General features: G+C 39.2%; 7 protein-coding genes across 12 annotated transcripts in view; 3 read left to right on the top strand and 4 right to left on the bottom strand.

Annotated features, from left to right (window-relative positions):
* The window catches only part of c9 (complement component 9), a 10,390-nt gene extending 5,220 nt beyond the window's left edge, over positions 1–5,170 (top strand). Inside the window, exons 6-11 of the mRNA XM_084935727.1 lie at positions 1–178; positions 283–523; positions 636–770; positions 1,053–1,228; positions 3,258–3,492; positions 4,204–5,170. The exon at positions 1–178 is cut by the window's left edge and continues 44 nt beyond it. Coding sequence (XP_084791853.1) covers positions 1–178; positions 283–523; positions 636–770; positions 1,053–1,228; positions 3,258–3,492; positions 4,204–4,361 — 1,123 coding nt within the window. The 3' untranslated portion in view covers positions 4,362–5,170. The remainder of the gene's footprint in view (positions 179–282; positions 524–635; positions 771–1,052; positions 1,229–3,257; positions 3,493–4,203) is intronic.
* A 4,918-nt stretch (positions 5,171–10,088) lies between these two features.
* Positions 10,089–12,189, bottom strand: gas1b (growth arrest-specific 1b). Its single transcript, XM_084935726.1, has one exon. The coding sequence runs from the start codon at positions 11,762–11,764 to the stop codon at positions 10,985–10,987; it is 780 nt and encodes a 259-aa protein (XP_084791852.1). The 5' UTR covers positions 11,765–12,189; the 3' UTR covers positions 10,089–10,984.
* Positions 12,190–23,131: 10,942 nt separating this feature from the next.
* On the bottom strand, positions 23,132–25,690 carry fbp1b (fructose-1,6-bisphosphatase 1b). Of its 2 annotated transcripts, none has more exons than XM_084935724.1 (8): positions 25,440–25,690; positions 24,899–25,061; positions 24,703–24,795; positions 24,202–24,342; positions 23,979–24,116; positions 23,727–23,846; positions 23,430–23,619; positions 23,132–23,338 (listed from the first exon to the last, which is right to left on the bottom strand). In XM_084935724.1, the coding sequence occupies exons 1-7, from the start codon at positions 25,607–25,609 to the stop codon at positions 23,431–23,433; spliced, it is 1,014 nt and encodes a 337-aa protein (XP_084791850.1). In that variant the 5' UTR covers positions 25,610–25,690; the 3' UTR covers positions 23,132–23,338; position 23,430. The 2 variants fall into 2 exon arrangements, with proteins under 2 accessions (XP_084791850.1, XP_084791849.1); XM_084935723.1 differs by having other exon boundaries at positions 23,132–23,341; positions 25,440–25,688.
* A 5,951-nt stretch (positions 25,691–31,641) lies between these two features.
* On the top strand, positions 31,642–40,979 carry LOC146384034 (KN motif and ankyrin repeat domain-containing protein 1-like). Of its 2 annotated transcripts, XM_084935721.1 has the most exons (10): positions 31,643–35,434; positions 35,720–35,872; positions 36,394–36,502; positions 36,595–36,744; positions 36,888–36,975; positions 37,570–37,789; positions 38,761–38,903; positions 39,871–40,071; positions 40,339–40,437; positions 40,536–40,979. In XM_084935721.1, exons 1-10 carry the CDS (start codon positions 33,151–33,153, stop codon positions 40,596–40,598), a joined length of 3,510 nt encoding a protein of 1,169 aa, XP_084791847.1. In that variant the 5' UTR covers positions 31,643–33,150; the 3' UTR covers positions 40,599–40,979. The 2 variants fall into 2 exon arrangements, with proteins under 2 accessions (XP_084791848.1, XP_084791847.1); XM_084935722.1 differs by lacking the exon at positions 40,536–40,979 and having other exon boundaries at positions 31,642–35,434; positions 39,871–40,075; positions 40,339–40,436.
* Positions 40,980–46,498: 5,519 nt separating this feature from the next.
* On the top strand, positions 46,499–54,295 carry LOC146384033 (SWI/SNF-related matrix-associated actin-dependent regulator of chromatin subfamily A member 2). The gene is made up of 6 exons (XM_084935720.1): positions 46,499–46,940; positions 48,596–48,825; positions 51,091–51,196; positions 52,839–52,940; positions 53,073–53,217; positions 53,336–54,295. The coding sequence occupies exons 1-6, from the start codon at positions 46,845–46,847 to the stop codon at positions 53,467–53,469; spliced, it is 813 nt and encodes a 270-aa protein (XP_084791846.1). The 5' UTR covers positions 46,499–46,844; the 3' UTR covers positions 53,470–54,295.
* Positions 54,296–58,626: 4,331 nt separating this feature from the next.
* On the bottom strand, positions 58,627–62,136 carry LOC146384032 (neuropeptide FF receptor 2-like). Its single transcript, XM_084935719.1, has 3 exons — positions 61,777–62,136; positions 61,362–61,461; positions 58,627–61,256 (listed from the first exon to the last, which is right to left on the bottom strand). Exons 1-3 carry the CDS (start codon positions 62,105–62,107, stop codon positions 60,362–60,364), a joined length of 1,326 nt encoding a protein of 441 aa, XP_084791845.1. The 5' UTR covers positions 62,108–62,136; the 3' UTR covers positions 58,627–60,361.
* Positions 62,137–67,891: 5,755 nt separating this feature from the next.
* LOC146384031 (electrogenic sodium bicarbonate cotransporter 1-like) overlaps positions 67,892–70,293 on the bottom strand; it is a 34,160-nt gene continuing 31,758 nt past the window's right edge. For 2 of the 4 annotated variants that reach the window (XM_084935715.1, XM_084935717.1), the window contains 2 exons: positions 70,133–70,206; positions 69,898–70,013 (listed from right to left, as the gene is read on the bottom strand). In XM_084935715.1, coding sequence (XP_084791841.1) covers positions 70,163–70,206 — 44 coding nt within the window. In that variant the 3' untranslated portion in view covers positions 69,898–70,013; positions 70,133–70,162. Of the gene's footprint in view, positions 70,014–70,132; positions 70,207–70,293 lie in introns of all 4 variants that reach the window. The other 2 variants (XM_084935714.1, XM_084935716.1) reach the window with 2 other exon arrangements.

Genomic DNA, 70,293 nt, shown 5'->3' with positions numbered 1-70,293 from the left:
TCACAGCCTTCTGCGTGAAATCCTCACTGAGATGAGGGTCAACATTGATGCTGGTCTTTCTTTCAAATTCACCCCAACTGAGGTGTCTTTGTCGAATACTTCTCTAAATGTTAAACTAGAGAGTCAGTATGAGAAGAAAACAATGATTAAAACGGTCACCGAAAACAGCAAAATTAAGGTAAATATCCTCTAATAATTTCACAGAATCTAATGTACAACCCAGAATAATCAATATTCTATGGACAAGCTGCATCTCTATTTTTTTCGACCCCACAAACTTAGAACAACAACTTTATGCGGGTGAAGGGCAAAGTTCAACTGAGCACCTACAGGATGCGCTCCCGTGAGCTCAAAGTAGCAGATGAATTCCTGGTGCATGTCAAATCTTTACCTTTGCAATACGAGAAGGGAATTTATTTTGCCTTCCTGGAGGACTATGGAACCCATTACACAAAAAATGGGAAAACCGGCGGTGAATACGAATTGATCTATGTCCTCGACCATGACACCATTAAGCAAAGAAGTATGTCTATTTGAAATAATTCTTTTCTGCTATGAAGCTTCTTCAGCCTTATGGTGTGTTGATTAAATACAAGTGATAAGCACTAATTATCTATACTTTATTGTTCTTGCAGATATAACGCAGAGAGAAGTTCAAGAGTGCATCACATTAGGCATTGAAGGAGGCCTCAGTTCCATACTTACGACGGACAGTATAAGCGGACACTATAAGCCTAAAAATTGTGATAATAAACCAGAAAAGGACGAAGGTTTGCATTCCCTGTTTTTCCAGGTTAAATGAACAAAGCTAGCATGCTTGATGATTCTGACTAAATTCCCAACCACTTTCCACAGTTTAAGTGTATTTTGGTGTTTTACTTCAACTAGTCCGGAAAAAAGAAAAAGAAGAAAGGAATGCTGTATCCATGAAACTTAACTGTATTAAAACAGAAAAGTTCAAATCCAAAGTTAAAGTCTAAAACTGAATTTGGAGCGAGTCACTGCACTGATTATGAAAAGTCACTAAAGTTTCCTTTTCTGTTGCCACACAGATAAGGCTGAAGGAAAAGCTATGGTGGATGAGGTGATGACATCAGTCAAGGGAGGTACCCTACTAAGTGCTGTTAGTATGAGGGCTAAACTAAATAGGGATGGAGTGATGGACCTTGCAACATATCAGGAATGGGCCCGGACCATCACAGAGGCCCCTGCATTGCTCCACAGTGAGGTACGAATAAAGGTCACAGCAAGGCGAGAGCAAGTTAAACTGAAATACACATACTGTATAAATGTATGTGTTTATGCGGGAGTTACGTTCTAACCCGCAGTAAGTGAAATCCGCGAAGTAGCCAACTTTATTTTTTACAATTGTTATAGATGTTTTAAGGCTGTAAAACCTCTCACTACACACTTTATACGCTTTTCTCAGAAAGGCATTAACATTTTCACACTTTTCTCTCTTGTTTAAACTCTCTCAAAGTTCAAACCTTTGTAGAAAAATAACTCCAGTATTATAGAATGAAACCAAAGGCACCCGCGGTACAGCACTTCAGAGTCACACTGCTAGTGATCGAAGATTTATGTAAATTTGACAAGCTGAACGCATTCTGCACTGTACAGGAGACACGGCACGAGATTGACTGACCATGGTCTACAGCCAATCAGGATGCAGAACACAATGCGCTGTAAACAAAACAAATAAAAAAAAAGTGTGCAAAATTGCACACAAAACAGCGAGGCGCCGAAGGTCAACCGCGTTATAGCGAGGGACCACTGTAATGCCTACATTCTGGGTATTTTACCAGAAAGGATACACAAATTATACAAATGCTTAAAGGTAGGCCTAGTGGAAAAAGGGGGTAACAAGTCAGGTTTTTACATGAAACAACAATAAATATGCAGTAAGTATATAGTATAAGGTCAAATAAAAGAATAATGGACTAATAAAATTCATCACGCACACCAACATAATGAATATTAAATCGATTTCATTAAAAGCTCCTTTGGCCGTAGTATAAAGTGTTACCAAAATCTCTTAAGGGATTGCTATTGTAGAAATTTGATCTAATGACTGTAATCAAACCAGACTTTTATATTATCTAGGGCTATCATCAGTGTCTTCACTAAACTGGTGACATTACCTAACTCAATGAATCAGCACAGCATTTATGCAGGTAGCTTCTACTACACATATGCCATTTACTTTTCTTCTGGTGCACTCGCATGGTTTAAACTTTCTCAACTGCGAATTGCTGTGAAACTTTATACATAAATGTCATCCTTAAAATGAACTGCCATACTCCCTACTTTACACTTTCCCTTTAGGGAAACTTATGTAGACAACAATGCAGTGAGCTCATAGAATTGTTCAATGCCACTGAACAGTTGCAATGTGATAGATGAGTGTTTACTAAAAAACTTAACACAGACATGTGTTTTGTTACACCTCTGACCTAATGGATTACTGACTACCTGACAGGCACACTGCAGTATGTGTGACTGAGCAGTGCTCAGTGTGAGTTGATTATATATACTACAGAATCTCCACAGAGGACTGTACTGTCTCCATTTCTGTTCACCTTGTACACCTCAGACTCAAGATACAATTGCGGGGTCATGCCACCTACAGAAATACCCTGACAGTTCTCCAGTGGTTGGATATTATTAGCAGCTGGCGAGAGGAACAGTGCAGTGGGTGATTGTGCAGAGTGGTCTGGGAGGAATTGTTTTCTTCTGAATGTAAATAAGGCGAGAGAAATGGTAATTGACTTTAGATGCATCAGCAGCTACATCCTCCATGTCTATTCTGTTAGAGGATCAGAATCAGAATACCTTATTAATCCCTAAGGAAATTATGTGTTGATGTGGAGAAGGAGAACAAGTACCTTGGTGTCCACATCATCAACAGGTTCAGATGGAAGACCAAGAAAGGGATGAAGAAGCTATATATATATATATATATATTTATTTATTTATTTTTTTTTTTTTTTAAACTGAGATCCTTGAGTGTGTGCAGCCTTAATTGGAGCTTTTCTATCAGTCATAGTTTTGACTTTGCAAAGGCAAAGGCTGAAAGTTTAAAGGCTACTTTGTGTTCAACACTCACTGCTAAATATTAGCATGCTAACACAACAAATTACGATAAATATGAAATGAAAAAATGTTAATATATTCTAACAAAACTCATTCTAATATATGTTAATATATGTTCTAATGTATTCTAACATATTGCATATATATTTTGTTGTTTATGGCAGCCAGAGCCCATCCACATGTTAATTCCACTGGAAATCCCAGGCGCTAGCTCCACGATATCAAACTTGAAGCGGGCTATAGCAGAGTATGTGGCAGAATATAACGTATGCAAGTGCAGGCCCTGTCAAAATGGAGGCACTCTTGCTCTGCTGGATGGAAAGTGTATCTGTCTGTGCTCGCAATTGTTTGAAGGCGCCGCTTGCCAGACTTACAAACGTGATAGAAATAGTGTCCAAGGTAAGCCTAAACAGTTGTTTTCTCAATGCAACCCAACTTCAACAAAAGTTGGGATGCTAAGTAAATGCTAAATAAAAGCAGATTTTGATGATTTGCAAATTTCATAAACCCATATTTTAGTCACAGAATGTATATAAGATTTAAAAAAGAAAACTGAGGCAGAAACTGGAACACAATATTGGATGCCTCAGCTCTTTAGACAATCAGGCGGCACTGAAACATAGTTTTCTGCACCATCCGCAAATGCAGATTAAAGCTCTTTTGTGCACAATAGATGCCATATGTGAATATGATCCAGAAACACTGCGGTCTCCTTTTGGCCAAAGATTACTTAAAATGGACTGAGACAAATCGGAAAAGTGTTCTGTGATCAGATTAATTGATATTTGAAAGTCCTTATGGAAAACATGGATGCCACATCATCCTGTCCCAACTTTTTTGAGATTTGAGATTCAAAACAAGTTAATATTTTTCCATGAAATAGCAAAATTTCAGTTTAAACATTTTATATGTTTTCTATGTTCTATTGTGAATAAAATATGGGTTTATGAGATCTACAAATAACTGGATTCTGGTTTATTTACATTTTACACAGCGTCCCAGCTTTCTTTTTGGAATTGGGGTCGTAAATCTCATCATTCTAACAAGGCCTCGCTCATGTTGCTTTAAGTAATTTTCCCTGCATTTGTTAATTTGAAAAATGTGTGCCAGGTACAAGACCGGCTGTTGTTCATGAAGGTAACTGGTCTTGCTGGTCTGCCTGGTCCAACTGCAGTGGAGGGAAACGCACCAGGACACGTGGCTGTAACACAGATGGTATCCCTGGAGCTGCGTGCAGAGGAGACAGAAACAGTGAAGAGTACTGCTAATAGCAACAGAACTAAATTAGAGAGTTTCTTTCTTATTCTCTCTGATACATATATGGCACAAACAAAACCTTAAGGCATATTTTTGACATGTCGAGGTGTAAAAAACATGTTATCGGGATCTAAATTAAACATTTAGGTTCAAATGGTCTTTGTCTTTCTCTCTAACTGTGTGCATCTTTCAGCTTTGCTTCACTCAGATAGTGTTGGCTGAATTATATTAATGGGCTAATAGCTCATCTTTAAAGGCATGTGGCCACATTCCATCTGGCTGTACCGTGCAAATAAGAACCAGATGAGTAGAAGGCAACTGGGTGGAAAGAAAACTGACAACTGAGGACAAATAGAGACCGTCAGTGGACAGAGATGAGAGATTTGGAGGTGCTGGACATACAGCAAACATAAAGGATGACATATTTCCATCCTACTTTGTTTATATGTAATTAAAAGCCCCCAAAATATCTTTGAAATCTTAAAGGATCATAAGGTATTAGAATAGAATAGAATTCAACTTTGTCATTGCACATGTCACAGGTACAGGGCAACGAAATGCAGTTTGCATCCATCCAGAAGTGCTTTAGCCATGATATAGATATATTACAATATATATCTATATCATGAATGTGGAACTTGAAATAAATGTAATTCTTGTGTTTAATACTGTTTATGAGTGCCAATGAAAATTAAAAATACACCTTGTATGCTGCCATTCCTGGAGAATACATGATCCATTGTGGATTTTGGATCAAAACTTTACTCATTTTACTTATATGCCTGTAACTCGGTATGCAGCATGTTCTATACGTACATGTTTGAGAGGAGAACGCTGCATCCCGGTTGAAATTTTCCTGAAAAAAGTACATAGCATGTGTAGTTTACAAATTGTGTGTAGTTTGGATTTACAAATTCCAAATCAGAGAAAAAATGTCAATGAAATGTGTTTTGGTTTCCGTTTCCTGTCCAGGACATTTGAAAAGCATCAATCTTATTGCCAATAATACACCTGTGCTTTTTATAATGTGAGAAGTCACAAGTCCAGTGCTGTAATATACAGTGCCCAACCTCTTTTTCACTGTTTTCCTTCCTTTTGTGAAATACTGGCACTGGAGTGGGAGGTTTTTCCAACATTGTGCTGCAGAAGGCCTCATCTTTGACATACTGTGGTGAAGTATTTTGTATGTTTTACTTTTTCCAATATCAGATTTCTGGGAGTATCGCTTGCTGTCATTACTTAAAGAGTAAGTTAAAAGTCCAAAAGATTGTGTGTTTGTGTGAGCGTGCATATGTGTACATTTCTGTGTGAGTAAATGGGTGTGTGTCTACTTGAAGGTTGTGTGTGGGGGAATGAATGCATACTTGAGAAATAACCATGGGGGGTGGTGGCCCCTGGCCTTTAGGATGTCAGCATAATGGAGTAAAACTTTGGGACCGTATTGAGCTCCAGAGAAACTCCATTCACTGCAGTCAGCAACCCAGCCTCAAGCCATTATCTTAGTGGAAAACGTTTTGTTCTTACCTCCGTCCTTAGCAGCACCATTTGCAGAAAATAATGAACTCCTCTTCATCAATAGACTGCCCAGTTCTCTCTTTCTTTTTTTCTTTTCTTTTTAACAAATATTAAACACATACTACATGCTGAATCACGCGGGGCCGTGTGAAAATTTGCACTCTAAGAACTCGTTTGGATAACTTAATAGTTTAAATTCTACAATGTTGTAGTCATTTTTTTTGTAGAGGGACAATATTTATGCATATTTAAACTGCATACTGCATATTTTCATATACATCTGTATTTGATGTGCTATGAAGTAACTGTGATAAATACTAAATAATAATATGCTTTTCCTTAATCAAACAGTGTATGATAGCAGTCCTCAACCTTTTTTGCGCCACAAACTGGTTTATGTCCGACAATATTTTCACGGACCAGCCTTTAAGGTGTTGCGGATAAATACAACAAAATAAAACCAGTACCGGTACAAAAAAAGAGAAGATTTATTCATAACACGTGGGAAAAGACCCAGTGAAACCGAGTTAACGATAAAAATTATTAAAAAACATAATGATAAAAACCCTGAAAACCATAAATTTTCACACCCGAGCTTCAACTCTTGCGACCCGGTACCAAACGACTCACGGACCGGTACCGGTCCGTGCCCCGGGGGTTGGGGACCGCTGGTCTGTGAAGTATCTGGTTATTCACAATGGGGGAAAATAAGATTTGGGGTCACTTAAATAAAATACACTTCACTTTGATCAAGTATGAATAACTACATATAGTTATAACATGCAAGTTATTCTACTTGATAAAAATTAAACTTAAATCAGAAAGTTCTTCATTTTGCTTGTTTCTCCAAAGCTGCAGAACAAATGCTCAGTTTCCATTTCTGTGGCATTGTTTTTGAATCTCACAAACATTTGCTTTCTGTGAGGAACAGGTAACAAAAAGCCTGAAGAATAGTGTGAAACTACCCCGCCTCGCACTCTTAAATGACTAACACAGTTGGAGTCGCCCCCACCCCTCTTCCCTGGGTCACTAAATGCATTGAAATTTTAGAGGGCTGCTACGGCAGATTACTTCACACAGCTGTCCCAGCACCGTGGAAATGAAGTTATACCCCTTGTCAGCGATGTTTTGTGTTCCCTCTCTAACTCCTTGAGAACTTGCTCTTCAGCAGGACTGCAGGAGGGAACCGGGGGGAGGGAACCAAAGGACAATTCCTCTCCGGCTATCCACGAGAACCTGATCTGATTGGTTGAATAAATATTCCCTCTTTGCATCATAATTCAGAGAGGCTAGAAAACCCCTGACATTCAACGCCCTCTCCCAGTCCAATCCCTTCCCCCATTAACCCTGAATCATAAATCAACCCCCTCCTCCACCTTCCCAACCTCTCTAAAGCTCCGGGTACTCCCTTCCTCAGGCTCATCTCGTAACCTCTTCTTGTTGTGGGTCACTGGGGTTTATTCACTTTACATTGCTGTTGCAGTAAGTTTGTTTACTTTTGATCACAGCTAAAGGGTTGCCCATATCTAAAGAGGCATTTAGAAACTTTAATGCTTGTAGCTTTTTGGAAATGAAATCAAACAATCATCCTCCCACAAAATATAAATCAATAAATTCAAGTCATTTCATTTGAGTTTTATTGTCACTTTTTGGCAATTTGTATGCAATTCACAAAAAAATGAAACTATCCTTTTGCTACAATAGATTCTCCCAAATCTGTTGCTGCTATGCGATCTATAGTTTAGGGTAATGCTACATTAATACTCAAACTGAACATGTTGATTTTTTGCAGGTGCAAACTTTGATCTTACAGAGCTACAACAAATGGTTCTAGTTATTATTATCCTTTTTCAGATTAATCATTTACATGTGTTTAATGAGACTGAAGGGATGTCTAATGTCTAACCAAGTAAGATGCCTCACTCACTGTTTGAGAGTCTGCATGGGTTTCAAAATAAAAGGGAGAACAGTGGTGGTTTCTGCTGCTTTTGCTTACCTTTTCCTTTTTGTTTACCTCTGTTTATTCCAGCTTTGGCTTTCTTACACATAACAACTTGTTGCCCTTGAAACTTCTTTTTCTTTCTTTACTTTCTTACTTTCTTTGTTTCGTCTCTTTTAACTTCATTTCTGTGGGTTCACCTCAGGCAAACTAGAGCATAATTGAATTAAAGCAGTTCTCCAAGACTGCGAGTATCCAAATAAGCTCAGCAGAAAAAAGTCAGGCTGGCGAATGAGCTGCTTTAGAAGTCCAGTGGTACTGTAACAGGAAATGACTTGTTTTATTGCCACTGGGCTAAGAAACAGGTTGGGACATCAAAATAAACCACGGGATTGGGCCAAATACGTTGAATTCAAATAACATATTTCATAGTTTAGATGTTCTTTTTTTATTTTTAGCCAATAACATTTGAAGCATAAAAATAACAAAATGATAAGAAGTTGCATATGAACGACCGTGGACTGCCTGAATATTGTCTGCAAAGTAAACAATAAAAGTAATAAAAATTTGCCTGTCTGCTTTGACACGGCATATTCTAGAGGTCGAATGATTTGAGGTGGGCCAGAGGGGAGGATGGCCGAGCAACAGTTTGAGTTATGATGAGGCAATTTTAATGAGGTTGTGCTCCGTGCACGAAAAAAGCCCCTGTTGACTCTTTTCTGTTTCAGCACAGGGAATGAAACACTACTTTCCCATTTTTCTTTGGTACCAAAAGTTAATTGAAAACATTTCAGGGCAATGTATTGTCGGGGGCCCCCGTATGACTCTCATCCCTTCATTATCCCAAACAATAATAAAAAGGCATTACAATTATTAATGGTTGGATTGGAGGCCTGCTCTCTTAAAGTGCCAGTACCAGCCTTTTTCTTTTCATAACAAAGACCCAGAAAGGCCCCTTCTGCATAACTTTTTTTTTTTTTTAACAGTTACGACCTTTCTAGGATTTATTATTTGGGTTATTCTGTTTACAGCTGTCAATTAACAGCTGATGTTTTCCACAGTGTAGTCAGTGTACAAAACTGAAGGAATTTATCCTCCCAGCCTCTGATAGAAGTTGGAGACAATGACTATATACTTCTATATACTTATTTGTAAGTAAACCAAAACAGATGAAGAACTGTTAACAGAGCATCAGCCGGAATTAGACTGAGCCATTAAGCTAAACTCTCACATAACCCCTCTCTCTTCTTCTGAGGTAGCTGCCTCTTCATGCTCCCCCCACTCCCAAACACTAGGACAGAGTGAATGAAGTGCAACTCGTATTGTGCCAGAGCACCATTGTGTGTGTGTGCGTGTGTGTGTGTTGGGGGGAGGGGGGGGTTGTTTCTGCATAATAGAGGTGCCACTTGACTTTTCTTTCATCAATGGGCCCATCTCGTTTTCTTTAAAAGCAAAATGGCTGCCATTATTGGTTTCAAAACACCAGAAGGACGGGACACTGGCTGTTTCGGTATACTGAGCTGACTGACTCATTGCATGAGTCACAGGCATGTAGACAGACAGCATGTGTCACTGTTATCACTGATTCAACATAGTTGTCACAAACAATTCAGTGACTCTGGGCAACATCATTGCAACACAGTACAGGATATGGATTTTTACAGGTTATTATGATACCACTGACCTTTTAATCTGGGTTAAGTTAGCTCTAGATTTTGCTGAGTGGTACTGACACTTAATATTGCAACTCAGGTATGGTTTAAATAGCAAAAAAATGCCAGTGGTGTAAATGCAGACCAACGAATGAATGAAATGATTACTTGCAACATTGAAGAATGAAAACCATAAATTGTGTTATTTTAAGTTATAAAATAAAACAGAATACTGTGAATAAACCACTTCAGCATTCTCCTCTGATGAATACACACAACGACAAAACTATGCTTATATGCAAACAGAACTGCTCCCAACATAGATGTTTACATCAGCGCTGTAACTTGCACTTTTATATCAACCGATTCGCACTATAACCAGGGTTTGCCTCTTATCTGTATTTAATTTTATTCAATTTAATAACGGTACGGTACTCTGTTTTTGGTAACCATTGTCCTTGATGTAAATATGTAAAAATTGTGTATGTTTCTGATCTGTGTCTTGTGTACTGTTTGTTTGTACATGTGTCTTTCTTGCTGCTGTTACACCCAAATTTCCCCTTGTGGGACAATTTAAGGATTATTCTATTCTATATACTAGAGAAATACACACGGAAGTCCAAAGACAAAAATAGTTTTAAAAATACTATTTATTTAATGTGCATGTACATTCAAAGGTCTGTGTTCATAATGGGCACTTAATATCTTCATTCACCCAAACACAGACACGTTGTCTTATAATCAGTGTGCCTTTGTTAAGACTTTGGACAAACACACGGGGTGAAAATAAACAAACCGACTGAATACTTCTCCACAAATCCCAAGGAGGAGGGTTTTGGCCTTCTGCAGTCTGTTTGAGTTTGGAATTAACATTTTATACCTTAAGCAAACACCATGTTTTCAAGGTCAAGAGATTCTTTACACAGATTCATTATCCGCCTTGGGATTTTAACACATTTTAGTGGTTTTAATCAACTTTTGGGTTTTTTTTTAAAGTGAAAGTGTTGTAGAGCTTTCACAGTCTTGCTTGTGAATAAAAACGACCTTGAGGCATTTTTGCTTTCTTTTTTTTGTTTTGGATTTTAATGAAGCACATTTCCTTCCTCTGTGGTGATAATGCAGTACAGGACTTTCTTTAGATACAGTGCAAAATCTCATGTTCTCTCTCTCTATATAACACCCAAACAAATATTTAGACTTTTTTTTTTTACAATATACTATACAATTTATGTATACCAACATACAAAAATAGCTTCCTTTAAAAGTATAATATGTTTTTTTTAATGTGTAATTGAAATATAACTACTATCTTATCCACAACAGTGACTGACAAACGTCAAAAGCCCTGTTTTTAAATACATTGTTGTAGACATGAAGTAGAAGGTTTTGGTTGAGTTATAAAATAGAATGTTCTGATTAGAAGAACACAAATTTTTAGTTTGGTCTCTGTTTCTGGTGTCCAGTCCCACGGGTTAGGCTCCTGTCTGGTCTAACTGTCCCCGATAGTAGGCACCTTTTCCCACTCTTTTCAGATAATTATGGCTAAAACCAGAATGGTAGTCAGAGTATTGAACACAGCAGTCTGAAAATGTGCGTTGTCACTTGAGTTTTCCACATATGGCTCATCCTCCAGATCCATATAATCATTCTCAGTGTCCTCCTCGGAGTCTGAGAAGCCGCTTCCCGCGTACCTGTCACTGGAGTCGGAGCAGAAAGTTTTCATGCTGACTTTGATGTACTCACATATGTTCCTTTCGATGCCGTCGCACACACAGGTGTCCAGCTGCTGCGCTTTAGGTATGGAACGCATGTTGGCTATCACTTTGCGACACGCATCTGAGCACCTTTCTCCACCGAAAAGTTTGCGGCAGTGATATAAATAATCCCCCATGGCAGAGCTGCAGTGCGGGTCCATTTCACACTGCAGCCGGGCCTCGGTGCAGCCCATGGTGCTAGTCCGCGGCAGGCACGGCTCGATGGTCCTTTTGGTGTTTCTGCAGTTCGGGTCCTGGGCGCAGTCGCAGTCCTCCAGAGCCGGGCCGCTCCGGGTTAAATTGAGCTGAATCAAAGAGGACACGCAGTGACTGGGGCACTTTTTGCGTTCCCCGCTCAAAACAGACGCGCAGGCATAGATGTACTGATCGTAGGCGTATCGGCACTCTGGCTCTGCATGACACTTCAGGATGGCTTTCCAGCAGACCAGTCGGTGGCTGTGGTTGGGAGATCCGACACAGAGACCGAGGATTAGGATCAACACGCCGTATATAAAAACCGCTGTTCGCTCCATCAATGTGGCACGACTTCCCATTTCCTCCGAGAATGAATCTTAGAAAAGCGTTACTCCATCCTGTCGCATCAACAGTTCAGAGAGCTACTCCCTGATGATTTTAGATCACGTCACAAGTCGGTGACTTGAAGTTAGCGGTGCGCCACAAAGTAGGCACAACAAGCGCATCACGTTAAGATCCTAAAAGTTCCAAAATCCGTAACAAAGTTCCACTTTCCCCCCCTTCCGTCCGTGCGGTTCCTCTCTAGTGGCCTCACGTTTGCATCTGTCGTCCACAAAAAAAAGTTTTGGTGAAGTTTACAAGGGAAAAAAAAGAAAAGAAAAAAGAAAGACCCACAGCTTGTTTATTCCACATGCAACTGGGAACACTCGATCCTAAAGTCACTCTTTTCACTATTAATCCACATCCACTCCAGCTGCAACCGCTTTGAAATGTGGGCTGTGTAGTTGTGGGGTGACTAGGTTCCGCAGGGACCGCGTCCCATTGGTCCGATAAACTGTTATGATTCGCTCGTCACCCGCGGTCGTGACGCAGACCGCTGAAGACCGTAATTGATGTATGTGTAGGAAACTTTAACACGTTTGTCATCTCATTGTGATGAAATGAGTGCTGTGCAATACTGCAAATTTTGGAATGATACAAAGTAAATACGTTTTGCGTTTTAAACTATAAAGGCAGCCTTCTTAGGGAAGATCAGCCTGTCGTGATTTAAATAGAGATAAATCTTCAACATTTTAATGATACTTTGTATAATAACAAATCAACACAACAAAACCTAGTGCATATTTGGGGTACATTTTTTCATACCCCCCCCCCCCCGCGCGCGCACGCACGCACGCGCACACACACACACACACACACACACAATTTAAGACAATTCAGTGGGCTACATACTGAACTTAGACAATAGAAACAAAGTATCGATACTATCGCGCTAGTATCTATCTGATACCAGCGTTGGTATCGATACTATTGATGTTTGGATCCACCTCTAGTGAAAATTCTCATAAATGTAAATATTTGCACATTTGTGTTTTAGGACACCACACGTTGCAGTTATTATGGAAATTATGTTCTTTCTGTACCAATGTCTTGCTTTGCAGCTTTAAATTACCCTAGATCAAAATTAGAATTTAAAACATGCATAATAGACAGTCATTCAAAACTGCTCATCCCTGCAATGAGACTTGGGTACAATGAAGCAGAATGTCTTTGGAAAACATCGGAGTTCTGCAGCCTCCCTGCAGGCAGAAACAACAGCTGCTAAAACACATGCAGCGCTCCTGTCTTACACTTTCCATCATAAAACTAGCATGGAGTCCATATGATACACCATACCCAAGAGTTCTGTACTAACACATTCACACGCATTAGTAATAACATTACAGCTCAGAGATTTTAGAGCTATGGTTTCCACATATGAAGCTGGGAAAGTACCAGATGCCTCCACAGCAAAAAAAAGTAAAAGAAAAAAATTAGATATGGCTCTTTTTGTTTCAACAGTCCATCCTGTGCAAGTGTAAGCAAGTAGCTGTGCAAAATCCAGTTCTTTACCATTTGGTAAAGGGTATTTCCTATTTCCTAACAATACCACTTAGCAAGGAAAAAGAGGCATTAAAAACTGCAGGCACATGCAATGTAAATAAACATTAAGCGTGCAGGCTCCACAAATAAGAAGAGAATAGATCTGTTGGGGGCCAGGAGAACAAAGTGTAGGGAAAGAAGCCACGTCTGACCTCGTCACTTCACCAAACGATGACCGCAAAGATCTGGCAGCTCTCAATTCTTGGACCCCCCGATTCCAATTAGAGAGATTAGAAAGGAGTCAAGACAAGTGCAGAATAGTTTCTTAGCCAAACAACCCAAACACCCTCCTTCAGCCTCATCCAGCTGGCATTCCAGAGCAACAGGCTGACTACAGACTCAATTTAGAGCAACATCAAAGTGGAGGTTAGAGAAAGCTCAAATGGTGAACTGCTCAAGGATTCCCATTAACTACAAAGGAACTGACATCATCCAGGACTGCTTAGGCAAAACACGGCCCTTAGCAGAAATCGAAATGCTGCAGACCAACAATACTCTATGTGTTTGTTTGTTTGTTTGTTCCTTATGTTCAAAGTTCGGTTAGAATTCTCAGAAATACAAAGCTGCTACAAATGGTTGTTTTGAGCGTAAATTAAAGAAAAAAGCCTGGTCACACTTGTGTTTCACTTCTTTAAAGGGAGTTCATAATGCACAGCAGAACCCAACTCCCATCCGTGTTGGATTACAGCCAGTTAGGAACAACAGCCAGATTCAGTGGAGCCAGCCGCTCTGTATGATGGACGAGGCAAATGCTCTCCCCCAAACTGTACCTCCTAAATTACTCCAATAGATCACTCACATTTTCTGCTTTTATACCAAAACTTCTCACGTTGCTCTGATGGAAATACGAGGCCAGCGTCTTTTCATTCTGTTCATTTTATTTCAAACGAGTATCCCCAGATCCTGGACATGCAGTAGTTCAGGGGGATTTGTATGTAATAGTGTTTCCAGAACTGGAATGCGGTTCCCCAGAGTAGATTTGTAAATACACATGCAGAGACAGACATGTTCCTCAGTTTGTCTCCACTGCTGTCAGAAGTCATTACACACAAGCTGAACTGCCAGAACAATTAACTGGACTTTGTATTCAAGTGCTTCCAAGTCTTGAGAGAGGCAGCAAGAGAAGTGGGGGGCAGAAAAGGAGTCAGTATTAAGAAGCTGCCAAATGTTTTGCTGCCGACATTTTTTCATTTTTGCTCTGCCTCTGGAAAGTTCTCAGATGTCTGTCTCAAATACGCTGGATTCAGAGGTTCTTACACAAAAGGCAGGAATTATAGAGTTTTGTGAAAACAAGAAAACAGCTTCGTCTTGATGGTGGATAGTTTTACATGCATATGCAGTATAAGTGTCATCTCAAATTAGGGTGAAAACACAGCAAGTCATTTGGTTTTGCAGGTCTGCATCTGAAAGATTACACGAGAGGGATCACATCTCAGGGATCGCAGTAATTTTAGCTTTGCGAACAGAATGGCAGCAAGGTCGGCACACAATGAAAAAAACCAAAAAAACAACGACTGTGGCATAGAATCAGAGATGTTATAAGAACTTTGGATCCAGTGCCATGAAAACGATGGTTCCCAGAGGATTAAAGGATTGAAAGTCTTGTTTTTAGGCAAATTTTGTTGAAGAATTCTGGGTTATGTTAAATTAATCTTAACTTTGATTACTTCCTGCCTTTTCTGTCACCCATAGAATGTAAACAAAATATATGGACACAGTCACCATTATGTCACACACTAGTTTTGGCCTACTGCTTTGTATGTGTCCAAGAGTCAAGCAAACACCTAACGCTGGTCCCAGAACCTCCCATTATTAACTTTGATATGAACTGGGATTCATACTGAAAAAGAAGAAGGTTAGGAAAATAATCTACAGCCCTCTCCTTGGAGAAAGAGGTGGAAAAAAACATTGGGTGTATCTCACTGAGAAGCCACGTACACTACACACCCATATAGCAGCAACTTGTCAATCACAAGGGAACCACACATGTAAGCATACTCTGCTTTATCATTTTTTAAGTTTAAATACGACCTAATGAAGAAGACCTGAAAATAGTAAGTAGAACCATGATTTCACTAGGAATATGCTCAGAGAGGCAATAAATCAAGTTAAAAGCAGAGAAATTTGATCATTGACTTTTGTACATTTCAACTTCTTTTCACAAGGAGAGTTACCCCCTGCTGGCCATAAGAGAGAACGGAGGTTTAATGGAGGTTTGATTTGACCTCACATTTCAGACCAGGAAGGGCGACCATGAACGTTAAATAAATGAATTTCAGTCATTTTTTAGAAACTTTTTGTTAATTATAATCAAAGACCTCTTAGTTAGTTAGTTAGTTAGTTAGTTAGTTGTTGATATTAAGGGAGTTTTTCCTTTCCAGTGCTTGCTCATGGGGGTTTGTCTGATTGCTGGGGTTTTCTCTTCATTATTTTAAGGTCTTTACTGTACAGTATAAAGTGCCTTGTGACAACTGTCGATATGATTTTGCACTGTGTACATATATTTGAATTGAAATGAATTTAATTTTTGCTTATCAAAGCTCTCAGTCACATAGGCCTAGAAACTGGTCAGCAACTGCTTGTCAGTCTCTGGTTACTAGAAAAAAATGTCTACTCCCCAACCCTTTTTGCAAGCAGTTGCTGGAGGTTACTGGCTGTCACCATGTGAAATCATTCACATAAAAGGTATTGCACCAAAAGGATCCTTGTCATTGCTATGATTTCTAGCTGACTGCCAAAGTCAACCTTCAAAATTCTCTACCCCTGAGTGAATGGGACTTTAGCAATAGATTTCACAGCAAATTTCCAACCAGTTGGGGAATACACAGAGACGGATGACTGCCTGAGGGACTGGGGGCCCAAGATGATTCTGTTGGTAAACTTGTACTAGATTTCATCCTAACATAATGAATTAGCATTAGAGAAACCCATTGCAATGCCTACTCTGTGTACTCACAGACCTGTCTGCATGGTTGTAGATAGTTTTATATATGTAGGCATGTTGATATATATGCTTGCAGAATATTGTTTCTCTTTTCATATTGTCCAGACTCCAGCACACCCCCTGTTCTTATCACACCAGATATTTTTTAGGATCATACCACATTTCTGTGATTTATTGCACCCCTGTGTGGGAAGCGGTGCACCACAGCAGGAAAAAAGATTTGACTGACTTTGAACTCAAAGACGAGAACAAAACTTCAAGTTCAAACACAGGTCATCCTGGTGTGTGATGTGAGGAATAACAGATTTGTTTTGCTGTTCTGGTTTCCCATCAGCAAGACTTTAAAAATTCCTTTGGCTTGCTTTATGGAACACACTAACACCACAGGGAGTAAGCCAACATTACAAAAGACTTGTGTTCTGTGTTCCTCTTCACAATTTTGGAAGAAATCAAATGGGGCCTCTTAAACTGATCGGAACAGAGAGTTAAGCTTCAGATAGAGCAGTAGACACTCGTTTTGCCATCACAAAGTGGCATCAATGACGGAAATGCACTCAAGAGTCGGTCAAGCGGCGGCTTTCGCCTCCCTCCGATGGTGCATCTGGAAGAAGACACCCTCACCACTCTCGTCACCAAAATCCGCCTGTACCGCACACTGGTATTGCCCATTCTTCTCTGTGGATCTGAGACCTGTTTCATTCTCAAGCATGACCTCAACAAGCTCGAGGTCTTCCGAATGTGCTGTTTGCATCAGATTCTCCGAGTGTCCCTCTGTGACCGTCTCAGCAACACCACGATACGTAGTCAATGTCACCAGCAGCCTTCAATGGAGGAGCTGATCCAGATGCGACGACTCTCACAAATTAAAAAGAGGTCGTGAATTCTGCAGGGCTGTGAGAAGGATGCAGAACAGCCAGTTTCGATTCTGTACATGTAAGCCTTTCCATCTGGCATCTTGCCAGTGACAGGCACGTTTAAACTCAGTCTTTCAGGCATAGCTGCTGTTTCAGGAGACCGAAGATGAGATGTGGCCTATCCTAACATTTGCCTGAGTAATCACAATGATGTTCAGAATTAAAGACACTGTATGAGTGGCATGGGCCATTGTTCCCAGAAGATTCTGGCAGAGTATTTTTGGAAAGCTGGGGCTAGACATAGTAAATATATACTGGCTGGTTTCTGAGATCCTGCTGAGTGTCAGCAGTTTCTGTTGTACAACTCAATTTGACAAAGTTTTATATGGTGTAGACCAAGACGTGCACAATAAGTGTTAGGACAGTGAGACATTCCTCTTACAAAAACATCTACAAATGTACAATTACTTTTGTTACAATACATACTAACCCTACAAGGAGAAGAAATACAGACTCCAGTTAATGAAGACGTTGTGGTCAGAGCTCAGATGAGGCTATCTTCAGTGACAGTAACCACATGCATGCCTTTAATCCAAACACACCACCCTTTTTAAGGCGCAGCACTGGTGGTGGTCTGGCTCAATTGTCCTCATCCATGACACCACAGAATAAATCAAGAGCATTTGAGGAGACTCTTTTTTTCTGCTTCTGTATACAAATGCTGCAAAAGACCTTGGTACTCGATTTGAACCACCTCAAATAAAAATAAGAGACACCAACCTTTCTGCAGAATCATTTCAAGGACACGCAAGCAGGATAATGTTTTGTCCTGATGTACTGATCCATGTCAACTATTTTCCTGCCATTAAGTAGTCATTATGTATATACTCTATATCTCTTATGTGTTTTTGGTCATGCTGTGCTCATGAGCATTAATATTTCCTAGTGAAATAGTGGCCAAAACATTTTCTGGCAGCTTACACAAGACAAAAGCAATAGTTACAAAAAAAAGCTTTGGGTGGATTACCGGAGTGGGTATTTTATTGTACTACAGTCACTCGGATGTCAGACTGAAGCTTTTGGCTTTTAGATGTGGGAACATGAAATGGGGTCTCATGTGTAGTGACCATGGAAACTCCAAGAAAAAAAAGTATTTGATGAATGAAGTACTGGGTACAAATATGGATTCTTACTGGATGGGGAATTAAGTATTTGCAGTGACAGCTCCAGTCAGGGTGGTCTGGGAACACAGAGTTTGTTTAATTTAAACATGGGCTCTCTGGGTCTGTGTGCTGTCACTGTGCAGAGAAAAGCTTTGCCAGTCAGATGGCAGGTCTAATATCTAGCATCATGGAAGAAGTTTTAAAAAGCTTTTATGTTTTCTTTCTTTGTGTTGCACAACCAGATGGAAATAATATTTCAAAAACTATTATAAAAGGTCAGTATTGTGCTGTTTTAGCATGCTAAGATCTAAAGATAAACCCTACTTTATCGATTTCTACTAACGCACATTGAATGGACTGATAACATCCGACGCAAGTGCTTTATCTTCATTTTTTTCTCATCTGTGGACCAAATTTGATTACAACCAGTCAGTCCTGTGCATTTCTGACTGGATAGAGTAGCTATCATTGCTTCACTCTGGTCATGCTACTTTGCAGGGACATAAACTGGAGAAGCTGCTGTTTTTGTGATTGTCGGCACAAGCAAAACTGATGTGGGATTGAGGGGGAAGGATGTTGATTTTATTGAGTAAGCTGTCAGCACCGCAGATGCACCACAGACACACAACTATAGCACTCTTCATCAGAGTGTAAGATAAACAGAGCCTGTCTGGACATAGGCTGGATGTCAGTCAGGTAGTGAAGTGACTCCAAAAGCAGACGGCAGCTAGTGGCCCGCTGTGGTTAAGGAGGGAAAAAGGCAAAAACAAAATGTAACGGGAAGAAAAAATTTAAATCAGAAATGTCAGTGACACCTGATTTATTTGAAATTTTCTTGCATGCTGGCTAACATTGCTGTTTCAACCCTCTGTTAATGTGGTATTTTTTTGTCTGATAGCTCTTTTTTGGGAAACAAATTTCTTTAAAACACAGTAATTCACACATTTTAAATACTTGTTCCAAACATACTCCAATCATTCAGACTAAATAAGACTGTTATCTTGTCTTATACATGAGCGAACACAAACAGTACGCACACACACTCACACACACACACACGCACACACACACACACACAGTAGCAAGGGGAAAATGAACAGGCTGAGTTTTGCTTTTCCTGCAGAATCTAAATATTGACTCTGTAACCTATAATCATACACAGTCTGAACAAAATTGAAATAAACAAGAGTGCCTGAAATGTGTAAGTGTTAGGCTGTCTCATGGGCACCGAGGCCCTTGAATGCTGACACTGACAAATGCACATTAAAAAGGAAGTGGTTTAGATTTCAGAGAAAAGCAGACAGTATGGATTCCACCCAGCATACTAGGGCTACATAAATTATTCTGCATTCTGTATACAAAAGAGCTCCTTCAAAAGCACCGGGCCTTCAGCTTCTGATCAAACATCTGCTTTAAGTTGACAACAGTTAGCTTTTATGAGTCACATACAATTTTCTCACATGTTATTTATTTTTTAATTTAAGTAATAATAATTCCATTATGCTCTCAGGGGAGCTTTAGACTTCACAGTAAATTTCCAAGTGACATCAGCAGCCATCGATGCACGCAACCGTGTTATTATTGTGTTGCGACAGTGTTCAGTTCATTCAGATGTATTCCAGACATACTTATTTTTATTTTCCATGATGGAAGCTACTGTAGGCTATAATGCAGCCTGTATATGCTGACTTTGTAGTCGCTGTTGTTCTACACACAGCAGTGACTGCTTTTCTAAATAAACTTGATTGATTGAATGAGGCGTTTTCTGCTGGATCTTTTTGTTTTTCTCTGTGAGTCTTTATGGCTCATTAGTGCTGTGGCAAAGCTCAAAGATTTCTGGCACTGCTGAAGCCTGTCAGCATGTTGCTGCTGCCAAAGATCATCAGGAGCTAGCAAAGAACCACAAAGGCTGAAAGAAATGAAACGTGCTCAGCATTATGGATGAATAATAGAAGGGTCTGTACAGACTGCTGTTGCTCTCAAGTGTGCCTCTGCTAGCTGGAGCTAGAAGCTAGTTAGCTTAGCTTAGCATAAAGAGGGGAAACCTGTTCAAATGTGTCAAATTCTTCCCCATTCTTTGCTAAAGCTCACTTTTTAAAACAGAAGTTTTCATTTGAGGTCAGTGCCAGTGGCCAGTTACTTTACTTTAATTTACTTTAGCTCAGCGTAAAAAAGGGAAACCAGGACAAACAGCTAGCCTGGGCCTCAACATCGGTTGCCTCAAGGTGCTTTATGTTGTAAGGTAGACCCTACAATAATGGACTAACTGAACACCATTTAACCTGGGGGTTAGGGATCCTGGGGATATTTTGTGCCATTCTGTTTGTTTATTTTCAGGCTATTTTGGTTGTGCTGAATGAATATATCTGATATTTCCCAGAGGATACTGTTATTTTATGTTATTTTTTGTTATTTTTTTTATGGCATATCTCTAAGCTACGCAAAAACCGCCACATTTTTTCCTAAGGACAAAAATATTTCAAAATACAATTTTTGATCCCACATTTATTTTGACATCAACTAATGCATTTCTTTATGTTAAGATTTTTATTTTGGACTACTGGCCTTCAATTTAAATTTTTTGGATTTTTACACCAGGTGGCACTATTTTTTCCATTCAAAGCGTGAAGCAAAATTTCATACTTTATTCTGTTTTCTGCAAGGGTGCCTTGCTACTGAAATGATAAGAGTGTGCCACTATTGATGTTGGATAGGTGTGTGTGTGTGTGTGTGTGTGTGTGTGTGTGTGTGTGTGTGTGTGTGTGTGTGTGTGTGTGTGTAACATCCACCTTTGAGTCTTTTCTCTTAAAAGGCCACAGTCTGTGTTATAAACTAATTCAATAATTTAAAAAACAACCTTTCAGAGCTTCAAAGATATCTCAGCAGCAAGAACCAAAACAAAATTGGACTTTATTTTGGTAATGAGCAGTAGTGCACTCATGCACTCATTTTGGAGATGGCAAGACTACAGCACACAGGAGGCTCTGGAAATGATCGTGCACTATGAGTGTGAAGATGAAGAAAGAGATCAGCTGGAATCCAACTCTGACTCATCTGAAGATGGGAGTGGAGAGGAGATGGTTGAAGCAGTGACAGGATAGACTTCTCCATCTCTATATTTTGGTCATCAGCATATTTTGGTCTCCCACAAAGACTGCAGCGTTCTGCTACGTCCCAGCAGCCAGAGGTTTGATTCTGGGACCTACACACATAACCACCAGCTATGCACTGCTGCCGATGGATGAAATCCTGGCCAAGGCAAACCTGCATGGGAAACACTTAGAGGCTCATGTGGACACAGAGGAACTGCAGGCTTATGTAGGGATGCTCATTTTGGACTGTGTTTACAGGTCAAAAAACAAATCAATTCAAATCTGCAGGGTGCTGCTGCAAGCCCCTTTCTTCAGCCAATGTAAGGGCAGTGTGACTTTTGCACGGATGAAAAAGAGAAGACCTGGCAGCACCTTCTGGGACGCTTACTTGCAAAGACCACGGTGTGTCCATTTGCAGCCGCTGCTCCACCTCAGCTGGAGTCCACAAACTATAATTAATATTTGATATTTATATTTCAGGCTGAAGTAGTTTTAAAATGACTGTGTCATTTAAAGTGGAAAAATATTACTGTGTGATATTTTTACAGCATTTTTGGGAAGTTGCCATTTTTTGTCCTTCGGCTAAAAAGGGTCAGGATTTTTAAGGATCATCTGAGGTTTAAACACCGCAGCCTCCATGAGTATTGTTGCTAAACATACCCATTCCTTTATGAACAAAGTGCACACATCTTCTAATGACTTGAGTTCCAGTAAGAGTATACATGTGAGAAAGCTCAAATTATCTGCTTTCTTGAACACGACAGTGAGTTCACTCTACTGAAGTGGTCTTCAGAGTCTAATATGCTCTGTTGGATCTCAATACAATAAATGTATGCCACAAAGAATGAAGGCAGTTCTGAAGCTAAAAGGGACTCCAACCTGGTGCCAGCAATAATGAAGTCAGTGTATTTCTGTACGCTGTTACCAAATAGTTATGGGTTAAGTAATCAGTGACATCAAAAAGATCCAAAATTAGTCCAGAAAACCTCATTAATAACTTTCTTCACAAGTAATCCTTTTTTAAACTGAAAGTTCTTCTGATAACCTTTATCCTAAGATGGAACATTTCTATCGTCACAGGAGTGGTCTCTTCCAGGATGATTTATCTTAAATTTCTCGTCTGTATTTTTGCTTTGGTTTGTTTAAACATTTGATCAACTCCTCTCCTCACTGATTTATAGGTATTTAGACAGCTGGGAAGTAATTGGATAATTTTCCTTGTCCTGGAAAGTCTGGACTTCAGTTTTAAAGTTCCATTAGTTAGAGTTAAGATGTAATGAAATGGGTTGATTGCTTAGTATTTTTAGCAGCGGTATCAAAGGAAACCATTGTTTTTATGTATAAATGACACAAGCTGCTCAAATTCAGGAAAAGTCAGCGCTCATAAAGAAGCAGACTGCTTGCATTCCTAGCATGGTTACTCAAACCTGGGTGGGCATGAAAAAGAGCAGGCTCTGCCCATGCTACCACCACTGAGCACATTTTTAAGCAAAAATCTTGATGTACTGGACTTCTTTCTCATGTAAATATGTGTAAGTGTCCGCTCCAGAATATTGGGCTTGTTCAGTAAACTGATAACGTTATCATACTTGAGGCTGTGTGTGGGATTCAGCAGTTCTTTCTCTTTCAGATCTGAAATGTGACCTTTGTCCCTATAGGAAAAAATATTGTTTTTACATGAAGACATACCTAACAACCCATATGCACATACTGGACTTTGGAAACTCAGTAAGAAGAAAAACATTTTGTTTTTATTTAAAAAATACAGGGTAACGCTCCACAAATAACACCCTTTAACAGGACAGAATCAGCACAGTACAAGTTCATAGATCCACTGAAGCCCCTGGTTTCTTCATCAGTGCAACAGAGCGACCGAGAAAAATGCAGTGAATGTGCTGACTGAGCCTCTGGATTGTGTTGTCATTGCTGATTTAGGCTGCTCACCACCACATTTGACCTGCTAAATTTGGGGAAATTGAAAAAAATGTAGTTATTGTCCTACATGTTACATCCTTTCACGAGTACACAAAGCAAAATCACACAAGTACCTCATTTGTTGTGCTTTTTGTAGATGGCAATGTATTCCTGCACATCATCAGGGGATCCCAGGGCCACGGGTACTCTCTGGTGGATACTCGTGGGCTTGATGTCTAAAACGTTCATGGCTCCAGTAGTGGCCATGCCTCCTGCCTGCTCTATGACGAAGGCCATGGGGTTGCATTCATAAAGCAGCCTCAGCTGAAAAGCAAAACAAAACAGTAGTGACATGATAAGAATATGAGGTATCAGAAAATCTTTCTCTGTTATTTTTTAAATGACCATTTCTAGAAGCTCCACCTCCTCACCTTGCCCTTGGGGCTCTTGACATTAGCAGGATATAAAAAGATTCCTCCGTACACCAAAGTACGATGAACATCTGCCACCATTGATCCAATATATCGACTGCCATATGGGGCAGAGCCATCCTGAAAACAAATAAATGTAGAATTTATGCTTAGATTAACTTCATATTACTCCTCAATGCAGCATTAGAGATTGACCTTTATGGTGGTCAATTCCACATTAGGATTCTCATTTATTTATTTTATTGGCTTTACCTCTGGGAATTTCTTCTTTTGTAGGTACTCGGTCACATCTGGATAAAAGTGCTGTGCATATCCTTCATTCAGACTGTAGATTTTTCCCTTTTTCTTTATCTTCACATCTTGGTCCACCAAGATGAACTCGCCAATTGCCTGGAAAACAGAGAAAAAAAAATGCAGTATACTGTCTTATATACGCACGGTCAGGTGACAGTTTTGACGACATCTATTAACTTACAGGGTCGAGCATGAAGCAGTTGACTCCCTGACCAGTGGACAAGACCATCATGGTGGCACTGCCGTACAGGGCATAACCAGCTGCTACAATGTTTCTTCCTGGCTGCAGAGCATCCTGCTCAGATGGCTCCCCATCTGTGGTCTATGTGGAAAGATATCAAAAACTTTAAAGTTATTATTGGAACCACAGGCTATCACATATTGTTAGGACAGGTAAGGACAAGGACACCTTACTGGCAGCGGTATAAACATATGCCCTCTTGTTATTTAGTTCTCAGTTAACCCTGGGACAGCAATGTGTGTTGATCTGGTACTGAATTGGCTATTATGTCAGCATACTGAGTACATTTAATTCTCTGGCGACCAATTATTTCTCTGCAAAGATAAATGTCATTCGAATTGTTGTTAGTTCACTCAGGGCTGATCAGGACACCGCTCTACAGTGTTGAACAACAACAAGCCGATGTGCTTGGAATCTGCATGCACTACCAGCATCACTGACCTTTTTGTAGATGGCGAATATTGTTCCTATGGAGACAAGACAGTCGATGTTGGAGGAGCCATCGAGCGGATCAAAGCAAACGATGTATTTTCCCTGTCAGGTGAGAAGAGGATTTGTTTTTTATTCTCAAAGTAAAAGAACACATATTAGACCTATTCAGACATAAATATACATCTATAGGTGTGAGTCCACATACGCTGTTGTCCGGTTCCACAATGATGGCCTTCTCATCTTCTTCTGAGACCAGCACACAGGAGGTGAAGGAAGACTTGATCATGTTGATGACTAGGTCATTGGACAGGACATCCAGCTTCTTTACTTGGTCCCCTGTCACGTTGGTGCTCCCAGCAATGCCATATCTTCAAAGCACAAATACAAACTATTCACTCTGAAGCTATTTAAGAACTCAGTAAAATAAATATGATAACAATATTCTATTATAATCTATTATCTGCTTGTCCTCTGCCCCAGGTGGATTCATGCACACTGTGTGCAAGGTTTACCTTTGGCCTGGGGTTAAGTTAAAACTGCTTTATTGGATTGCATGCTGCAGTGCATGTAGCTACACTAAAGCCAAATATCAAAAGATAATTAAACTGTACAGTATATTCAGTAAGAAAAATAAATAACCACTGGTTGCAGGGCTAAACGGTGAAAACTTCCTGAATATTCAGAAGCATCTGGGGTTTTTTTGCTACCTTTCAGAGTCTGAATAAAAAAAAGAATGTAGTACTCACAGGTTAGCAATCCCAGCTTTTCTGACAGCAGTGGAAATGGCTTTGACAGCTGTGCAGATGGAGTTGAGCAGGTTTGTCAATTCGCCTGTTCCTTGGGCCTTTCTGCCTTCCTCCAGAACAAACCTGGTTAGGGTCTGCACATTGGTATCAAAAGCTCCTTTGTCAGACATCTTGCTGTCAGGCGTGGGACTGAGACCTAATGCCCTGAGCGAAACAGGTAAGTGTTTCACCGAAGTTTAAAAAGGGTGGACTGTAGATAGGGGTAGGGACCGGGGTGTGCAACTCTTCTAACCAATCACAAGTGTCCTTTCTGATGCTGGTTGGATCACTTCTGTGACTGTGGGTTTGAAGAGCAAAGTTCAAAGATAGTGAACATTTTAGTTTTAAAGTAACCAGATTAAATCAGTCTTAACTCAGTGATTTAATCCCTGATAAGTTTTTTTTTATCAGTATGCACAACTCAACATTTTAAAGTGGATTTCAGTCTCAGTGCAATTTGATTTTGTTTAACTGCATTCATTTCACTGAAGTACGTAACTGCACTCAGATCTTTTAATAGAAACAGCTAAGCTTTTCAGCACCAAGCTCATTTCATTTACAGATGCTCTTTTAAACCGACCATGTATTGTCTGTAGTTTTGCCCCTGTCAGTTTGTGAGATTTAATAGACTTCTGTTACTCAGAAACCTTCAGATCATTATAGAAAATCTGGTGAACACCTTACACTGGATCAACGAACTTAGCACTTTCAAGCATGTAAACATGTTTTCCCTGCGTGATCCTGAAGAGGTGCAAAGTTCAAATGATAGGACTCATTGTACGAGGCAATCTTACCTGACTTCTGTGTTAATTTTCCATGGGTTAATACAACTATGTACGAGAAAATAAACAGTCACATTTATTCACATGAACTGGTGGAGTGTGTCAGGGTGTCTCTGCATGCAGATAATTAGGTTATGGTAGTCTCTGTCTGTGAAATCATCAAACTTTTTTAAAAAAAGTTAAAGGACTCCACACGATCAATGGTGCTGCTTGAGTTAAGCTTACACAAAACGAGTTAGAGAGCTGTTTCACAAACCAAAGTTAAACTTTGGACTTTAAAGATAGCAGGTAGGATAAAAACCTCCAGTGTAATGTAATGTGAGGTGGGTAGTAACATGCTGCAAGCATGCTTTCAAGTCAATAAATGATTTTAAAAAAGCAAACACAAAAAAACAAGAGGTTTCAGAGAGACTTTTTAAGGCTAGCGTGTGAGAAACCTATGCAGCAGGCGCTAGACACCTTGTCCGTAAGCATCAGTCAGTTAATCCATTTGTGGGATATTTTTCGCGTGGGAATACCTCAAAAACGCCGCAGGAACAACTTTGGAATCAAAGTGTATTAGAGTGCAGGATGTATTGCTGCACTATGTCCACATGATGTCGCAGTTCAGCTTGAAAATGTGGAATGTCTGGTAAAAGATATATTCCATAAGAGCTCTCTGGTGCTCCGAATCGATTAAACCTTCAGCACTATTAAAACAGCTCTACAAACAGCACCACCCTGCAGAATGTAAGAGTGACTTATTTTTAGCAGGTACCATTTTCCTAAGCCTTCAGTTAAATATATGGAAACTACATAAAAATGACTGTTTAACTTTATCTCCCGGTTATGTCACTGGAAAAAAATAATAACTCAGGTAATTAGTTCGGTAATTACTACCCCTGAAACCAGATTCTGAGAGCGAAATGATGTGGTGTTTATGCTGTGTAATCGAGTCAACAGAAGAAAGCGCCTCATCAATATTTTAATGACTGATTCCCGTGAGCATCTGCTGTGCGCGTCGACAGCTCTGCGCGCATGCGCGGTATGCATCTCACAGACGCAGAGGAAAAGTTCGTCTAATATCGAAAAAATAATGAGAAAGGAGAAAAGGGGGGAAAGCGGTCTTGTTTGCGTCAAAAATACACGTTTTAAAAAACACACGTGCCAACTGATAAGGTAAGCTGTTAATAATATTCATAATATTTAACTTCTGCATCACACGAGCATGTTGTATATGTCCACCTCTTCTCCGAATGCACAGGTGATTTACTTCTTCTCATGTTAAGCAAACAGAGGCTAACTTTTTATAACACGACGGAATAAAACATTCAATTTGAAGTAAGGAAGGAGGAAGGGCTGCAGTTATCTGTCAATTTATAAAAAGTTAAAATATTAATATTAGTTATATTTGTCATACAAAGTTTTACCCTTTATTAATAATCGCTTGGCACTTTTGTCAGTGAGATTTGTATGGTGGCCCTGAGAGGTCAAACGCACTGTAATTGAAGAAAACACCAGCAAATGGAAAAATGCTGCAAAAAGGCACAAAACCCAACGGAATTTCTATAAAACACAAGGGAAAATGCCACAAAAGCTAAAAAACAAACAAACAACAAAAAACAGTGAAACAAAACGGACATGTTTTTTGGGAAACAGCTGTGGAAGTGAGGAGCTTTGTAAATATCTAATAGCAGAAATGTAACTACAGTACTATGTGACTCATGCAATTAAAGCACACATTACTTTGCTCCCTCACATCACTGATAAACCGCTGCTTCTTTGAAGTGTGACGATGCAATCCTTCATGTTCTGTTTCCTGTATTTTGTGTGCGTTTGTAGTAGATGGACTGATCCGATATTATGTATCGGTATCGGTCCTATACTGACCTAAATTACTGGATCGGATATCGGAGAGAAAAAAAAATGTAATCCGATCCGAAGTTTCACAAAATCAGAGAAGTATCCCAGAGAAGTAAAGCAAGTGTGTAAGTTCATCCCTGAATGTTTGCATAGTATTTCCATGTTAAGCTTAACAACTGATATATTGAGCCACAGCTGGACTGGCCATCTGAGTTCCATATTGAGGTGAAAAGGAAGCGATTTGTCCCGTACTTCAGCTAGAATTAAAAAATAGACACAAAGCTGGAGTTACATGTCTTTGCTGCGCAGTTGCATCTACTTCGCTCATTCTCTCCCCCTTCCTCTCCTGTTATGACTTCAAACATGAAACTGATCAATGATCAGCTGATCGGCTTTTCTGCCGCAAGTCCCGTCTTTCTTGTTTGTTTATTAGAGGAGACCAGCGGATAAACAACAGCAGCACGTTTAAGCGTGATAAGCTGTTGTTAGAATTTATTTAATATTACTTTCTAGTATCAGCTGATGTTTGCTGGAGCCACAGCTGTAAAAGCTGCTGGTCATGATATCCGTTTGGATATGTGGTAAAAGGGAAACATGAAGATGAAACCAGGAGATGTCCTTACTGAATCATCAGAGCTGAACAGGTGATGGAGAAACAGGTTTACCTTTTAGGTGACATGAATGAGTTGAAGGGAAGTTATGAACTGTTTCTGAGAGACAAATAACACCAGGATCCTTTGTAGCTGACAGCTGGTAACTGTGCAGGGGCGGGTCTAGCAAAGTTTTGTCGGGAGCCAGGTTGGGCATTAACAGGGAAAGGGGGGCACAAAGAAATATTTTTCTTTGTTATGTCATTTAAAAATTTTGAATAAATAATTATCTGAATCTTACAAAAAAAAGTGGTCATCTGATTAAATGTATTCAATTCAATTCAATTGTATCTATAGTGTAAATGTATAGAATCCATTATTGTATATAGTAACTAATAAGTCTAATATACACCCTAGTAAGCTATAGTACTTTTTCGTTTGGGAAGGTACCATCTGTGCAGTCTGCAATTCTGCTGAAGAAAGATGTTGAATCTATTTAATTACTGTAGAAAAATAATTGATTTCTGTGCATTTGTTTTACACTTGCATTAACCCTCTCGAGGCAGGCGTTGCCGATTTGCAACAGTTAAAAACTAACAACCTGATTACCCCACATACATATTTTATGAGTTTTTTTTACTCAGAAGTACCACTGCAGGACTTGGTTGTGCATTATCAACGAAAAGTTTAATTTGAGCCTGAGAGGGTTAAATTAAAGTTGATTACATCGATAGAGGGCGGGGGGTGGTTCCCTAATATTTTTGCTGGGAGTTGGCAACCCTATTTGTTAGGTAGGTAAGTAATCTTTAAAATACCAGAATAGGGAGGATGGTGTAGGTTTAAATTTATTAGCTTGATCAGTGTTGCTGAACTATAAAATGTTTTGGGTGGAGTGTATTTTGTGCATAAAGGTATAACAGAATAGCTTCAGTCTCTTGTTTTTTAAAACTTGAGTATGAACTTATACAAAATGCAGCAAGATATTTATAAAAAACTGTTTTATTGATTACAAAATACACTATATCGGATTCATACCGGTATCGGCAGATATCCAAATTTATGATATCGGAATCGGTATCGGACATTAAAAAGTGGTATCGTGCCATCTCTAGTTTGTAGGGCTTTTCCTTTTTGCTGGTGGCTGCAGTCCCCTATCCAAACCTACCTGCTCCTGTGTGAAAAAGTAATTGGCCCTGTTGTTAAGTCACGAGTTAACTGTGATTGATAACATTTTGTGGATAGCACTAGCCTCACCCGGGCCTGATTACTGTCAGACCTGTTGAATCAGGAAGTGACTTAATTAGAATCTGTCTGAAAAAATGAAATATGCTAAAGGATCTTAAAAATCAACACATCTCGCTACAATTTAAAGGAACAAGAATAGATGAGAAGCAGAGTCATTGATATCTATCAGTTGGGCAAGGGTTATAAAGCCATTTCTAATGCCTTGGGACTCCAGCAAACCACAATGAGAGCCATTATCCAAAAATAGAGAAATTTTTCAACAGTGGTGAATCTTGGCAGGGTGGCAGGGCTACCAAAATTACTCCAAAAGTGCAATGACGACTCAACCTGGAGGTCACAAAAGAACCGAAAACTGCACGCCTCACTTCCCTTACTTAAGGTAAGTGTTCATGAGTCAACAATAGGAAAGAGTCTGGGTAAAAAGGGTTTCTATGGGAGAGGTCCAAGGAGAAAACCACTGCTGACTAAAAGGAACACAAAGGTTCATATCACATTTCTCAAAAGTTTTTTGCAAGACTTTTGAGAAAGTATTCGGTGGACTGACAAGACAAAAGCTGAACTTTTTGGAAGGGTTGTCTCCTGTTACATATTTTGTAAAAATAATACAGCATTTCATGAAAAGAACATCATACCAGCAGTCAGACATGGTGGTGGTAGTGTGATGATCTGGGGCCATGAATTCTGCTCTCTACCACAAAATCCTGAAGGAGAATGTCCGCCCATCATCGATTTGTGCCATGATGCTGATGCACACTGAGGTTATGCAGCAGGACTAGTCAAAGTCTGGACTTAAATCCAATTGAGATGCTTTAATGGGATGTTGATGTTAAAAAAAACAAACAAACAAAAAAACTCTAGTGTGACAGAATTTAAACAACTCTGCAAGGAAGAGTAGGCCAAAATCCCTCCATATTCTTCCACAGTCATGTGAAAGAGTCATTGCCACTTATCACAAATGCTTGATTGCAGTTCCTGCTGCCAAGGGTGGCACAACCAGTTATTAAGTTTAGGGCAAGAACTTGTTCACACTTGTTCACAATAAAAAAATAAGAAAAACTAATAAATCCTGAAGGGAGCACCTCGAGCTTTAGAATGACGATCCCTTCATTCTACAGCTAGAGGTGGAGCTACCACGTGGCTTCTCATTGGATAACACTAAAAGACTGAGAAGTCCAGCAACCTCAGATTAGCCACAGATGAGTCAAGTCAGATGAACCAGCTGTAGAGATAAAGCCCTGTGATGGAACAGGCTGTTACAGAGACCCACAAACACTTGAATCAGCAGATGATTAGTCAACCTTAACTCCAGCCACAGAAAACTGTAATTTATTTCATAGTAATACCATTTTCATTGGTTCTGCAAAATAAACAGTATTTTTCAGATTGTTTATGTCTCAGTAGTATGCAAATAGCAACTTGTCTGTGTTTTTGATGTGTAGTTTGGATTGACTTTGTACACACCAATTTACTTACACATTTGCTGGGCTTCACATTAGTTTTGACTCTTTCAGGGTATCAAGTTCTAAAAAATGTAGAAAAATGCAGACAGCTTACAAAAAAGATATCAAGTTGTTAAATCCTCCTTATCCAACTCCACTTGGCTTACTCCACACATAAGTCATTATTTTATGCATGTTAATTATAAATGCTATATCAGATTAGATTATATTAGAGTAGATTGTTGTATTATATATATATATATATATATATATATATATATACATATATTAGATATAGATTTCAGTAATTCTTTAAACTGACTTTCTATGAAGGGAGAATAAGAGAGGAAGCCTTCTCAAAACACTAGCATGCTGAGAACAGAAAGGTGCTTATCAATGAAAATGTGATAGGGGATAGCATTGCAATGACAGTGTGTTGAGGCTAAGCCCCATCCTCCTGTAGTTGTGCAGAAATAACTATAATGTCTCAGTATTGCATTTCCTTTATGCAAGCACTGTAATGTTAGCTGTTATCGACTGTCAGACCTGGGATGAGAGAGAGAAGGAGCTCATACGAATGAGACAGCAACACCAAGGTTCAAAGTTAATTTGATGTGTTTTTCTTTTATTTGCAGACTTATTCAAAGTTTAGACTGAATGAAAAAGGAATTAAATCATTATTGAGATATTCTGAAACACGTTCAAGGTTTTTAAGTCCTGAGGAATATGTCAGGTAATGATAACTGATAGAATTACCACTAACCTAAATGCTATAGAGTCACAAAAATGTTTGTAATTTGTACATGCTTCTGGAAGTAATGCATGAAATGTACTTTTTGATAATAGGGGTTGTATGATGGAATTTATTGCAATTCCAGCTTAATGCATTTAACATTTACTATTTAAATATAGTTATAGGTTAGAATTGTGTTGTCCTAGGTATTTTCTTTGCTTTTATATTCAGTGGCTAAAATACTTGGAATATGTTTGTGGTTGAGAAGTCCTGCCAAGAGAATGGTTGGGCATTTACAGGGAGAGTTGCAGAGTAATTATAGAGTGGGCTCAGTCTATGTAGAGAGACACATACCATTGGGAGAGAAGTAACTACTGAAAAAAGTGTCTGCAGGATTGGTAGACACTCCTCTCTCCCTCCTCCCCTTGTGGGACAGGCTCAGAGAGATTAGAGTCAGAAACATTTTGAAGTGAAGGAAGGCTTGAGACTCAGAGAAATGGTCACTGATCCACACATACTAAGGTAAGGAAAGAAAAGGGAAGAGTATATAGCCTAAAGCCTTCAAGATTTTACTGTGTATTCATGATGATTCATGATGATTAAATGTTATTTAAAACTTAAATTTACAACAACTTATTATTTTCTGTAAGATTTATTTATTGTATTTTTTAAAAAAGATTTTCCACCTTTCTGCATAATGTTTGGTCTGGATTTTTGCTGTTTTATTTTTATTCTTTTGCTTCCCTGACTACTCTTTTCAGAGAGGAAGATTAAAGTACAGCTGTCCAACTATTTAACAGGCCAAAGCACTGGTTCCCTAACCACCTTGAAATTGATTACAGTTATCAGTCTGAAGTGGACTGGATCCAGCGTGTGGACAGTTTCTGAGACGCCGCCACCATTAAGCGACTAAGCCTAAAAAGGAGGCCCAGGGTGGCCGGCAGTAATGTGGACAAAACGCAGAGTGGCATTTCATCTAGTCAGTGGTATTCTGCAGAGTCCTTGTCATCATCTAGTGGTGATGATTCAAAACTACTGGGCATGTCCTCTGCAGCTCGAGGTAGACCACCTCTTCCTCCACCACATGGTTCCTTGTTGGATAATAATAAAAGAAATGAAAGTCTGGGAACCTCTCAGATACTAACTGAGCCAAAGCCTCAGCCAGCTGCACGATCTCTCTTCCAAAGTCAAAGCCCTGTGATGGAGAGGGCCTTTCTGGAGACCCACAAACCCTTGAATCAGGAGGTGACAAGACAGTCTCCACCCCAGCCCTATCCCCGTCGACGACTGGCCAGCTTCGGAGGTGTGAGCTCCCCTGGGTCACTCTCACCTTTCACTGGCCTAGGTGCATATAATCAGAACAATAATGGCAATAAGCCTACTGGCACTGGACCCGAGGTCCAACTCGGCTCATCCCTGGGCAGTAGAGGCAGCACAGGCTGTCTGAGAGTAAGTCCACAGAGCTCAGGTAGAACAACTCCAGTTACCAGTCTTGGCCCCATGCACCTGCAACATGTCCGTGACCAAATGGTGGTTGCGCTACAAAGACTGAAAGAGTTAGAGGAGCAAGTGAAAATCATCCCAATCCTCCAGGTAAAGATCTCAGTCCTTCAGGAGGAAAAGAGGCAACTAAGCTGTCAGCTCAAGGACTTGATTGAGAGAGAGAACGTCAATGATGTAACCTGGAACAGCCTGTATACCATTGAAGGGTCTGAAATTGAGATCAACAGAAATACCAAAAAAGATCTTGAAGTTAAAAGTAGCTGCACAGATCTGAAGGAGGTTGGGCGATTGACCAAAGACATGCAAGAACTGGAAAGGTCCATCAAAGTGGGACAGTTGGGGACATTGCATGAAAAATGTAACCCTCTTCATGACAAAACATTTAAGTCAGTCGCTGTGGGAACTGACAACGATATGGATATCATCTTGTCTAAGCCACCAAAAGAAAACAAATATGCATACACTGAGCAGGTAGAGATGAGGTCCATTGCAACAGAAGTATCTGAAGTCAGTCTGGGAATTTACACAGAACAGGAGGCAGAGCGTGATGCCCAAGAATTAATAAACAGTGCCTTAAAGGAGAGAATTTGTCAATTAGAAATAGAGTTGAAAGAATCAGTTCTGGAGACGGAGTTGATTCGTCTGAAACTGGAACTTCAGGCTGCAGGAGCCAGGAACCGGGTTGACAAGGCCTGCTGTGCCAGACCGTCCACTGTAAGCATAGGCTCAGATGCAAGGCCAACCACCAAAAGCCAGGGAGTGGGTAATCACACAGAGCTCAGAGATGCTTCCACAGGCGAGGAAAAGGAGGTAAAAACTGTAGGAGTATCCTGTGCACCTATGATGAGGAGTATTTGCACAGGACTGGATGTACCCATGAGCCTCTGGGAGGTCAGGGAGCGAGTGGAGACCAGCGACAAGGCTGTGGAAATGCACGTTTTTACAAACACACAAGGAGTTGGGACAGAGATAAGGGTATGTGATGCAGAAAGCAACACAGAGGTGCCACTGGCAAATCTGAGGTCCAAGAAAGAGTATTGTTCAGTGGCTTGTGGGGATTGTTCTGTCGATGTGACCATTTGCGAGGCAAAGGAAGCAGTTTCACAGTGTATGACTACAGATCGAGTCAGAGGAGTTGAGCTTGGAATCATGGTATCACCCCAAACAGCATCGCAGCGTACCAACACTGTATGTAGTTCAGTGTCTCGCTTTACCAACACCAAGCACGCCTTCAGCACTGACTCCAGCACGAATACGCTCCTCAGCACCCAAGACAAGCACACCAACACCACTCACACTTCAACTAGGACAGTATCTGTAGGCAATAGGGTCCGAGACGTCAGATGCACCACAGAGACCCGAACAATCGGTGTAGGAACTGCAAATGCAGTAGAAAGTATTTCAAAGCAAACGCCAGAAGCGGTCACCAGGGTAACTCGAGACACTGGAGTTGGATTCACAGACATTAATGAGAATTTCCTAGTTGGACTGAAAACTCGAAATATGGCATCCGGACCGTCCCATCTACCTGACCCTGTCAAAACAAAGAGTGTTGGTGTAGGGGAAGGGCGGATAAGGGATTTTTCAGTTTCATCCAGGACACCTGGACAGAATTTCCAGAAACCTGCACAGTTACAGTGGGACCATGAGCTGAACCATTACATCGAGAAGTTGCAGAGGCTCCTCAGCATGGAGCATGGGGACCTGCTCACAGAGGACTGTCCTGATCATAACAGTGGCCAAGGAGATCCCAGCTCCTGCAATAAAAAACCTATGGCACAAGGAGGGACAGACATCCACATGTTCAGTTCTCAACCAGCAGGTAACACAGCAAACCAAAAACATTGATTCTTCATAAAACATTTGCAAAGCTGATACCAAATTTCCTGGTAATTTATTACTATACATTCTGAATAGGTTGAACAGTTTGCGCTTGTATTACTTGCATTATTGCTGTCATTTGTATAGAATGACATAGCTCCAGATTTTTACACATTAAAAAAAAACCTTTATCTACACAAAGTAGGTGATGCAATTAACAATTTTTTTCAAATCTGCAATGTTATGTTTATACGTTTCTGTCTACTATTATCTTACTTTCATGCAGCAAACAAAGACTCTCAGTCCCAGTCTCAACTTTCACTTGTCTCCTCTAAGTGTGACAAAGCAAATGCAGGACTGTGTCAACACAGCAGTAATGATTCAGAGGTGAAAAGAATGATTAAAATGATAGAACAGCAGACGTCCTCTGGTTTACAAGGTAATATTTTTATTTATTTATGTTTAGTTATAAATCCAAATCCTTTTTTTCATGAGATATTTAGTAAATATCCAGTTAGTAGGAATTTTGTCTCAGTGAAGGAAGTTTAAAAATCTTTTAGTATAAAAATATTTTATTTTGAAGCCACTCCCGGCGCCCAGTTTAAACTTGAACTAGGTTCAGGGGAAGTGGCTGGCTTCAGCTTGGCAAGTTCCCTTTTTGAGGGATACATTTGCGATGTGTGGAATGATATCTGGTTTTGGAAGACGTTGTGTGCCACATAGCACTTTGTGGCTTAAGATCTAAAATTGAACTGCTTTGTGGGAGGAGCTGGTGTAAAAGAATGCTTTCTCTTTTCCACCGAGGCTTTTAGATGTGAACGAATGCATAAAGAATCGTGTGTTTTCATATACTCTGAACGTGACCTAGCTAGCCTTGTAACTGTTTTGCTATACATGCATTTAATGCAACATACTGTGTGATTTGTGTTAAGAATAAAAGTGCTTTGTGCTCATTTCTAGACAGGTCAGATAATGCTGGTAAGCCAAGGAATGTAATAAAGAAACAGAATGGTAACCAGTGCTGTAGTAGCAACAGGCAGAGCATGAAGTTTCTGGGTGTGACTACAGGGTAGGTGTCTAATGTCTAAACAAATGTTTTATTTCTGAAATGATGGATGTGGTATGTTCATAGATATTAAGCTCTTGTTTTATTGTCCTTAGGCTGGACCCAGTGTCGAATTATGAGCATGATGATGTAGACAGAAAGATAAAAAGAACATTTAGGGAATCTCCTCAAGATGTTGCCCAATCACAAAAGGAAAAAGACAACAAGGGATCAAAAGGAGCTGCGAGAGTGTATACGCAGCAGAGGTAATCTGGGAGAAGTCTAAAAGGGTTCAAAGCCAATAAAACTGCAACAATAAAAAGCTTCGCAACAGCAGTCTGCATTACTGTGGGAGTCCTTTCAAATCTGAACTGACATCTAGTAACCAATAGAATTTGGTTATTTTCAGGCGTAGGATGAGCGAACGGATGTTTTTTGCTTGTCAAGCCTTAAAGACGCACCTGAGTGATGACACAGCTTTATCCAACAGGGAAATGGTATGTTTTGTTTTACTATATTCAGTATGAGAGCCACTGAAAGTCACCAGGGGCCTTGTTTGTCTGTACGTGTTTTGATTAGCATGGGTGTGGAGAGATGCTGGGCCATGGTGGTTGAAAGTATGTCGTTTCTAAAGAAGTATCCTTGCCATTGGATATGAAAAAAATTCCTCAGTAGAAGAATTTTTAGCCATATCATTTGCTTCAACTTGAGAATGTTTTTCTTTCTAAGTGAAATAGACTGCTCACTTTCACAGTAAAATGCAAAATAGGTAAGAAGAAGTGGAATTCAAAGGAAGTATATGAGCAAGGTAACTTTTGACAGCTTCCATTGTGAAAGCTGAAACACTAAAAAGAATAACAAGAACTCTCGACATGCCTTTTTATGTTTGAAATAATGACAGATCCCTCTTCTTTTATGATGTCTTTTATAGAATTGTTGCTTCTTCTTTCATTCACATCCCTGTAATTATGGGAGGATTGTGTCTATTCAGTCCTGATTGCTCTACTAAACTAATTTATGGCAAGAAGTATGTGTTTAAAAAAAGAAGTGCTGTTTTTGCATATATAATGCATCCTTTTTTCCTCTTGCAGCAGGACTGTCTGCACACACTCCAGCAAGAGTGGTTCTCTGTGTCCAGCCACAAGTCAGCATCTCCTGAAACTGTAGAGGACTACTTATCTACGTTTCAGGCCATTTCACCTTCAGTATTGCAGTACATAGTTAATATGGCTGATGGCAATGGAAACACAGCTCTACACTACAGTGTTTCTCACTCGAACTTTGGCATTGTGAAGAAATTGCTTAATCCAGGTACATCACCACACCACCCCAAGTACATATTTTTTTCTCTGTCCCTCTATGTCACGAGAATTAAGTTTATTTCTTTGCAGTCTGGACATGCTTAAAACAAGATTACAGACAAATTATGCTGCCAGGGCTTTTTTTAACTTCTACAAAATGCCGCAAGAGTTGTCCTTTTAATTTGAATCTCCCAGCAAATCAGAGAAACAAGCAAGCTCACAGTTTTTTAGGGCGGAAGCGCCTTGTGTAATTCAGCTGTACCGCTCAGAAGCCCATGTATAATCTGGATTTGTCATATCATATGAACATCTTGGTATTCTTTCTAATAGCCACTAGGTGGCAAAAATACCAGCAGCAAGCGAATTCTGTGTGTGGTAAGATACAAAGTGCTCCTGTCAAAAACTGGAAAATATTGATAAAAAAGAAGACCCTGGTTTCTTAAACCAGCATGGGCAATAGAATACATTTTTGACTGCTGGGTAGCTGATAAATGAGATGGGTTTTTTTGGGAAAAGCTTGGAAAATACGATTTTTTTTAAAAATAAGAAATTATGTGCTGGAGATTGCCTTTTGAAAATCATAATGGCTTGTTTCAACCATTTTTCCAGCTGTGAATGAGTATAAAAGGGATCGAAAGGCAGAAACACTATTCTGGACAGTCACTTAATTATTTAGTTTGTCAGGACAGTTTGATATTTGCACTGGGTGCCCGACTGAACAGCTTCTGTGTATGTATATCACTCAGAATATATATCTCTAAGCGCCAGCCTTTTTCTGTGAATCTATATTGCATAACAGTTTTGTCATTTTTAGTCACTCACCACAAAAGCTTATCTGGAACAGGTCTTCCTTACAAAATAAAACTTGGCATTTGTATGATTAAAACAAGTGTGAATTGTTATCAGTACAAAATAATATACATTCTTCTTCCTCTTGCTTGTTTTTTCCACTGCCATCCATTTGACCGCCAATCACTACAGAGGTGTGCAACGTGAATCAGCAGAATTCAGCAGGTTACACGCCCATCATGCTGGCTGCACTTGCTGCTGTGGATAATCCAGACAACATGAAAGTAGTCGAGCAGCTCTTCACTAAAGGAGATGTCAACGCCAAGGCCAGCCAGGTCAGTATGTTCTCAGGTTGTGGGTGAGGAGTGGTTAGCTGGCTCTCACATTACACTTTTTAGTTTAAGTTTTTTACAAACTAGTTTTACAATTTTTTAAAAATTGCTGCAGCTCTCATGGCTTTCATTCAATGTGGGTATTGTCAAAATGATTTAATGCATCACTCAATCTACTCTCCTATGTGATGTCAGAAGATGAAACATAGGAGGAACTGTGTGCAACTATTTTATTTTAAAGAAACTTTCCTTATAAGATGTCTCTGATTTTACTCTTAATAATTTTTGGAGTTTATTTTATGTAGACAGATAAATGTAACTGCTTGCATAAATATAAATACAATGAAAACAGTCTTTCCTTTGTCTTTAGCTGCTTAAAAAAATCCTGCAGATATCACAGCACTGCCAAACAAACGCCTGATTATGTGCGTCAGAATTCCTCACAAAGTTGAGATCTGCAACTTGTCATTTTTACTGGATATGCACCTCTGAGGAAATGCTACGTCTGAGGCTTGTTGGCTTAGCAACCGATGGCGCAGCTGCTGTGATATGCTGATACAGAGGAGCGGCCACACTCCTACGCGAAAAGATCAGTCCTAAGCCGACTTCCATTCACTGCATGAATCACAAGCTAGCGTTTAACCTTTTATGTTTACATACATACATTTCCTGTGTCCGAAAGAAGCGAGAACAAACCACGAGACTGAGAATATTTTGCAAATAATTAAATTAAATGTAAACTTTCAAAAAGATGAAAATATTCATCCAGTGGCTACATTTGTGTTGTGTAGTTGAAATTCAGTGAATCGGTATAAGAAAGAATAAATAACTGAACTAGCTTCACAGTCCCACTCATTTTTTTTCCTTTCCCCAGTCGTCTACTGACTGTATCTTTATATTTGGAGATGTGTGACTCAGCATTACTTGCCCTGTTTCTTCCTGTGTTTGACTCCTGCCTTCTGCTGCCCAGGCCGGTCAGACGGCTCTGATGCTCGCTGTGAGCCATGGCAGGATGGACATGGTGCAGGCACTCCTGGCACAAGGGGCGGAGGTCAATCTCCAGGATGATGAGGGCTCCACGGCGCTGATGTGTGCAAGCGAGCATGGCCACGCTGACATTGTTAAACTACTGCTGGCACAGCCGGAGTGCGATGCCACCCTGACTGACAGTGTATGTGAGTCATTGCCTCTACTTTGCAGCTTCTGTGAGCCCGGTGGCCTCAAGCCGTGAAGCAGAAGCGCTCTTACTTTGTTTTAGATATTATATTACAAAAGCAGAGAGTAACCATTTGTTACAGAAGACACATTCAGTGTGTCAGGAGAAAACAAAAGGGATAGAAATGGTATGTAATTAATTATACTGAGGCTCTTTTATTTTCTGTCTGTTATTGTGCGATAAACAACAGAAGCTCTTGTGGTGTATTTTGTGCATAAACAGGATGAAAGCACAGCCATGTCCATCGCATTAGAGGCAGGACACAATGACATTGCAGTGCTTCTTTATGCTCATGCCAACTTCTCCAAAGGACACGCAGGGGTATGTGAGTCAATTTTTACATTAACACACAATATAAATGTGTTTGTGCATCTTTTTTTACATTGTATGCATTTTGGTGTTTGTGTGTTTCTTATCAGGCAACTGGTCGTCACAGTGGCAGGTCTCTTTCTTCTTCCAGTGATAGACACGTCTTTGAATGATGGGATCCCCCAAACTCTGATTTGATGCTACATGAAACTTATTTTCAGATGATTCAATATCAAAGCCCACATTGTGTATAACTTTGTCAGTTTCAATCTTATCAAGAGAATTCAGTTGAATATTTATCTGTCATAATTCAGCAGTTGACAAAATGCTTTTCATTATCTAGTAGCACGGTATGCATACATGTGTATAAGATAACACTGGTAATTTCATATTTAATACAACTGAATGTGTATTACAGTAAATTTAATATAGTGCATGTGTGTATATTTAAGGAGAGCATGCAAAATTATCCAAAGTCCCCAAGTTAAGATGCACTTCAACTGGGATGCTGTGTTAAATAGAAATAAAAGTAGATTGCAATGATTTGCAAATCATTTCAACCCATGTTTTTATTGAAGGTGGAACATAGAACACATGTCAAACCTTTTAATCTTATTTTTAAATCAGGTTATTTTGAATTTGATGGCCAGAACATATCTAAAAACTTTGGCACAGGCCATGTTTAACACTGCGGGGCATCCCCTCTTCTTTTAGCAACACTCTGTAACATCTCTTTGTAACATCTGGGAACTGAGGAGACCAGCTGCTGGACCCTCTGGTAGAGGAGGATTGTCTCATTCCTATCTGATAGGTGATTCTAACTGCTCAACAGTTGTGTGTTGTCTTTGTTGTACTTTTTGTTTCAGCATCCAACCTCTTCTATGAAGCCATGCTGCTGCAATAGATGGAGTAGCATGGCCTCAGCATATGAAGTATGCTAAGATTATATCAGCAGCAAAGACATTACATATTTTCCTCTAAAACCTGTACATACCTTTCAGCACTGATGGTGCCTTTTCAGAAGTGCCAGCTGCCAGTTTCATAGATACTAATGTCAAAATACCATCAGAGATTCAGGCTTTTGAGCTGCGTGCTGATAACAAACCAGACGATCCTTCTGATCTTTAGTCTGGAGGATGCAGCATTTATGTTTTCAAAAAAATCTGACCACAGAACAGCTTTCTACTTTGCCTCAGTTCTCTTAAAATGAGCTTTGACCAGAGAAGACAGCTGCAATTCTGGATCATGTTCACATAGGGTTCTTTTTTTCCATGATAGAGCTTTAACCTGCGTTTGTGGTTGGGATGGTGAATTGTGTTCACACACGGTGATTTCTGGAAGTGTTCCTAAGCCCATTCAGTGATTTCCATAACAGAATAAATTCAAATCCAAATAGTGGCTGTTTTCAATGCCCGAGGGCCTGAAAATCACAGGCATCCACTATTGGATTTTCAGACTTGTTCCTTTCTGCACAGAGATTTCTACAGATTGCAGGAATCCTTTTAGATTATGTACTGTAGATGATGAGTAAGTCTTCACAGTTTTACAGCGATAAATATCATTCTGAAATTGTTCCATAATTTGTATCTTGTAGATACTGCCCATCTTCACTTCTGAGAAACTCTGCATCTCTAAGCTGCACTTTTTTACCCAAGCGTGTTACTGACAAATTCTCAGTTAACCTTTTGTTCTTCCAGCGGTTTCTTTTTAGTATCTCTAAATTTCTGACCTCTTGTTGCCCATTCCCAACTTTTTTTAGTTATGTTGCTCCATTAAATTAAAATTTAAATAGTACATTTTATTTAAACATTTGATTTATTTTTTATGTACTATTGTGAAAACTTATTGGTTTAAGAGATTTGCAAATCATAGCTTTTTTATTTATTTGTTTATTTTTTATACGGCATCCCAGCATTTTTGGAATTGGGTTTTACTTAGTGCTAAGGTGAAATTTTGTACTATTTTTATATCTCATATTATTTGTAAAGTCACAGGGCTCAAATGCGCTGGGATAAAAGTAACAAAAATTACAAAGTGCAAAATCTTGACCCAGCCCTTCGTACTTAAAGGATCTGTACCTCAGAAAATATCCATGATACCATAGTAAAGTTTTGCATGGCTTCATTAAATATACTAAAGTTATTGACACCATACTGTGTACATTACTATAACTTACAGGAATATAGATGCATGGCAACATAGTTTACTATTTTAAATTCATAAGGATTATAGATTTTGTTGAAATGCATGATTACTTGTTGTTTACTGTAAATGTCAAAATACCCTTTTTGTTCATGATTCTAACAAAAGTTCAATTCAACCCAAGTGGCCTTTTTATTTATATGTTTTGTAATCTTTAAAAACTGTTTATTTTTTGTCAAAGCTTTTACTTTATACTATGTAAACAGGGTAAGAAGATGCAGCATAAACTACTACATATCTGTAGCGCATCTTTTTCTACCAATCATGGACAAAATGTACAAATAAATATCAGCAATGTAATAAATAAATACAGTCTGACAGATGACAAGATTAGTCCCATGTTTGTTTAATAGAAAGGAATTTTAAGGTAGCACGTTATTGTGTTATATGTGTTACACATTTGCTGGAGGAAAGGAAAAATGGAGCCTCTGATAATGTTTTTAGTCACACACAAAAGAAGGGTCACGTGAGCTCTGTCATTGTGTAAGAGATTTTTCAACCAGCTGGTGGATTCAAACCCAGTACCTTCTTTGCTGTGAGACAGCAGTGCTTACCACTGTTCCACCTGAAGTATCTCAACCAAAAATAATATCAGCTGAGCCTTCAGCCAGGCACGAACACTTCTTTCCTTTTTTGGTTTGGCAGGCACCAATTTTTCTTCATCCTGACACCCAGCTCTTTTGCCCTGTTTCTTCCTGTGTTTGACTCCTGCCTTCTGCTGCCCAGGCCGGTCAGATGGCTCTGATGCTCGCTGTGAGCTCTCTTACACAGAAACTACCCACCATTCTCACCTCATTTCTACCACCTCACCGGGTATTGCCCTCAGTGTTCATCCCGTCCCTTCTCAGTTGACTATGATGTCTATCAGTAAAGTACCATTGCCTTTCTTCCCCTATAAGCAAGATTATGTAGACCTTTTTCAAAAAATGACTATTAATGACTGAATTATTAGGTGAGTTTGTGACCTTAGACTGCAAAACCTGGCCTTGATAACTCATCAGAGTAGTCTTGCCTCTCTTGGCGTTTGTACTACTGGAAATTAAAAGCGAATTTCAGCTTTGAATGAGCTGTAAATCATTTATCAACCATTCAGAATAACCTGTGCCCTACAGTTCTCACCATTTTAATTAATATTCCCCAGCTTCATTGGTGTGAGAAGAGAGAGCGTGTGGTGATAATTCAATTCTGCAGCAGTCCTGCAGCTCAGAGATTATCATTGTTTAATTTTACGCTACAGCACTGTTGGTGAGTGAACATGTGACAAGTTATAAAATAAAAGAAAGAACAGATTAAGATGTATCTCGGGTTTTTTTTTTTCAACCTTTTTTTTAACCATTTACGAAGTACGATGTTTTCATCAGTGAAACATGCGATCTCACAGTCAGTTTGTTGTATTTCCTTTTCCTTTTGTTTTCTTCATCTACTCATGTGATTTATATTTTGCCCATTTCCAGAGCTTTTTTTTTAAAGCAGTGCTTGGGTGCACAAGACAGAAAGCTTCCATGAAAAGACAGATTATAAAATTATGTTGTTCGGCTTCCCGCTGCACTCGTTTCCCCAGTGTACCACTTTGTCTCCAATTCCTGAGAGCTTGTGTGACTGAGAGCACTCTGAATCATTTCCCAGCAACAGCAATAAAACACAATGAAATACAAGGGCCACCATCAAAATTTGCTGTTGCCATGGTAACAGTCAGCAGTTTTCAGCAAGTGATTCTTGGGAACATTAGTCTGGAAAGATATCTCTATTTCACCGAGGTTAGCTAATCCGTTCATTTAATTTCCCCGTTTGTTTAAGCCGAAATATCACCGCTACCATGTTATTTAGTAGAATAGATGCTGATGTAAGCAATCTTGAAAGCAAAACAAAACTGTTTTGTAAAACCCTAATGAATGTCATATGAAGCTGGCATGCAAGGACATTCAGCAGTCACAGTTTCATGCCAGTGAAGCCCTTTGCACACTGACACATGCCATCAAAAGATATGGATGTTCCTGTCAGAAGGGTACATGTGTCTTCAGTACAATATGTTGCATGTGACATGTATGGACTTCTACATTAGATGGTTCGTGATTTATTATTTCATGGTGCAGACCATCCTTGTGTATATGTTTGGGTTCCTGGGTTATTACTGTGCAGCTCAATATGTCATAATAAGGCTCACATTTAAATCAGGTTACATATTGGGCGATAAAAATTCTGTAAGAGTTAGTAATTATTAGTTTTGTGCCATATCATAAAACTGAGACTTAAAAGGTTTTGAAAAACAGTCACTGCAACAATGTCTGTGAAGCATTCTTGATGTTTTGGGCCATTTGTCAATTTGGGACCAAGATCCAACAAACCACAAACACTAAATTAACTAATAAATGCATTTGTTGGATTTGGAAAAGACAGTGCAGAAACTTTGATTTGCTGTGGACAAGTCAAATCGAATAAGTTAAATCAAATGTGGCACCACGTACTGGGTTTTATGCTGACCGCACATTCAGAGCTATTGGTCACGTGCTCCTCTTACTGGTTTATTGAAGTGGGTGGGAGTTGTTTGGCAAAGGTGATGTCACATATTTCCCTGAATCAGTTTGATATAAAACAGCTATAATCAATATTTTCACGATAAACCAATCAAACTCAGATATATGTATATATATTTTATGTGTGTGCGTGCGTGCGCGTGTGTGTGTGCGTGTGTGGTGTGTGTGTGTGTGTGTGTGTGTGCGTGTGTGTGTGCGTGTGTGTTCTTCCATTGTTGAATGATTGTGTCCATTGTGGTCTTCTGCTGCTGCTGGCCATTTACTTCTAGGATCAATGTGATGTGCCTTCAGAGATGCTCTTCTGCCATCTTTCTTATAAGCAGTGATTATTCGAGTTGGCATTGCTTTCCTGTCAGTTCAAATCAGTCTGGCCATTCTCCTCTGAACTCTGGCATCAACAAAACACTTTCACCCCAGAACTACACCCCCCCCCCCCCCCCCCCCCCTCTCTCTCTCTTCGTTTTTTTCCTTTTTTTGGACCATTTGCTAATCCCTAGAGATTGTTGTGTGGGAAAATCCCAGTAAATCAGCAGTTTCTCCTACCAGCCCATCAGACACCAACAACCATACCACATTCAAAGACACTTAAATCACGCTTTCTCATTCTGATGCTCAGTTTGAACCTCAGCAGATCGCCTTGAGCATGCTTACATGCCCAAATGCACTGAGTTGCTGTCATATGATTGGCTCACCAGATATTCGTGTTAGGGCGCATAAGAGTAGGCGTACCTAATAAAGTGGACGAATATAGGAGTGTATGTATACTGTAGTAGGGTAGCATGGCATGACAAATGGTCTGTAACTCGTGCATTATGATTTTCTCTCACTGAATTCCATTCAGCTGAGATCCTCCACTTCACAAGTATTTCCACTGGACAAAACGATGTTGCTCTGACATCAGACATTTTTTTAAAAAAATTTTTGCATATGTTTTTCTGTGCTGTTACATGTGCTGTTATCCAGCAGCAGCCTTTTTGGTTTGTTTTTTTGTGCACATGTTAGGAAGAAAACTCTAATTGCTTTACAGAAACCACATGGCTTTGAATACTTGCCTAAAGTAGAAAAACTCCCTTTTTTGTTTTTTTCTGCAATTGCTGCAGCTCAGCGGCTCGGACTTTGCAGAGAACTTTTTTTCTTTTTTCCTTGCTGTCTCGGCTGAGGAATTAAGTGTAATCTGAGTCAATATTTATGCATTAATCACCCTGCTGGAATTCCGAGGCGGCTGCACATTCAAATGTGCTCTCGAGTGAACTCATGAATGTCCGTGCTGCTTTCAGGCTTGGACTCCTGGTTCCAGCAGGAGTTTCTTGCTTGCCTTAGTTGATAACGAACAGCACGATCCCTCCAAAATACAGTGCAGATTTTTTTTTAAAGAAATAATAACAATAAAAAAGGACCCGACAACTTTAACAGAGGGGTAGGAAGAGAGAAAGAGAGAGAGGGAGAGAGAGAGAGAGAGAGAGAGGAAAGAAAAAAATAATAACGTCTGGCAACAGTCGATATTAAAAACATGCAGAGGGAGACAAGCTCGGGGCCTTCCAGAGTCAGGAAAAAGACTTCGGAGAGCTGCAGACGGGAGATGGGTATGGCATTTGTATTTTCCCCCTGCCCAATGATTTGTATATGAAAACATAGCGCTTTTATTCTCCCCCCTTCTGGGCTCTGCTTCTGAGTGATCAGCTGATGAAGAGACTAGCAGCTCGCCGCTATGCTGGCTTGCTAATTCTCTCCCCCACCGCTGCAGCCGATCCCGATAACCAGCCTGCAGATTGCAGTCAGGTAAATATCCTCCTCCATGTCTTTTCTTCACAGGCTCAGGATTCAGCCAGGGTACATCGCATGGGAAGAGAGGAAGAGATGGATAAAATGTGTGTGAATGTGCGTGTGTGTGCGCGCGCACGCCAAGGAAAGAGAGAGAGTGTATGCGTGTGTGCGCGCGCGCGTGTGAGTAAGAGGCAGGGAGAGAGAGTGTGTAGGTGTGTGTTGTAACAGATGAGAGGGAATCTTTGCCAGATTAGTCAGGGAAGAGGCAGGCTTGTTAGGAGATAGCACAGGCATGGAGCTTCACATGCACACTCTGACACCCTTCCACTCCACATGCACAGTCAATCAGGCAGCTCTCAGCTGTGTTATACATCTTTGAGGATTACCCTCTATCCCTCCAGTATTCCGCTGGAACGATTGCTTCCCCTTAGAGGGAGTAGCGGGGCTTTTCAAAGCCTACATTTGAGCCCTGAACAATGATGAGCAGGATTTCTATTGTTGTCTCTAGTGCTGTTGTCTCCTCTAAGTCAGCTTCTGCTATGTCTTTTTTATGGTTGGAAGTGCAGGCATGCATCTTCAGTCCTTTTTTTTTTTTTTTTTGAGGGGGGGGTTATTGTTATTGTTTTTCCATTTTTTCTAATTCTGCATGGCACCGTTCACTGCTCCTCGGATCAGTGTGTGTTAAATATCTCAAGTTTGCGTCCTTGAGAGATCAGCAGGCGTGCTGTATTATATGATGTGAAGGCTGATGTGTGTACTGTATGATCCTGTATTATTGATGCATCAATATTCTGTTCAGATTGGACAGCATGCCCTCTCTACCCCCCCTCCAGCTGCTGCTGCTGCAAGAGCTGCTTGTGCTGCATGCACACTCACTCTTGTTTCTGGCCTCTAATTGCCTTTGTGGAAAACACAGTGGTCGCTGCATAATCGAAAAGGAGCGGGTGAAACGGTTGAACATAACTCGGGATGCAGCACGCACCCTTGTCAAACACCACACACCTAAAATAATGATTCCGGCTCTCTCTTTTTTCTCTCTGTCTTGCATGCACGAGGCTGAGTGCAAAGCAGCAAAATATAGATTCATATTTATGGCACAATGGCATTTTTAGACTCTGTGCTTTGGCAGAAAAGGGCTTCCTCGAATCCATTCCGACTCGTCGTGCATTAAAAAATAAGCATCCCCTCGATAATCATCTCACATCAAAGCCCACAGATCAAATAATCTGTCCTAAATTTGCAGAGATGGCACTAGGTTGCTTCAGTCCATGTAAATTCAGATGTTATTGTAATAAATAAATGAGTCCTGATTCATTTGAATACAAAACCATGCTCTGTAATTCCAAATGCCTGAATTCCAGCTGCTAATTAGATGGAGACTTAGAGGGCTTTAATTTGGAGGTTTTAAATTTAGAATCTGCAGTTTGTCGTCTTAAGCGCTTCAGGTTTGCGTCTGGGAAAAACACGTACTGTGCGTTTTCCCGAGAGCTTTGACATGAAAATCAAAGAGGCCAAGTTAGAATAAACAGAAAATAGAAGTTTTGAAATGAACTCTTTCCTCCCATTCTCTAGCAAATATTCTCTCTCCTCCTCACAGTCTTTGTGTTGCTGAAGTAGGAACTAAACAAAAAGAAAATACATGTGCATTTACAAGATTTCCCCACCCACAGCTCGAGGCAAGAGAGAACGGTTCTCTAGAGGACATGGAGGAGGACATCAGTCTGAAGAAGCGCAAAGGTGATCATCAAGCAGTGAAAGACCTGAAGGCTGGGCAAGAAACTGGCGAGAAAGTCAAAAGGAAGCGAGGGCGCCCACCAGCTGAGAAACTCCCTCCAAATCCACCTGAACTCACCAGAACACTGAACACACTGGTGGATATGGTCATGAACTACAAAGATGGGTGAGGGATGTGAAAGACGTTTGGGCTGTGTCAAAAAAGTCACTATTTTTAGATCTCTTTTTAATTTAAAAAAAAAAATGAATATAATGTTTTATTTGATAATATTAAACTTTTGATGAGCATGATCTCATTCATACTGATTGCTTTTAGGGTTTTTTTTTTCATGTAATCTATATTCATTATGCATAAATTTAAATATTTCAAGCTTTTTTGATTTTATTTTGACTATTATGGCTTATACCGCATCAGTGTGGTACGACATGGAGGTGATCAGCTTGGGGCACTGCTGAGGTGCGACTGAAGCCCGGGTAGCTTTGACAGCAGGGTTTAGCCTGTATTTTGGGGTTAGGTGGTTCTCATCTTCTATTTGTATTCTACGAGCAATTGGGAAATAGATTTGGGCCTGTGCTGCCAAGTCCTCCTGGAAAAGGAAAACCAGATCCCCTTCAAGCTTATGAGTAGATGGAAGCATGAAGTGGTGTAAAAATCTCCTGGTAGACACCTGTGTTGACTTTAGCCTTGATAAAATACAGCAGACAGACTGCAAACTTTGCACTAGACACCTTGGATTCAGTGGCTTTTCACGCTTTCTCCAGACTCTAAGGCCTCAATTTCCAAATGAAATGCGGCATTTACCTTCATCTGAAAAGATGACCGTGGGCCACTGAGCAACGGTCCAGTTCTTTTTCTCCTTAGCCCAGGTAAGACGTTTGTGATGCTGTATCTGGTTCAGCAGTTGGCCGATGTCAAGAATGCAACAGTTGTAGCCCCTTTCCTGAAGAAAGTCTTTGCATAGTGGCTCTGACTCTCTTTGTGAAGCTTTCCCAAGTTCTTGTATAAACTTTTCCATTAATATACTTTAGTACAGCACTTTGTATATAGCAACCCCTTTTCACTAATCACCTTCTGTGGCTTACCTACCTTGTGGAGGGTGTTGATGATTGCCCTCTGACAACTGTGAAGTCAGCAATCCTTCCTGTGACTGTGGCATTATGTACTGAACTCAAATGAGACATACACACTATTTAAACTCTAAGAAAAAGATTCTGTTAATCTAAGGTGCTGGATTTCTGATTTCCGTGAGCTATAAGCCATGATCATCAAAATGAGAACAAAAAAGGCTTGAAATATTTCACTTGTGACAAATAGAGAACACATGTAGATTCTAAAATTACATTTGTTGAGATGGTCTTGTAGTTATAGCAATTCCTACAAAACTGTACACCTGATTACAGCTTAAAGGGGACCTGTTATACCCTATTAGACAAATTTTTGTATAATGAAGTCAGCATATGTGTAAGTAATCCCAAAGGCTAAAGCTCAGGGTTCAGTATAAACACACTCAGGGTTTTCAGCTCTTTGTGTTTGTATGGTGTCAAAGCGAGGGGATATCCCTGATGCAGTCATTTCAGGCACTCAGCTCCCATCGTAGGCCCAGTGGCCCCCACCCACCTGCTGTTCAAACCTTGTGTTTGCGAGGAACAGCCAGAACAAAGCTGGTTCAAAGGAAGCGGCCAAAATAGTTTAGTTCATACAGTGAATAAACTGTGGTACTGCACCAGGGTCTAGGATGAAGCTACTGTAGCTGAATTCAAGACTAAAAATACGGAATTATAAATGACCGTAGTAGGTCCCCTTTAAAGCTGATTGATTAAGGGATTCTTTTGATATTATCATTATTATTAAAAGTATTATATTTAAGTAAATTGGTCTATCCAGGGACAACAGCACTGTAGTGCAATGGTTAGTTCTGTTGCCTCAGCAAGAAGCTAGCCAGACCTTTCTGTATGATGCATGATCTTTGCATTGCAGAAAATGGATGGATGGATGGATTGTGCAGTGGGATATTTTAACAAGAGAGTTTTAACAAGAGAGTTTTTTAGCCTAGCGACTCAGTGAGGAACCAGAACACTTATTTCTCTCACCCCCTGCTGCTGGATTGAAGCAGAAGTCAAAAATTTCAGCTTTAAACATTTTGCGAGTCTAACCTAATACCTCAAAGGGCTTTCAGGGAAACCTGCCTTAAAAATCCCAGTGCAGCTACTCACTTTGTCAAGTTTTGAATGCTGAACATTGAATCAATCAGCAGTTTATTTTGGGATTGTGCCTCCTTCAAAATTTAGTCCTGAAAAGACATTGTATGTAAGTGTGGACTGCAAGAAAACATTATCAGGAATAAGAAAACAAAATGTCTTACAGATATTGACAGAATAATTAAACATTTTTCCTATTGTCACGAGATTAAAAGACACATTGTGTTTCTAGGTTGGGACGGCAGATCAGTAAAGGCTTTGTGCAGCTTCCCTCTAAGAAGGAGGTACCCGAGTACTACGAACTGATCCGAAAGCCCGTGGACTTCAGAAGGATCAGGGTTTGTGTCACTGAATACCCTCACAACTCCGACACAATACAGATTTCACTGTTACCTTTTCTACGAAGATAAAATTTAATGAAAAGGGGGTGAACCATAATACATCAATGGCAAGTGGGAGTCTGTATTCAGTATTCAAAACCTTCATTCAGTAAACAGTGATTAAGAGGAGTTAACTAGAGCTTAGGTATACTATATAATACAAATATGTCAATGTATTTTAAATACACATGGGTTGAACAGAAAGAGCCTTAGTATTTTTATGCTTAACAGAGTCCACAAAACTAGAACTTTTTTATTTATCGCCATTGTAAGAGCTAAACGCTAGCATGTTTCTATTAAGCTGATGGTCTAGCACGTAGGTTTACCATGTTCCCCCCATCATCCTTACAGTCAGACTGTAGAAAAGACAGCATGTGGTGTAAAATTGTTGTTGTTGTTTTTAATTAATGTAATACACACATAAAAACAACCAACAAAGGCCAACTACACATTAAAGTTAAAGTCAGTTGATTTTTGAGGATTAGAAAAAACAAATGTTGTACACATAAATATACTAAACCACACACAAACACAAACATGCTCATTTATACCCAATGTTGTTGCAATTACTTATTATCAACAGATTAGTGCCTCCAATAAGCTGACAATAAGTTGACTTAACAACAACAGCTGGTTATAAGCTAACCTTATGCCAGTTAATGTTAGGCTCGAATGTCCCAAAAATCAAACACTGCCTCTGACAAACAGTTTGATTTCGTTCTCGCAGCGTAGGAGAATTTATTCACTAAGTGTCCAAGTCCGGCAATGTTACATCCACTTCAAAGAAACTCGTACTTACAATGGCTAACAGCAGCTAACAGAGGCTAACAACAGCAAAAACAGCAGCACTTAGCGACAGAAAAGTTCAGAATATTCTCAACAACTCACCTCAGTATCGCTGTCATTGGACAGAAGTTAGCTTAACTGAGTCATATTGGACTCCTTTTGTAAAGCTTTACACCCTCCTCCAAATTTAACAGACATGGACACATACTGACAGCTGAGGTCAGTGAGTGTAGGGTGTAGGCTGACACCCTACATTCCGTACAGATGGCGACCAGACTTGTTTGTCCTACAACAGCCACCATAGCTAGATTTATGCACTTGGGAGAGGTAAGAAAACATAATTCAGTTGACTGCAATGTGCAATCTACTGACATCTAGTGGTGAGATTTTATACACTGCACTAACTTCAGAATATCACTTTGCCAGCCAAAATGTAGTTTCAGCACCAAACTTCCCATAAAGTCACAACCTGTTGTGTCTACATTCTGGCTTTGCTGCAAAAAGATTAACAGAAGTCATGTGACATGTGACGGTGCTGGTAGCTATTTTGTTACCTTCTCCGTTTGTTTGAGGTCTTAATGCTAAGATGACTGACAAGTCTAATTTCTTATTTAGTGTACAGACTTGAAGTGAGTGAGTTTTTTTCATTTAATTCTCAGCAAAAAACTGAATAAGTGTGTTTTAGAAAAGTTCAGGAGACAATCAAGTATCTTTGTATTTTTGTCCTTTTTAAAAAAAATTAAATAATGAACCAAATCAGTTTATAGTTTTATTGTTGTTGTTATTTGTCTGTTTTTATTACTGTATTTCATAGGAACGTGTTCGCAATCACAAGTACAGAAGTGTGGGAGATCTGGAGAAGGACATTTTCCTCCTGTGTCACAATGCTCAGACTTATAATCTGGAGGGATCACAGGTGAAGGGATCTCAGGAGGAATTCTTTCATTCACAAGCAGCAAAATAGTTTTTCTCCACGGTTCCTGTTATAAAAACTCTGATCGCGTGTGTATGTGTGTGTGTCTGTGTTTGTGTGTGTAAATCACTGCAGATCTATGAGGATTCTATTGTCATTAAGTCTGTTTTTGAGAGTGCGAGACAGAGAATCGTCACAGATGAAGAACAGAAAGAGACGGTTAGCGCCAGTCACAGCAATAATGGCGGTGGAGCTGAAGACCAGTTTGTTCCATCAGCAGGTGAGGGCTGTGTTTTAATAACTAGGGTGAATGGAGAAAAAGGAGTAACATTTTTGTTTGTCTGCAGTAGTGTTTTGCATTAGACTTATCATATATTTCGTTCCCTTTTTATAACCAGTGAAACCATTACCAGTTCAGATCAAGAAAGGGGCTAAGGAGCAGAGAAGCAGAAATACTATGGCCAAGAGGGTTCACAGTGATTTAGACAGCGATGAGGATCTAGAGGATAACACCACAAAAGATGAAGGTTGAACTAAAAGACCCTGCTCTTTTTGTATTCTTGTCCATGTCTATTCTCTGCCACATCCCTTTTCATTGGTTTCTTTATGTTGTTGTGTTTTTTTTAATTAAAAGAAAGCTCTTTGAAAATAACCGTGAAAGGACTCCTCAATGTGAAGCACTTATAAAACAGTGCTTTTTTTAGATGACTCACATCACTCAAACACATCTTGCTGCACAGTGCTGTTCTTCTCATTTAGCTGGTCTTTTATAAGAATTATGATTTACGTTTTATCTGCTTTAGTCCCCGTGATAGCTTCTGCAGATATAATGTAAAGCACCAGTTTCATTGACTGTTTTTAATCAATATATTTGATTGTATGAAATGCCTTCATATGTCTTTGGAGCATGATATGTATCTCTGTCCTGAAGCTGGCTCCTCCAGAGGAAAACCTGCTGATGATGATGTGTTCAGGGCCAGGGCATTGAAGCACACAGGAAGGTCTGTTTAATGAATCGGAGATGAGCAAATTAGATTTGTTTAAAGTCTCTGAATGTGATTTTTAGAGTGGATACAAGTAAAAAGACATGTGACAAATACTGGTAGTATGCCTTTTGTCTGTTTCTGATACTTGATGGAATAAGTTTGGATCTAACCAGGGGTACTTAAGTCAAACATTTGTATCCCTTGTGCTACAGTATATTCACATATTGTACAGTTTGTGTGAAAAATAACAAAATTTCTTTTCATTTACTCTCCTACTATTTGGGGAGGATGAAAGACATCATTGTTAAGACAATCCCTCAAAAACCTGTATCACTTAAACACTTGCAAAATAAATTTTACCAAAAAGTCCCACTGGTTGGTATCGATTATTTTTAACCCGGTGAGCAGAACGAGATGTTAAAATGTTTATGTATTTGAACTGTGTATAAAGAATCTGACAATAGATGGTGCAAGAGAACTGTTTGTCTGGATCTTTGTCTATACAGAGAAAGAATTCATTAAAATATACATTGTACAATATCATGTAGCAATTTAAACAGTATAAGAAATAAATGCAAAGAAATGTGATATATGCTAAGTTTATATTTACATGTAGTGCAACTTAATGTTATTATTATAGCGCCAAAGGTGCTTTATATTATTAGGTACTATTGTAATAGCGTACAGTAATATAGAGAAAACCCTAAAAAACAAATTTTGCACTTTTTCATCAATAGTTTCTTTAAAATTGTGAGATGGACAGTGGATTTATGACTGGCATCCACAAGCTCTTAGCTCTCTTGCCATATGTGCTCATGGAACCAGGTATAGCTGACGGTAAATTGTGATCAACAGCTCTAGCATATGCTTCAGTCATGTTCTCCAGTGTTACAGCAGTTACATATGGGCCCATCTATGGCAGTGTCACGGCCTATCTGTGCCCACCCAGTCGCCCATCTTGAAGACGTTCAATTCGTGTTATTTAGAAAAGATAAACAGCAAACAAACATAAATAGCATAGAAGCCTTCACTGATTTATATGTTGAAATTTACCCTAGAAAGAATTTCAAGGCTTTAGACGCAAAGCTGGGAGCTCTCATGCAGAAAGTTAGACTGATGCAGGCTCATATCTGTTGAATAAACAGCTACTCACTGCTCACTAAGCTCAATGATCAACTCCATATGTTTTCATGTAACCTATAAACAAACAGAAAACAAAAAGTAGTGCCTTTCTGTGTCGTATTACATTCATCTGTTTCTTCATCTTCTGCCTGTAGTTTCATTAATACAAATAATTTTGTTTTCTAATTCTTTCATATTAATTTTGGCAGATTAAGGTTCTTTAAAGATCAGGCTGCATCTCTTTAGCTTGTAAGATGTTCTGCTTCCTTTGCCAACCACCACTTTATATTACCTATCAATACTGTTTTGCACTGTGAAGCAAAAAGGAAAGTTTTAAGTTTATATGAACCACTTTAATTCAATCATACGCCCTTAAAATTAACAAAACAGCCAATATGGAAGTACCAAAAGTTTAGTTCCACTAATTACCACTTCATGCTGTTTAGTAAAGTAAGTCAGTCCTCATTTCTATAGCTTATTTCTTTTACCCCCAGCCATTTGTCTGGTGTTAGTTGACAAGTTAGCGCTCCAACAAATCACTGAAGGCTTCACGTCAGCAGTCCCCAAACCAATGGGTTACATCACACAAATATATCTGCATATATAGTGTGTAGTGTCCATCAAGCTCGTTCGGTAAAAGCTACAAAAAGTTAATGTTTGCTATGTGAAATCATTTGCTCTTCAACATTTAATAAATTGGAAGGTGTCAGAAGTACAAAGCTTTTTACAGGTACTTACAGATTAACAACATCCTCAGAGCAGCTAAAAGGTGTAGGCTCTTACAATAAATAGCTCTGGGAACAAAATGGCACATAGGACTATATCTTTGTGATGAAAACCTCACAGAAAATTACACATAAACCTAATGGAAGTGTAAGGATAGAGATATTGCTGAAGGTAGCTGCGCTAATGGTTTTTTCAAATTAGCGCAGCTCCAGAAGGTGACTTTAATCTGTTGAGAAGACAATCTGGTTTTTTTTTTTCCTTTACCCACAGGACACCGATTTAACAGATAGAGTGATCCACATTTATCATAGCTTTCACTAATCGCCTGTTGTATAAGGTAACTGCATTTAATATCATTGTGCTCACTGTAAAAAAAAAAGTTCTGTCAACATCAGCGCCTTTAAAATGAAGTTGGATCATTTTGAAATTCTCGTCATTTGCGTGACACATTTTGTTTTGTTTTTTTTCTGCCTCATAAAGTTTGAACGCTGTCAGAATGCTGACAGGTGGATTTTAAACATACCATATAAAAATATCTGCTGCCAACTTTCACAGTATATAGAAAATGATATCATTCATCTAACACCGCTGCTGTTTCAAGGAAAAATGTGATATTACTGCACACAGCAGCGTGAACAGTAACGATCTGAATGTAAACGTTAGTAGCACCTTTATTGTTTTTCCTTTGCTGATGGTGCAGTTCTCTGGTTCACTGAGTACAAATAGTAACTTTAAATTTGTGATCTCAGAAAGCTTAACTTGGTATTGTTTTAGCATTAACCTGTGCAAAAACATTTCTGCCATTAACAGCAATCCCACCCAGTGTAGCATATTATTCTTAAATAAAATAACAAATGAAAATGGCAGCCTGAAAAATTTCGAGACTCTAGACCAAATTGCTTTTGTTACTTGACCCCTTTTTAAGGAAAGCAGTGCAATCAGGAACCTTTTGTAGCTTTAGATGAGACTTCCTCACTGCTGAGCTGATCCACTCACCTTAAGTAAACTGCTCCAGTTTTTTCTTTCTTTCACTTTTGACGAGTGTTTGATCCTACTGATAGTTTTCTTCTGTGTCAGTCTTGTTTTGAGTCATTACCGTTCTACAGGAGCAATGACCTTAGACAGGAATGAACTCTCCAACACTACCAGAATTTTTCATCCCTGAATGCCTTGATAATTTTCTAATATAATTGTGCTTTTCACAGTACACCATTAAATGTTTCCTTTTGCAGCTTTATTAAAATGATCTCAATTTAAAGTAGATATGACTAAAACTAGACTAAAATGAAAATATAGTTTTTATTGAACTTAATAAGAGGACATTCTGCAAGAAGCATTGTGACTTGACAACATGCATTTTAGCAAACTTTAGTTATTCTTACCATTAAATAGAAAATCTGAAGTACAGTATAATATTATAAGAATTGCACATCTCCTTCACAAACCTGAATGATAGTAATTATTATATAATGATTTAACTTGAAAGACCTTTTCCAAGGTCCACTTGTTATTGAACACTGCAATTTAGTATACCTGTGTTATTCATCAACCTGCTGTCTCTTCACCTGTGGTCTAAAAAGATGACTCACTGGCTTTTTATTAGACTTTTCAAGGTAAGACTTTATCTGTTAATCTAGTCATGTGTCCCTGGCTGTAAAGCAGGTATTTATTCGCATCTGTCATTTCAAATTCCAGATATACAATATTTGTGGTATGAGAAACTTGTTAAAAAGAAAAGGTTTTATACTTCTTCTAAGTCCACCTTAAGTCTGCCAGCTGGTGCATATGTGCAGTCGGTGCATTCTAATGTAAAGTATCTTTGGACAAATCCCGGTCACAAAATTAGCAGGTAAACAATTGTAGGGACCCAGGCAGTTACCATTTGATCATGTAACTGGTCTTTGATTTATTATAAATGTTACTAGGGACACATATCATATCACAACATCACTGCAAAACAAGCACCAAAACCTGCTCAGGAAACCACCCACTCTCTTAGCCTCTATAGAGTATTGAATTCATATGTAAAATATGAATTTTGATATTAAATTGCAGCAACATTGCGCGTGCACTAAAGGAATTCACGGAAACTCCAAACTGTAAACAGGGTCTATAAAATCAAGGCAAATCAGAGGACCAGTCAGGGTTCCAGACAATGTCACCTGTAGTGTTAAAGATTTTCCATTAATCCCTTACTCACAGTAGTTCTTATTGGCAGAAGAAGCAATACAATAGTTATTCAGCCGCTTCCACATAATGCTCATTCAAGCCATTATACTCTTAGTGTTTATTGACTGGTATGGAGTTCATTATTATTTACTGCCTAGTGGTTGAAATGAAATTCATGTAAGGTAAATGTGTGGGTGGCACCTTGTGATTTTTGCCATTACCAAAATGAAAGCAGAGATGAACAGTCTTAGTCTGTCCTTTCTGTCTCTCACTTATTTTAAGATCCCTACCATAAACATTATCTATATGGAGAGAAAGCAGAAAGTAGCTAATTGTTGTGGCGATGTTATTTTCTTCTTCTTTATTGAATCATTTTTGAACCCTTTTTTAAATAAGACGCAACAGTGAATGATATAAATAATATATTGAGTTTAAACTTATGAAGCCATTAAAATATACTGAAAGATAAATATTTTATAACAAGGGGCAACACTGTAAACCAGCAAGCAACAAGCTGATCTAAATTATAGTGACATGAGTGTGCCTGTGCAGTATAACATATTTTACAAACTGGCAGGTATAATCCAAAATGAAAACAAAAATCAGTTTTATTTATATCATATGTATGAATGCATTTGTTTCATTCTTTCTTTCTTTCTTTATATGAAAACACTGAACACGTTTGGTTATATGTAAGTTCCACTTTCAGACTGTAACAATATGCAGAGCAATATTTCGCATTTCATTACATTCACTTTGAGGTTAATTCACTTTGAGGTTATAGAGGAACATAAGCTTAGCATTCATCAAAAAAAGGATTAGACAGACAAGCCTGCCCATGATGAGTTATGTTTTACACACAGCATATCAATGATGTATTTTCCCAGTTTAACCACTGAAAGCAGTTTTATAACCATTACACCTACAAAACACCATTTATCCTTAAAGAACACATTTTTTTACATTACGGATGTTATGCACACCAATCAAACAGTGTGCACAGTTACCAGCATACACAGAAGAGACCATAAATAACATGTGTCAAATATGTGCAAATCTTTTTTTTAAATATTTGTATAAAGTGTATAGAGTTAGAATGTGAACAAAAACAGAATTGAAGATACTGCACTTGTACTTCTTTATTAAACTGTAAAACTACAATTTTAAAACTACAATTTTCTGCTGAAATGGGAGCTCTTTGGGGAACTTCTTATGAAAGACGTCTTTGTTTTTTCAGTTAAAAATGCCATGTCTGCCCATGACCCAACATCTGAGAAATATTTGCACAGCACCTGAAGATATAGTTTCTTATGCTAGTAGTGTACTGCCATCCAGATGTGATCAAACTATATCCATACCAAATGTTCATGAGGCAAAAAATCTGTGTTAACAATAGCACAAAACAATAGCACGGCCTGCTGTTACTCACTATTGACTGATTTCTTTGTGTGCCTCTGCTATGAAGGCGCACCATTTGTTTTCCTTTTGTACTTCTGGCAAAGTAACTGTGGGACCATTTTGCTACAGTGCCTGCTGTAACCATGGCAATCGTACGGATAGCAGCATTAATTATGGAGACCAATTAAGATTTTTTTCAGTCTTTTTTTCAATTCATGAATAATATGGGGGATCTATTACAATCCTAGATGCTCATTTCAGGCAAGGTTTGAAATAATGATTTCTGCATATGTATAAGGAATCCCTGAGAACCAAAGGCTTGGGTCTCATATGCCTCTAAACACTCAGCTGCAGTTTCTTTCTTTTAAACTCTTGAATCTTTTTAATGTCACAAAGATGTTCTTTAATATAATTATAATAAGCCTCACTTATCCATTTTTCAACTCTTTTGTTTTCAAGTGGCAGCCACTTAGAAAAAAGCTGGTTTAAGGAGATAAAAAAAGATTATTCTCTCGCCATTTAACTTCAGCCTATCTTTGTTCATGAACAAAGAGGCCAAACCAAGGCCAAGTAAAGGATAAATAAGGATTAATACTGTCTATTCTAAGGATGATTCATGCTCTCCCACCCTCATCTATGGCCAATAACCAAAATAATGAGATTGAAGCAGATATTAGCTTTCAAGTGGCAGTTTTTAGACTGCTACCCCTGCATCCCAGACTATGGATGGATAGATGGATGGACTCTCTACTGCAGTTGTCCGAGAACAAAAATAATGAGCAGGAAGCAGGAATCATAGGTGCTCTTGAGATGTTGTAGAGACGTTTCCAAGTCTTGAGTCATTTTAAAGTCTTTGCTTATATCATACTTTGCCATATACACCATAAAACCATAGACACCATAACACCATAAGACATATCTAGATTTACAAGGAATTAAAGTAATCTAAATTCATCTAGAACAAGTTAAAGAAACCTCTTTGTTTGTGAAACGGGGCAGTCACTGCACATTGTCAAAGTCTGCCTAAATCTTGGAAACCCTTTTCAGGTCCTCCGTGATCACGTCTTGTTCTTTGATGTCATTTTTACCAGACAAGCACTCTTCCTCCTGACTTGAGCTCTTCTTATTTTCCACTAACCCCGATCCAACTCCAGAGCCTGATCTGCTGGGGGCGACAGGTCGTAGGGGGACCACAGCATTTCCTCTGATCCGATGGGAGTAAGTCCTCTGGCGCAGAATGTCAGCAGAGCACAGCTGGAATTTGAAAGCTGCCTGGAAGCCTCTGCGGAAGTTCTCATTGAAGAATCCGTAGATGATGGGGTTGATGCTGCTGTTTGAGAAAGCCAGCCAGTGAGCTAAGGGATACATGTAAATATTAATGACACGATACTGATGCTGTGTCAGGCTGATGTAGTCGCTCAGCATCATCAGGGTCCACAGAGGCAGCCAGGATACGATGAAGAGCAGAGCCACAACGAGCAGCATCATAATGACTCGCTTCTTCTTCCTTGTGATTGTCTGACGACCTTCCATGCTTGACTTGTTTTTGCCACTGCCTTCTAGAGACTCACTCCCACTGCCCCTAACAGGTGAGATAGTGGTCTTGAAGAGCGTGTAACCAATGCGAGCGTACATGATTACAATGAGGCTAAGAGGAGCAAGGTAGATGTTAGCAAAGAGGACAGTAGTGTAGATTTTCCGCATTTCCTGATTGGGCCAATTTTCGCGACACCAGTAGAAGGGACGGGTGTCGTTGTTGCTGCCGAGGACTATTCGCACCCTCTGCTCTTTTGTGACCTGGAGCATGATGCCTGAAGGACACATTATGGCCACAGCCAGGACCCAAATGATGACAATTATTAGTTTTGAGGTGGCAATGGTCAGCTTCTGCTTGAAAGGGTAAACAATGCAGTGGAACCTGATAAAAAAGGGGATTAAAGAAGATGTATAAAGGAAGTAAATCTTTCAGAGTAAAACAGACAAGTGAACAGAAATCAGAAATTACAGAAATGACAGCTCTTACCTATCAATAGCTATTGCCACCAGCGTAAACACAGATGCTGACACAGATATGCCTTGAACCATCCCACTTAGCTTACAAACTACCCGACCAAATGGCCAGCCTGCCCAAAAGAAGACAAAAGAAGATAAAATCATTGATTTATTTCATTTGATTATTCATTTGATTATTTGAACCATCAAGACAATGTCTTGTTTGTTTGTTTTACTTAATAGCAGTTTTTATTATGATTAAATTGCCTTTATTGGTCTTCTTACTGCTAAAATTAACAACTTTGTTGACCTTTCTCTATTTTAGCATAAAAAAAAGGTCACAAGTAAAAACATCCTGTAATGTGCTCCAATAACACTCTAGGGTAAAATTTTGAATTTCCATGTCTTTAAGTGCCTTAAAAATAGTGAAAGAGAGAACATGTTACCTGTTATGACGTTGTCCACCAGTGTGGTCGGCATGCAGAAGATGCCGACAAGCAGGTCACTGATGGCAAGGTTGAGAATAAACAGGTTGGTGACCGTGCGCATGTTTTTGCTGCGCAGCACAATGAAACACACCACCCCGTTGCCCACCATGCACACCAGGAAGATAAGCAGGTAGGACACAGTGAAGACTGCAGCAACTGAGGGCTTGTGGAGGTAGAAATCAACATAAGTGATGTTTTGGAAGGTCAAAGGATTTTTGTGCACTCCTGAGGAGTTGGAAATGGAGTTCAGGCCCTCCCATGAGGTCGTGTTTAGAAAATTCAGGGTCATGGTGATATCTGGATGTAAGAGAGAGAGGAATAGAATCAGGCAGTACTGTAATCTGTTAAGGGATTGGCCATTTCCAACAGCTTTTCTAAACAAAGCCAACTAATCATGAGCCAGATCAACATGGTCCTCCCGATGGGAAGGCAATCCTGATTACCAGGAGAAGAAATCAATTGGTAATAACATAGACCAATAGAACCTCACCGGTAATCAATAAACCAATTCTTGGGTCAGTACAAGTGGCTTGATTCAGTGGATGCTCACACTGACTGATTAAAAGTCATCTGTTCTGGGACCAGTGGGAATCACTACCTGCTGGCCTGTGGATTGTTAGCGCAGTTACTGTAAGACAGCAGTCTGGGAAGGTTACCTTTATTCTGATCCTTTTTTTTTTAATTCTCCAAAGCTATGCTCATATTTCTCCCAAGACTTCAATGTTGAACTCAGTTACTCAGCTATTTTTAATAAACTGTTAATTCAAACTGTGTCCTTGTGTCATGGATTAAAAATCTAATGCATAGGTATTTTAACCTCCTGAGGCCCCCTGAGGCCACCCTCTTATTGGAGCATCACATTTTGGCTTTTCCGCTTTTCCGTATTTTCTATTTTGAAAAAACACTGTTTAAAGGTGATACTTACTTTTCAGACTTGTATTCCAAGCAAGAGCTTGCATCTCAGGAGATTAATCGAACACATTATTACACATTGTAGTTTTTTTTTTCTTTTAATTTTAATAGAATCAGGTCAAGGCTCTGTCATCCAGACTATTTAAACAAAGGTGAAGTAAGCACTGTTATTTTTTCTAATAAAGAACAAGACATGGTTATGTTTAGATAAAGATAAATATCTATCACAATAAAAGCTCAGAAGCTGTTAAAAGTAGCTTGTTTGTGCTCATGCACATATTTAAAATGCAAAAATTTATTTTACACATTCAAATTTTTTTTTTAGTTTTTTTATAATCTGAAATAGTTGGGACTAAAAATTAGTTTATGCAGATCCATAATTGAACTACAACTCTGTTCCTGATAAATAAGCCAGAACTGATAAAAACTAATATTCTGAGAAAGACTTACTTACTTTTCTAAAAGCCTACCAAATCACTTTGGTAGACCCTTGCGTTCTTACCTTAAACAGCTGATTTTTTACTCCCCTTTTTCTGCTGCTACAAGTGGTTAAAATCCATTTGACAGAAATTTCACTCAGAGCAACAAGCTGCACACTGAGACCCCTTGCATCCCCTCAGTGCACCTGCACAGGCAGAGACTGCTGTAGCACTTATAAATGACACAGACAAGATTCGCTTGGGAGGGATAGATTGGGTGTTGCAGGGGCTGGGAGCAATAGATGTCCCTGGGCGTTGTGTGAACTCATCACAACAGATGTCACACTAATCAAGGACTCCTTGCAAGTGAGGGCCAACGGTGGCCATCAGAACAGACATCTGATTTTTGTTTTTTGTTTTTTTTTGCACATTAATCTGATAAACAGGTGCTGATTAAAATGATCGCTTGTCTTGGATCAGCCTTGGATTTAACTAAGTCTGGCATTAGTCAAATCTTACTTTTTGCTACTCACCCTTCACACTCACATTGCATAAGTGGAGAAAATGTGAAGTCTAAGTGATGAAAGTCTGTGCAACTGCATTAGATTTAACTGAAGTCAAAGTTAACTTTATTGTCAGTTCGGCAATAGGTGGACATACACAGAAGGAGGGGAAAAACACTAAAGAGAATTCATGATTAATGGGAAAATGTGCTTTGAAGGTAACTAATAAGGGAAAATACATCAACTGTAGAGAAGCAAGGAAGAGGGATTTAAAAGTCATCAGCAGAGATGGGCAGTAACGCGTTACTGTAATCCGATTACTTTTTTCAAGTAACGAGTAAAGTAAGGGATTACTATTGCAAAAACGGTAATTAGATTACCGTTACTTTCCCGTAGGAACGCTGCGTTACTAAAACCGTGATTTTTTTGCGAGAATGTCTCATGGCAGTGACGTAAGCGAGTGCGACATTCGTGACAACAGCTGTGTGCAGACCAACAATGGATAATATATCGAGTGCGGAAGAGAGTATGAGCGTGCAGCGTTTAAAGTATGGAAGGACTGACCTTATTTTGAGTTTGATTCCATAAAAAGTGACAAAAACATTAGTGTCCGTTGTGCGTGGGAAGAAAACTTCTTTTTACAGCGAAAAAAAACCCTAAACTTCCAAGCAAGCACAGAGTGCGCAACAACGGAATGGGAAATTCACAGAGAAACTCGCGGATTCTTCCACTGACCGCTGCGGCACACCTGCACCAGGGTAACCTCCGCCTACCCTACTCCTGCTTTACAGGTGAAAATAGAGCAAAAGGACCGCTAGTCTTTGACTTTATTTATTTTCTGCTGTGTTTTACTTGCATCTATTTGAAAGAGTGAGTGTAAACACACAAAAAAAAAAATATTTTATGTGCTGGAATGTGCAGAAAATAGGTTTAAATATTAAACAAATTTCTTCCAGTCAGAGAATGTTGCATATAATTACATTTTTGCTTGATGCGTAAAGTTAAAAGATTAAAACTAATAAAACAAGTTTTAAAAAGGGACTTTTCCATTTGATTACATTTTGTATGATGGATTATGCAGAAAAAGTAGAATTGGGCTGAAAGATCTATCGCTTTACCACCTATTCAGGTTGTAAATCGTGTTTTTAAAAAGTAACTAAGTAACTAAGTAATTAATTACTTTTGAAAATAAGCAATCAGTAAATTAACGGGATTACTTTTTTGGGGAAGTAATCAGTAATTAGTTACTGATTACTTTTTTCAAGTAACTTGACCAACACTGGTCGTCAGTATCTGATTAATGCAAGATCGAGAGATGAGGAAGAAAGTGTGTGAGGAGTGATTGTACAAAGCGATACCTGACCAGGGTGCAGAAAGTTTTTGTGCTTCGCGAGTGGAATGCTGAGTACATAGAAGGGAGGAAGCCAGCTAATGTTTTTGCCTTGCAAAATAGTTAATTACTGTGAGTGTTAGAAAAACACTTCAGGCATTACCTGCAGTTGCTTCAGGTTGTATAATTAACACGTTAAAATGATTATATCTCAAATCTCTATGGATTCTGACCACAGAAAGAAGTCAGAGGGGGGAAATTGTTATGGCCGGGCAGGCTTCTTTTTTGCCTTTAGTTTTCGCTTTCTCAAAAGTACACAGCCATAGTGTTGCTTTATATGAAGTTGTTAAAATGTCATAGTATGTCTAAGAATAGTGGCAAATGGTAAACCTTGTGAAAAATGTGAGAATAATGGAACATATGCTTAATCCGATACAATACGCCTCTTTGTCCTCAGGTGTAAACCCATGGAAGAAATGAGAGGGCAAGACAAACTTCTGCATAATCTCATCTGAAGCTAATCTCACAGGAAAATATGGGATGATTTGAAAATCTTACTCAACTAAACATAAAGGACTAAAATATTTCTTATGTGCAGTATGTACAGTCAGAAGTCACATACTCTCATCACGGGCATGAATGTCATGGTAATTTTGGGCTTTTGATGATTTCTCTGAACTGTTGTTTTTCCAGGGTGAAATGATTGTACAGCATACATTTTAAACATAAGTTTGAATTTATTGGGGATTGTATTATAATCCACACAAGTTCAAAAGTCAGAGTATACTTACAGAGTCAAATCTTAGCAAGGTGCAGCTCGACCTGATGGTTTTGGTAGCCATCAACAATAATTATGGTAGCATATTTGATTTTTGGGGGCAAAACTGATTGGTTTCCTGACAAAGGTTCGCTTTTAAGCATAGTCCAGAGAGTTTCAATAGGGTTTGAGGTCAGAGCATTGGGAACACCATTCTAGATGTTAGCCTGCTTTATCCATTTCAAAACCAGTTTTGATGTGTGTTTGGGATCATTCTCATGTTGGAACTACTGCCTGTGTCCAAATTTCAACCATCTGGCTGTTTGGAGGTAATGTACCAGTACTACTGGCAGCAAAACAGTCCCAGAGCACCGTGTTTGGCAGCTTGTGAAGTGTTCTTAGGTTTAAAAGCGCCACATTTACTCCTCCAAACACCAGCACCCACTTGGTTCATGGCGAGGTAAAACTTGCTTCACTTTAAAGTAATTAAAGATGTATGCTCTACAATCATTGAAATCTCAAAAAACAAAAAACAGAAATGACATTCATAACCATGATGAGTGTATGTAAAGCAGCATAAAACATCCGTCTATGGACCGTGTATTCACCCTCAACAAAATAATGATGTTATGGCACTGCTATGTGTTCTGGACATGGCTCAAAACACATGTAAGGTGGACCTGAGCTGAGCAGACTCCATTTCTTGGCAGAGTCAAAGATATTTTATTATGGAAAAAAAATAAACAACCAACAGCATGACCCTGTTGAACAGCCTATAATGCCCCCTGGGGAAAACACACTAATGGCCTCTCTCGACTGGGAAATTAAACAGTGAACAAAGTCTGGACAAGCAATCACAGGACACTGTTATGAACCTCGGAGCCCATGTCAAGGGAGAGATGAACAGCGTGCACTGAGGGCCAGCAGTTTATTATGAGCAATAAAAGCTGCTTGGGCAGTAACTGAGCAGGACATTTGTTTCTTGCTGCAGCACGAACTGTTTGCTTTCCTCAGATCAAGCGTTAACATTTTAATGAGGGAGTCGCCAATAATCTGAACAAACTGTAGATACGACGTGAACGTTCAAGAAATGTGCTGATATTATTTTGGCTAAGAAAACATTCAAACATCATTACGTTTCCCAAATATGGGATGAATAAGTAATTCCTATCTTATTTTTCCTTTTTTTTTTTGAGGATCATTTACTCATAAATTCTAGTCATAAGGAATAAGAACCACATTTAGATTGCCAAAGTGGATTTTCCTAACCTGAATGCTGCTGATCTTAGAAGCAGTATCTTTTACCTGCAGTAACCAAAGCAATTGGTTATAAACTCTTTCCAACACACACAGTTTTCTGACAGATGAGACTTTTCTGTGTATCTTGATGCAGCGCTGAGACAGTCTTCATCACATTTTCTATTTTGAGCTGTTGGTGTTGAACATGCGTGTGGCTTTTACAAGAGTCACTACTGCCCCCTTGTGCAAAATGCAAAAATGCAATGCTGAAATCACACCACATGGTTTTACTGAAGTTATTGTTTTAATGGTTGAATGTCAAAGCGCATGCATTACACTGACCAGTTTTTACAATCTAATATTAGGTTGCCCATATTATTAGAAAAAGTCTCCTGTTATGTGAAGCAGAGGTTCAGAACACCTTCTTAGATCAGTCAGGTGATATCTCCCTGACCTTTTACAGTCACACCATCATTCATGTTTGGTTGCTTGGACAACACCAGTAATATTAAGTATTATGCAACAAAACATGATGTTCTCTCCTGCACCGGTGGAGGAGGCAGTTATTACTCCCCTCCCCCCTTTTGGCAAGTAAAAGAACACAGTGTCTCACAGCAATGAGCCAATTTGTTTGATTTAAGCCAACTCGAGTCCTATGATCATGGAAAATATGCAGCTTTCCTTTTTAACTTTCTTCGCCCTGTGACTGAGCGCTGGCATCTATCAGATTAACACTTGTGAAGCAGACAGTGGTCACTCCAGAGGAAAAGGTAGCAACAGAGCAGAACTCTTGATGAAATATAAGAAATGCTCCTCAAGCTGCCAAAATAGTTGGAGAACAGCCAGGCAAACATAAAGCAGGGCAAAGATACAGAGATTTGATGGTTAAAGAAAAACACAACAATTTGATTAAGAATCATTTGGACCATTTTATTGCTCTTTTTTCAAATGCTACTTCATTAAAAAAAAAAAAAAGGAAAAAAATTTATTCCTTCTGAGTAACCTAGGATTATTTGATCACATAATAATAACGCTTGTATAAAATCGTTAACATCAAAAATATTACAATAATTGCAGATTCAGAACCAGAAAGTCCAAAGAGATCAAGATGTGCAGCTCAAAGCACAAAGTGGAAGACAATGTGGCTTTTGTGTCCAAGCTACATGGAAGCGATTGCTCAAAGCAAGAATCAAACCCCTATTTGCACTAAAAATCAGAAGTGACACCAACTGTGCATGTCATTTCTTCAAGGATCATCTATATTTCAGTTCATTAGGATTTATTACATTCAGATAGGCAACGACACCTTAAAACCGAATCAGTTAAAGTTACCAGTGTATACTTCAATAAGCAATAAGTAGCAACAAGCATGATCAAGTCATTTGTCTAACGTGTGATTGGCATATTTCACTGCTCATCCAGCTGTTACTAAATTAAATTTGGATAATGCATAGACACCAGTGTCTCAGAAAAATATCCTTGCGCACTAATAAGCGGTAGCTCTTCCAGAACCAGAAGTTGCATTATCGTAATAATCTCACAGTGATTGTTGATTTGCAAAAAACGAAACAAATACATATAACACACAAAACAATAAAAAGATTGGAACTTGATTAAGTTAACATATTTTGAATAAATTGAACTGAATCAGACTCAGTAACATGTTGATACTTAAGTATATAGGAATATGAAGCATGGGATGGGCTAAATACTTCTCAGCTCTTCCCAGCTTTCAACTCTTGGACCATCAGGAGGAAAACAAGACTTTCTTTCTCCTTAATTTTAATAAACTAAAATTGTTAAATAAACATATTTAGAAATTTTTATTTGCTTTTTGATAAGAAATGTGGGTGATGCTGCCCCTTTATTCACTCATTGCAGTTTGCACATAGTATTTAAATGTATCTTAAATGATTCAGAGATCCTAGTGCCAGTTCGTCTGATTTTTAGGGGGTTTTTTAGTATTTGATCACAAATCAATGCACAGCAGATATATTAATATATCACGCCTGGCACCTACAGTATATAAGAGGTAGTGCTACATACAGGTATAGTACATGGATAAATCCCCACAATGGGGACAACACAGCTGAGTGGATACAGATCAAAGAAACTTCAAATTTCCACAAAAGGTTAAATGGCTAAGTTGTATTTAATATTCAACCAGCAACCTTTGTGAGTTTAAATATAATAAATAAAGAAAAAAAGGGGAGCAACAATCAAGATTAGGAAACAAATATTGTAGTTCCAGTCTGCGTGTTGTTGAACCATTTATTTCTTGCCACATTCAAGCATGTTGCATTATTTTTCTGGGGGTGTTTATGAACACGCATCTTTAGATGGATGCTTCACATCAAGTTCCTCGTGTAAGTGTGCATAGATTAGTCTTTTGTTCACTAAAGGAGGACTCTGAATCCTCTGTGCAGTACCTCCACTGTGTTTGAATCTCAAGGTTCCAAGAGCTATGCCTTAATAACCTTAAAAAATAACTACTAAACACAGTACTTAGGAAGAGAGGCTGGTTATGTAGGATATTATTAAAAAGAATAAGTGAAAGTGGTGTGCGTGTTATGAAGCTCAAAATTGGATCTCTGGGTCTATTTGATGATTACCACAACTCCAGCCTGATTCTTGTTCCGTTATTAACATACAAATTGGGAAGATTAGGAAAAAACTGTGTGACCTTGTGAAGTCCTTTTGTCTCCTGCAGTAAAATGATACAAATGGTCTTGTGTCAGCACTTATTAAAATTCAGTACCACCAAAGTCTTTCAATGACAAATACTTTTCCAGCTAATCGGATTCAAATCCTCGCACGTGGCATATTAAAAAACACTGTTATGAGGCAGTATTACAGTACAAAAAGCAAAAAAAAAAAAACTAAAAACAAAAGAGAGAATGGGTGTGGTTTCTGTGTTGTGCTGGTTTTTTCACAGGACACTTTCGGACCCTTTCTTGCAGACGAAACAGCTGTCCACAGAGTCCCGGCGTATTCGAATCTGAGGTGAACCTTTTTTGTATGAACCGCTGTCGAGACTGAAAGAGGCAAAAATGTTACGCCTCAGGAAAAACTTAAAAATCACATGGTGTGTAATATTTGTGCATTTTGCCTTTTGAATGTACAAATATTCAAATGACAGCAGGTTGTCACTTACTTATCCACAGACGGGGAGAAAAAGTAGTGCTCAGCACGGTGTATGGGGGTGAAGGAAAGTCGACGATGGAAGTCCTGGCGGAAAGAAAAATATGACAGAAAAACTTTTTATAACATCAATCAATCATGAATTTCAAGTAGTAGTGGGGGGAGGGGAAGAAA

The sequence above is a fragment of the Perissodus microlepis genome, chromosome 7, assembly GCF_051167445.1.
Source record: "Perissodus microlepis isolate ML-2025 ecotype Zambia chromosome 7, ASM5116744v1, whole genome shotgun sequence".
In the NCBI taxonomy this organism is placed as follows: Eukaryota; Metazoa; Chordata; class Actinopteri; order Cichliformes; family Cichlidae; genus Perissodus; species Perissodus microlepis.
This window is presented reverse-complemented; position numbering and strand designations above follow the sequence as displayed.

Excerpts from the sequence above, each read along its gene's own strand:
- gas1b (XM_084935726.1), bottom strand. The coding sequence starts at position 11,764 with ATGGGAAGTCGTGCCACATTGATGGAGCGAACAGCGGTTTTTATATAC.
- fbp1b (XM_084935724.1), bottom strand. The coding sequence starts at position 25,609 with ATGTCTGACAAAGGAGCTTTTGATACCAATGTGCAGACCCTAACCAGG. Across the intron at positions 25,062-25,439 it reads AAAGCTGGGATTGCTAACCT|ATATGGCATTGCTGGGAGCA; the intron begins GTGAGTACTACA and ends TGTGCTTTGAAG. Across the intron at positions 24,117-24,201 it reads ACTGCTTCATGCTCGACCCT|GCAATTGGCGAGTTCATCTT; the intron begins GTAAGTTAATAG and ends TCTGTTTTCCAG.
- LOC146384034 (XM_084935721.1), top strand. The coding sequence starts at position 33,151 with ATGTCCTCTGCAGCTCGAGGTAGACCACCTCTTCCTCCACCACATGGT. Across the intron at positions 37,790-38,760 it reads GAAGAAATTGCTTAATCCAG|AGGTGTGCAACGTGAATCAG; the intron begins GTACATCACCAC and ends CAATCACTACAG. Across the intron at positions 40,438-40,535 it reads TCTCCAAAGGACACGCAGGG|GCAACTGGTCGTCACAGTGG; the intron begins GTATGTGAGTCA and ends GTTTCTTATCAG.
- LOC146384033 (XM_084935720.1), top strand. The coding sequence starts at position 46,845 with ATGAAGAGACTAGCAGCTCGCCGCTATGCTGGCTTGCTAATTCTCTCC. Across the intron at positions 46,941-48,595 it reads AGCCTGCAGATTGCAGTCAG|CTCGAGGCAAGAGAGAACGG; the intron begins GTAAATATCCTC and ends CCCCACCCACAG. Across the intron at positions 51,197-52,838 it reads TGGACTTCAGAAGGATCAGG|GAACGTGTTCGCAATCACAA; the intron begins GTTTGTGTCACT and ends TGTATTTCATAG.
- LOC146384032 (XM_084935719.1), bottom strand. The coding sequence starts at position 62,107 with ATGACCCTGAATTTTCTAAACACGACCTCATGGGAGGGCCTGAACTCC. Across the intron at positions 61,462-61,776 it reads GGTGGACAACGTCATAACAG|GCTGGCCATTTGGTCGGGTA; the intron begins GTAACATGTTCT and ends TCTTTTGGGCAG. Across the intron at positions 61,257-61,361 it reads GTGGCAATAGCTATTGATAG|GTTCCACTGCATTGTTTACC; the intron begins GTAAGAGCTGTC and ends CTTTTTTATCAG.